Genomic DNA, 52,013 nt, shown 5'->3' on the forward strand with positions numbered 1-52,013 from the left:
AAGGGCCAAGTGCTTTTGGTCCATGAGAAGTACAAAAAGAACTGAGGGGCAGGTCTCCACTGCAGGTCACTGTACAGAGACACTACTTAGCTTTGTGGTCACTGGCTACCTCCAAAATAGATGTCTTCCTCCACACTGAGCACTGCAGTGCCAGGACTAACTCAACAGACAGTACCTGAATGAGGATGTTTAGCATTAGTTCCCATATCTCCCCAAATCAGCCTTGTGTTGTGTGTGTATGGCAAGACTCTCTTGCCCAAGAAAACTGAGCAATTCTGAGTCTCTCTGAGACTCTCCAAAAGAGCACTACAGCTGCAGCAAGGGAATGCAAAACGACCCTTTTCAGTTCTCTTCTGTGAGCCTAAAGACTCCGTGCTGACAACAAGGTCATCTATCTCAGATCAAGGTTTATTATTTTTGTGAAACTCAGATCACTCAACACCTGGAGGCAATTTCCTAAGCATCTGCACTTTTACAATGTGAAGCCAAGGTGGGATGAAAGGGCAAAACCCAGTCAGCTCTCAGAAAATCTGGTACTCTTGGGCTTTGCAAATTTGCCTTACCTGAGTAAAGTTGCCATTTGCAGGATACCCGTGAAAAGCTTCTGGATTCAGTGAAGTAACATTGTGGTTATGATTTTCACTTCATTATGCAGAACACACTTATTTTATAAAATTTCATTCACTTTTCATCCTGACCTTAAAACATTAGGTTGTCATAAAAAGTGGATATAACACTGACAAGCAGTACTCTGAAAAGATGATACAAATGCATGAGCAAGGTGTAGAGAGGCCCACAGCTTGGCCATCACTCATCCTCATCCCAGGACAGCTTTCACTCCTGCAGTCACAGCTTAGGCACGGCTCAGGAGCTGAACCACTGCCATCAGGCATGTACACTGTGGCTACTCAGTTTTTGGGAGAATGTTGCTTACCTGTATGACCATGAGGCACTCCACAACTTTAGACCATGGGGCAGAAAGCAGCCCTTGAACTATTTTTTTATTCAGAGTCATGTCATCTTAGGATTTATCTTGCCAGCATATGAGAGAAAAGGAGCAAATGAAGCTCTCAGAAGCAATTCAGACGTCAGGACTTAGAAGAAAACAGTGACTTACTGTAAAAAAGTCATTATTAAATTTATTACTAAATTGGGGTGTCTACACCTAGGTGTCAACACATGAGGCAAAGGAGAAGTCCAGTTTTTATCACCTGAGACTTTCTTGGTGCCCTCTCTGGCTTCTGGACAACAGTGCAAACGTCTTAGGGACTGTGCTGTGTTGTATCTCACAGCACCACATAAAAGTTTCGTGCACCCCAGGACATGTGTCTGGCCAGCTGAGCTGAGCCCCTGACCCTGGGGACTGGTGACCTGGACCGCTGGGCTTCCCTTGCTACACTGACAAGCTCTCCGCTGACCGTGATGGTTCCATACGTATGACGGGCGCTGGGTGTGGTTTGCATGGAGACACTGAAGTTCACAAGTCTTAATACAGAGTTAAAACCTACTGCAACTTTCTAAAGGATTAATTTTTTAAATTCATAATGCATTTCATTAGGTTAAAAAGACAGACAAATAAAATCATATACCTGTCTCTTTATTAAGATGATTATAAAGAAAAAAAATCAGAATACTACTCTTACTTGTTTTATTCAAAATATAGAGAGGTATCACAGATATAAAGAACTGCCAGCATGGATTTCCATACTTTATATTACTCTTCATCCTGCCATTCTAGATACTGAAATTTTGCCTGTGTGAGATGGAAATGCCTTTTTAGAGAAGGTCATGGATGGATCATGTCTGGGGATGCAGCACTGGTCTCTATTGCTTTTCAGTACTTTTACAGAGCATAGAAAGCAAAGCTGGTGATAAATTCCCAGGACACATCTACTCTGCTACTGTTCCCTCTATGACAGTGAAAATGAGTCTTCTCAGCTCTGCAGTGTGAGAACTTCCAACAGAAGAAACAAAGGGCCAGATGTAAGAAGGGAGAGGCCTGGCAAATAACTGAGTAAGGTACTTTACTGGGCACATCCAGGCTTGCCAAACTGGGCTGAAACACACGACCTGGCATCTGTCAGAATATGTCCATGTCCACTATATATACACTCAGTCTCATGATGAACACATCAGGCAGAAGAGCCTGACCCAGAGATCTCCACTTTGCTGTTGACAGTTTGCAATATCATAGTATCATAGAACATCTCAAGTTGGAAGAAATCTATATTTGGATCATAGAATATCTTGTTCTATATCATAGAACATCTATGAGAGATACTGGGAGCATCCCTCACCTCATTGTTTTCATCCCATTTTTTGTGTTTTGTCTCCTTACTTTTCTAACACTTTCAGCATGTGCTGCTAAGGTGGATCCAGTTTGGAACTACAATACCTTGAAAACTGGAGCAACCCTGGCTCAACCTCACAATCAGCATCTTGGGACATTAAATGACTCTAGGCACCTTGAATTAGGCAGTGTTTCACTAGTCACAGCAGCAAGCTTTAACAAAGTGTTTTAAATGAACAGAACTTTATTAGAGAGGAGGGACAGAAGGAAACAAAAGGAAGTATTAGACATGGAAATCTGAATTAAGACTGAGAGAGCCCCAGCCTTGCCCCTCAGCATAGTTATTAAGGAATTAGCCTGGACTCATCTTCCTGCTTGCAGCTGTGATGGTGCCAAAGGGACGGCTGCTGTCCTTCTCCCTGGTCCCATTCACCTTGAAGCATGCCTGTGATCGGGGTGTTTCAGTGGAGTGACTGGTCAGGCCATTTCCAGGGCTCATGGACAATGTCACCAGCCCTGCTGCTGGTGTCCCCATGGAGTCATCAGGCCGGGCAGATGCCCCCAGTTGCCACAGACGGGTGCCCAGGAGCCTCTAAGCCACGGGTTGTACCACAGGGTGCTGTGGCTCATGCAGTACCACCAGTTGCTTCCAGACAGGGTGCCTGCTCCCACCTGCAGTTGTCACTCTCTCAGGACACCTCTGGGCCACCCACCCAGAGCAACCTTGAGAAGCTGAGGGTGAGTTCTCTTCTCTAGGCTCGCCAATAGGACCAGTGATCTCCACATCTATTAAGATACAGATACATCATGTTTACAAGCCTTCTGGTGCAGCAGTTGTCTCCTACTATGGGCTTGCACTGTATCAAGGCCAAAAAACTGTGAAGTTTCTAGTTATGACTAATGCAAATGACAATGATGTTTTCAGTGATACAATACTGCACAGTCTGTGAGAGGATTATAACTCTACCTAATGGCCAGAGGTGATGGGAGTGCAGAGGGTGGGCTAAAGAAAGTCATGGGGGTAACACACCGGTGAACCACTGGCCTCTGCAATGGAGCATATGGATGGTACCCATCAGCCCTCTGATGCCCAAGAAGAAGGATGTCGGCTTAGACAAAGGGGGAAGCATGATGTAAAAGGAGGGTAAGAGAAGAAAACAGGGAACCAAAGGAAAAAGGGTGAGCAGAGCAAATGATGTGAGACAGGTCAAAAGAGCAGGATGAGGCAGAGAAACAGCCAATCTGAGATATGGTGCAGCTGTTTCCTACTCACAATGTTCCACCTTCCCTAAGGATACCCCAGCTCTCTCCCTTCTCCCTCCAAAAATCTTCAGAACTGGCACACTCTGTGTCCATGGGGCAGCAGACCAGGACATCTCCCTCGACAGCTACAATGGCAACAGTGATAGTGACATCCAAAAGAGCAAGGAGATCTTTATTTTCACCCTCACCATGCTTTAGCACTGATATTAGCCTTGAAGGTCCTTATATCATAAATGAATTGCATTCAGTTCAGGTTTGCCAAGTGCTCTTATAATCCATTTTTGTATTTCTGCAAAGCCCTGCTACCAGGTCCCAGCAGGTATTGTCCCTCTAACTGCGTGTTACAGAAACTCCCTTTGAGTCATCTCCCCTCCACCATCTATGCAGAGCAGTGTGTAGAGGGTTAAATCAGTTCTTCATAGAACTCAAATTTTTGAAAAATGGGCCACAGGCATTTATTTACCTGTTGGTGAAATGTGAAAGGAAAAGAAATCAGCCCACAAGTCCCCTGGCAACTAGAGTTTCCTAAAGAAACCTCTGTCTGAAAATTTCGATTAATATGAACCAAAATTATTTGCTAGATTATGTGTATCTGCTTTGGAAGGGGGGGGAGGGGAAAGGGGGTTATTTTGTGTTTAACCCAGGAGAAAATTATTGCACAAAGGTCAGGGACCTTTGCCTAGACCAGAGTTCAAAAGTCCTCTCTACAAATAGCTGGACATGAGAATAGGGACTCGACCTTTCCTCTACCATCTAGATCCGAGTATGAAAACAACATTTCCTGTTTAGGCAGAGATTGAACTAACAGCTAAAGGGGAAATTTTGCCTTGAGTTGAACAAAAAAACAGAAGTTTGGGGTTTTTGGAGTCGAGAAATACTTTTGTTACCATCTGAGATATTTTTGATCCAAACCAACATGTGTCTCGAGCGAGATAGAACTTAACCCTTCAAAGGCTTTGTTTTGTAAATATGGGACAATTTTAAAATTCAAGATATCTTTCTGCAGTGAAAAGTGAAAATTTTTGTTTGGTAAATGCCTGGAAAGAATACCAAGTAACATTTTGGGATTTTTTGGTTGGCTTTTTTTTTTTTCTCTGAAAAATGTACTGTTTGTAAAACTACATTTTAAAAGCTTCCACATTCTCTCAACACACCTGGAACAGGATTGTGACCGTTTGGCTATGCTGGAGTAGGTGAGGGGCTTCTCCCTCCCTCACATTATTTTTTCATCTCCAAAAACAGTGGTTTTCTCTGGTGGTGAAACAAGTAATCAATTTTCTAGTCAGATTTCTTGCTGGGCAGTGACCTGTCTCCCATGGGGGTGAACTCCACTGCAAAGCTGCTTTCCCATCTAATGCCTGGCCAAGGCACAGGAGCAGTTTATGAACAGGAACACTGTCAGCAAGCACACATGCACTTCCCAGTCCTCTGGCATCTACCAGACTCTGGCATATTCCTCAGGCTGCAGACAGAGAAAGAGGTGGCAGATGAATTATCTCATGCAGCAGTGCGGGCTCTTGGCAACTAATTCCTGAGAGAAGCAAGAAAAAAAATTGTCCTCCAGGTCTGAAGCTCTTACTGAGCTTCAGAAAAGCTCAGGGAAGAGAAAAAAAACACTAATGAACTATGTTTGGTGAGCTAACTGTAGGTAAATGCATGTTTAATTTCTTGAGCTGGATATCAGTTAAAGTATTGTGAGTAATATCAGCTGGATTACAGCGATTTTGCCACTCCTGCAGAGTCAGAGGATGGCAAGCTGAAATCGCTGCCCTTATCTGTGGTGTTTGCTCTTGTGAAAAGCTAGGGATGGGTTTTCGAGTGGGACAGGTTTTTGAGGGCTCATTGTCAACAGCTTTAAGTGCTTTCAGCACAGCTCACACCCAAAGGCAGGTCAGCGAGCATTACTTTTACTTCCCTTGGAAATGTACTGAGAGATGCCAGAGACAATTTTATGTAATGCAGGGATGTGGTACAGCACTCTGCAGGCAATTCACGAGGCCTTACGAGCTAGGCTAGCATGAAGAGGCAAGGTTAATTTATTAAAAGCTCACTCCTGCCTCTACAGTATCGTCAAGACAAAACGTTTCACACTCCCTCAGCAGCAGGCATGCTGGTTTTCAATGGCAGCGTGGTGCACTGATGCACATGGAAACTCCAGTTTCACAGCCAATGCAGATGCTATAAATTCACAACAAAAAAAAAATATGCTTCCCCTATATTTAAAGGGCCAAGATGCTGCCACGCATACGGTTGTATCTTTAGATTTTACAAATAAATATTACGAAACCAAAATAAATGCCAAGGGAATAAGGGCTGAAATATAAACTACCTAAAGTCTGACTCCTTAACTGGTGCCTTGCTTGTATAATAACCACTGAGTCAAAGTATGAACGCTCAGTTGTTCCTTCCATGGGTGTCGTGGGGAAAGCAGAGGCTCTTCTCCCCACCTGCTAATTCTCGAAAGTGCTTGGTGAAATACAACATCTGAAAGGGTAGGACTAAGCTTTACATCACTTTTTAATTCAACGGCTCATTCATTCAAATAAGATTTACAAAGACATTATGCAATTTTGGTGTACACAGTCAGCAGGGGTGTGTAATGAATATCTAACTCACAGCCTGCGAGATTTTAATTGGATGTAAATCATCTTATGACCATGGTTGGAAAGCAAACAGGGGCCATGCACCAAGTGAGCTCGTAACAAAATGTGTTGAAGTACCTGACTCAGTTGTTGTCTTATATAAAAGAGAAATGCTGGAGAATTGTGAAACCTTGTGTGTTATGAAAGAAAGGAGTTTAATTACTTTTATTGAATTTATGCATTTTTTTGCACAGCTAGTACCTTTTAATTATTTACTCATTATATTTTGAGCACCTGACAGTCAGAAGTAAGAACTTCAGGCAAATTTGTCCTTGATACTGCTTTTAGAGTAATGGAAAATTACATCTACCTGTACAGCTTATTTTACAGAGCTTTTTAATTCATACATGATATAATAAAAGAAAAAAGCTAACAAATATCTTATTCATTCATTTCTTCCTGACAGCTTGCCAAAGGGATTAAATAAACGTTTCTCAGCAATCGTGTAACAGCATTTTTACTTCCACTAGAAAGTTTCTCACACCTTGAAAAACTCCAGAAGTACTATTTATGTTTACCAAAAAGCATTTCAGGAAGTTATAACACACATGCATCTGTTTTCCAGCCTGCAGTTTATTGGGAATACTGACATTGTTTCTTGCAAATAAGAGGTGTAAAAAAGTAAAAATATAATATTTATTGTTAAACATATAAACATCTGATAATAAAAACTTGACACAATAATTAATTTGAAGAAATTCACATTTAAAAATTATAAATGTATCATCAAGAGGGAAAAACAGAAACTTAAGTATGCCTCATTGTCTTCCAAAGCTGTTCACTGCTAATGGGGTGAAAGACGCAATGATTTGATATTTTTTGCATGGACGTCTGCAACCATTCATTTTATAGGAAATACCAGAAGAAAAACAAGTGAAAATGCATCTGATAATGAGTCATACTTGCATTTGTAAACATGTCATAAGCACTCGACATGAGGAAATGGAATTCAGTTCTTGAGAGTTATGAAAAGAGACATAGTGTACTTTAGCCCATAAAAATTATGATTATTTCAAGTAATACTGACCCCAGTCTACCTTGCCCCTTTACATAGTCACTGTACCTTTGAAAGGGACAGTCACTGGACTTAACTGAATTCTCAGTTACATTTGTAATGCTACTGTTGGGTTTAATTTACTTATTTGGTTTATTAGGTAGTTAACTACTTGTTGTGAATTCAAGTGTCTGTGATTATCAATATCAGTGTTGCTCAATATTTGGGATTGTGCCTCTGTTAATTTTTTTAACCAGCAGGGAATACGGAGCCTAAATTGTGGGAACAGGGAAAAAAAAGTTTCACATTGGTGTCCCTGTATTTTTATAGTTATCAATTTCCACTTAGTCTGTGCTCTGCACATCCTCAGGGTTGCAGCAATTCATTCTGGTGGCTGATCTCAGTTTAGTAATTTAATTTTTATGTTTCTCATGTAGCAGAGCGATGGCACATATAAACAAAGCACGTCAATTCAATTTTGACACCTCCTCCAACATCTTCACAGCATGAACACAACAATAATAAATCACTACCATTATTTATTATTTGCACCCAAAAGCCTTGGTCAAGCTCAGGAAAAGACTGTAATAGCTTATTTCTGCATATAAGTGATGATTAGGTCTCTGTCTTAAAGGTGCAAGGTGGCTATAAAAATAAATGAGCCACCACTCATGGAGGCATTTAAAAGAAAGATATGTAGATGTGGTGCTCAGAGATACGGCTTAGTGGGAGACTTGGCAGTGCTGATTAATGGTTGGACTCGATGATCTTAGAGGTCTTTTCCACCCTAAGTGATTCTATGATTTGATAAATTAACATAACTTCAAGGTTTATTCCCATATCTAAGTTTTCCTGGTAGCCAGGAGGGGGTGACAGGATGTGGAGGGTGTTTTGGGGCTGGATGTGCCCAGGTGCCACTACGGATGGCACAGTGACCCAGGCTAACATCACAATGTGGGTACCAATACCTGTGCTCGGACCTGCGCCCTGCAAGAGTGGAGTTTTCTGATGCCAACACACCTGACAAGTGTGTTCCAACTTCAGCCACTTATACCTAGTGGTTACAAACCAAGCCCCAAATTACACGAAGCTCACTCATCCCACCACCAGATATTTATTTGGTCCTGCCACTCTTGAGCAAAGTTTTTGTCCGGATAATGAAGAACTTGGTGCTAAACACTGAAGCAAAAAAACCCAAAGGCTAAGAAGCAGTGAGAGGTAGTGGCACAGGGCTGTGGGTCCTGACAGTCTGCAGTGCCCCTGGCTCGCCTGCCCCTGGTTTAGGTTACACTGTGTGGGTGACTCAGCCAGGGAGAGGGAGTGCTGGGAGGGGTTGGAAATAAATGTGTTTGGAGGAGCAAACTGAAGGAAGAAAAGTGTTTTCTGTCAGAGAGCAGAGTGATATTTAGGGCTGCGTGCTGGAAATCCAACATAAGCCTTGTGCAAGCCTAACTGCTATGAACCCATGATTGTCTTCTCATTCACTAAGTAACTGAAACTTCAGCTCAGCAAAGATTAAAGCCCAGGCTTCATTTTGTGCTGTCAGTAAGTGCTTTGCTGAACAGGGCTTAAAGTACCAAGCTCATTGCATGAGATTTATCCCACCTAATTTTAGACATTTTCAGTGCAGATATCTACACCAGAGCTAGTGACTCCAGGCTCTTCCCATTATGAATAAGTATTTCTGGGGTGCTATTCATTAGGCCTACTCTACCTTAGAACGAGGAATACCTTTCAGTAGAAGCATTTGCAAGCATAGCTCAAAATAGGCAGATCAGGTGCAAACATCTATAATCCAGGTACCTACATTCATACACCAGAACACTCATCCACCAACAGCCTCTGATGATGGATGAGTAGAAAAAGCCATACGAATCTGAAGGTAACAGGAAAATGCAAACTGAATTTTAACAGAGAAAGGAAGCTGAAAATTATTTTCTCCCTGAGAGAGTTACAGTTATAATTGTTTTTAAGACAAACAGAGGAAGAGCAGAATAGGCCATTGTGTTTCCCTTGTTCAAGGCATTATTTCTTTTATGCTTTCATTTTCTGAGATTGCTCCCCTGCCTCCAACAGCTACTGAGGGTTCCTGCTCACCACCCTAACTTTTAGAAAGCTGCAGCTAGGTGAGGTTAATCTCCTCTTGTGCCAGACAGATATTTTTGAAGGAGGAATCTCAAACATTTGAGACATTTCTGCAGAGTTGTTTGACTCAAATCTTGTGTTTCTCTGAAGACCACTGCTCTCCCTGCATAGTCAGCTGGGATGTAAACTTCTGGGAATTACTGCAAATATGGGAATGCCTGGAATCCCTGTGGGAAACAACTGCAAAACCTTGTTATCTCTGAGAGCACATATTTTTGTTTGCTTGATTAGCAGTGAGAGAGGATGACTGATGGGCGTGTTGGGCAGAAAAGCATTGCGCTGTTTTTCTGCTGCTGCCTCAGGCTGCCTCTGGGAAGATGCTGGTTCGTGGGCAAGCAACACTGAACAGAAGAGCAGCAGCAGTGCTCTGTGTGCTGTGGTGGGAGGTAGGGAATGTGTGGCAACTGAGAAAACAGCAGCAGCAACTGTAGCTGTTGAAAGTACAACAGAGAGGCAAATACACTTCTGTAAAACTTAGTGAGCTGGTGCTTAATCATAGAATCACAGAATGGTTTGGGGTGGAAGGAACCCTAAAGACCATCTAATTCCAACCACCTGCCTTGGACGGGGACACCTTCCACTAGACCATATTGCTCAAGAGTCCCATCCAACCTGGCCTTCAACACTTCCAGGGATGGGACATTCGCAGCTTCTCTGGGCAACCTGTTCCAGGTTGTCACCACCCTCCTAGTGAAGAATTTCTTCCTAATATCTAATTAGGAAGAATACCTAATTAATGTGGTCTGTCACCCGCGGCAGGAGTCAAGGATGCCCATCTAAGCGTTGACTTGGGACAGTAAGTTAGGAGTAAAATTGCTTGACATTTCCTTCTATGAAGAGTAGAGACAGCTACAGAAAACAATTCATCCTATCCCAAGAAAAAATTTAAAATTTGTGCGTTGAGTCTATCTCTGAATACAGCAGGCTCTTTCTAACTGCAGGAAAGTCATTAGATCCTTAACAATGGTGGATAGTTCAGTCCTTAAATGTTATTAATAAAAACCATGTTCTTCTTAGCACTGGAAATTTCTTTTTCTCTGCATTTCGACATCTAGTGAGATGAGGACCATGCTGAGATTGCTGCTTCTATGTGCTCTCACAGGGCAGCTGATAACAGAGCTCTGAGCTCTGTGAAGCCTGATGAGGGAAAATTCATGTACAGGACCACAACTTGTCTATTTTTATATCTAGAACTTTCTGACTCTAACACAAGTGAGAGCTTCTACTGAAAGCAGCAGCCTGGGAACTACAAGGCGACCAAATCTGGTAAAGAGTTTACTTCACCTGGGGACAGATTCTGTCTGGGTGTTTTGTAGGACTCGAAGAAGAGGAAATGATTCACTGACAAAGGGGGGAACAGATGCCTTGACTCACAATTTCCTGCTCTAACCACTAGACAATTCCTATAGCAATTCCTTAGTGTACCAAAAGGATGGATTAGTTTCTTAATTCCTTAAACATCATGAAATGGTTTTCCTGAGTTATATATCCAGGCTTACCATACTGCCTACTGCAGGAAGATGTCTAGGTTTTATTCTGTAAGTTTGTAGAAAAAGCGCTAAACTAAGTGTATTTGCCCATCCAAATGCTAACTGGTAATAGAACCAAAGTGCCAGGTCTACAGTACTGCTTTTCTCATATGTGTAGGGTTGGGGCTTTTGGGGTTGATACACACAAATCTCATTTAGTTCATAAAATTCCAAACATAACAGAGCACATTTTTTGTGCCTAATTTGGTAAGATTCTGGACAATAGTTTAGGGACACAAAAGGATTATGACTACATAAAAGCAAATTTAAGACATTATTGTCCAATTAAATCATTCTGGGGTTTCACTTTCCTTCCAGTAAATAAAATTTCTTTGTACCTATGACCACTGTAAATGGTTTCTAGATCATACAAAGATGACTAAAAGAGTAATTTATGAGGCATGGATGCAAAAAAACCCTTATAATTACACTTGAACTTTCAGCTGTACTTAGGAATCTTCTACCACATTGTCTCATATATGCAGAAAAGAGAAAATACACTATATTCAAAACCAGTTTGCTTAGGCCAGCAAATCAATAGACTCACTCCATAGGATCCCCTTTCAGGAGCATTCAGATTCATGGCCCAGGCACTGTTTCCCCTTGCAGGCTGATTTTAGTTTTAGGACTGTGCCATCTGCTGTTGGAATTGCAGATTTCCCTGGGTCTGCACAGTCTGCAGTAGTCAGCTCTGACAGCCTGGCCACGCATGACTGTGATTTGTCCCGTGTGAGGGACACACACTGTAGAGCAACTGTTTGCCATCCCCATTGGAGGCTTCAACCTTCCCAGGATCATTTTATTTACTGTTTTGAAGGGCTCTGCTTTGGCATGGACGTGAAAGGGCTTTCCTTTTTCTCTCTTGCTCAGAAGTATCAAAGGTTATATGACACACATAGGATGCAGAGTCATATTCTGCAGTATTAAATTTTAACTGAAAATTGAACCTCCCTTCTGCTCTTCAGTTCCATGAGCAGAAAACATGCACAGATAACTGAGGAATGGGCAACTTCAGCTTCTCATCCTTATGTTATACTTTACTTCCCATTGTTTATATGCTTGTGGGATCACAGAGCTACTAAAAACTAGCCTGAACAATAGAGATATTATTTTGTTACTGAAACTGGATTACACTCTTAACCACAAGCCTCTCCTATCTGACAACATGAAAGTGGGAAAACTGAAAATCAGTGTGCACTGGGTAGTCAGACTCCTCAGAAGGGTAACCCACATCCTCTACAGGAGCATTTCTGAGCTCACAGGTCTACCAGGAAGGACTGTCCAGGGAAATATTCCCTGAGGTATTTTCAGTTTTCAAATTTCGACACAGGCATCTTCCTGGCAGTCACTGCAGAACAGGCACATTGTGCTCCATGCCTGTCTATGGCAGCTCAGGAAATCAGGTGGTGGTATATGGATGAGCTCTCCAATGGAACAATGTCATATTTTGAGAGATGCAACTGATTTGGAACTTCTTAATCCCACTGCTGATTCCTGTTACAATTACATCTGACTGCCTCACATCACTAACATGCTTATCTACTGACACTATGAGGAAAGGAAATGTCTTACATTTTAGGCAGAGAATTATGTGAGCAGTTAGTAAATAGGATTTTGTTACTGAGAGCTGTAGGACTTGGCATCTTTGGCATCTAGACTGCATAATGAGGGGGATGTATATGCCTAGGGATCAAATCCAGATCGGCCAGCACACCGTGCAAGATGCTGTTTAAACAAGCTGGTTGGAAATACCAAGAGACGTACACCACAAATCCTTTTCTGCTTCGGGACTTTGGCAGTTTTTAAGACTTGTTTTTCTCTCTACGAAATGAAGAACTCCCAGATCAATAAGCCTCATTAATACTCACTGTGGGTATGACACCAGTGCTCCTCCAAGAACCTGTCCCCAAGGCTTTAGGTGTCCAGTCTACCGTCAGCAGCTCCCGCACCAAAATGTGACCCTGCTGGCCATTCTAGCCCACTCCACTGGCCACACTAGCTGAATCTGCTGGCCACACCAGCCCACAGGTCATAGAATCTACTCTGATGCTACTCACAGGAACAGGACATCCAGAAATTAAAACTGAGGCTCACAGAGAGCGAAGCAAAGGGTGGTGCCGCCTTTTGCAGACCATGGGCTCGTGGAGTTTGAGGAATGCTGATCTGAGGAGACAAGCAGATGAAGGATATGAAAGGAAAGCCATTAGCTCCTGAGCTGAAATGGCTTGGCCAGTGTTACCCAGCAGAGCTGGGAAGTGAACACGGCCCCCGAGGGACATGTAAACCGAAGGTTATGTTTTCTAGTTGAGAAGTAAAATGGAAAATATCAAGAACGCAAATAAAAAATCCCTTTTTGCAGACAGAAAATGTGGCTAATATTGTTGTCTCTCCTCCACTTCATTTAATCATCCTAGAACTTGCTTGTAACAGCAAATAATTCATTTTCAGATAGAAATGTGATAAAGTGTCAGCAGACACCCTTGACATAATGATGGCCAACATTTCCTTGCAGAATTTGAGTTTTTCCCACAGGACATATGATCCACTCCAATCCTTTTTTTTGATGGGAGCTGCCTTCCCCCAGCGCTGCCTGTAGCCTGAGGCTAATTAGAGGAGAGCTGTTAAGAGATCAGGTGATGCTGAAGACCTTATCCAGTTTTCCCAGCTTCAGGAGGTTTCAGAGCAGGCCTTGAACCAGCAGCAGGACTACAAATGAAACAGGAGGGCTGAAAGCAGGAGGCAGAAGTAGCCATGACTTTTTGACCATGAGGGCTTTGGTAAGAGCTCCTTCTGGAGAAAGGCCTTGGGATTCAGCCAGTGCTGGGCAGACCTGGCAGGTGGACTCGGGCATGGACCCACCTGCCCCTGTCCTGCCTCTTCTGCCTGTGCTGAGGCCACACAGCTCTGCTCAGCAGCACGACTCAGACAAAAATCATCCTTGCCATGACTGCCTACCACTTCCAGCCTGGATTTCCTCCTGAGACACTTTGCTTCTCACATTCCTCAGTTAGACTTAAAAATAGGACTGCCTCTGATCCATGCCGGGTAAACAGATTTTATTTTCCTGGTTTGCATGTTTAAATAGCATGTTTTGCATGGTATCTAAAGACCAGAGTATGCTGCAGGCAGCACAGTTATTGAAGGCTGAGAAAAGAGACATCTCATCTCTGGAGATGCCTCTTACAGTGAATTGAAGCTCAATACACTAAATTTAGAAAAATATTACATGAAAGGAACATGGGGTGTAGGGAAAACAGGGAAAGGACTTGAACTTGGCTTAAACACACACTCCTGCAGACACTCAGAAAATTACAAGATAGTCCCTTCTAAAAAAGCCTACCAAATGCAGCCCTCCCTTCTGAAATGCTGCATTATCTGTGAAGAAATGTGGAGGAGCAAGTAAAAGTAGCCCTCTGCATGGGAGTCTGCAGTAGCATTGCTGCAACAATTTTTTGCTGTATTGTGTGGCTGGCAGGCTGGTGGGATGGCTCAGAGTGCTAAATTATGCCATGTTTTAAGATAGACAACTCCAGAAAAGAGATGTTATCAGTCGAAGTTACAATATAGTTGCCATGGCAATTATAAAATGGGAAACCATTGCTGTCATTTATTTAATTGTCACATGCCTTATGGTGAAATCATGGCTCCCTGTGTTGTGGAAGGAGACAATAATTGTTGGGTTTATCCCTAGTGCCTGTATTCTTTTGTGCAGGGTGAGCAGAGGAGCAACAATCCCAACAAATCCTGACTAGATGGATCCTTGGGGCACAACTCAGGGACACAAGCCTGGGATCTAGACAAAAGAGCAGTCAAAAAAACCTTAGGACTTTATTATTAATAGAGATTTCCTCTACAGAAACAGATCCAGAAGCTTCTTTGTGATTACTCCAGTCCTTCAGCCTGGCTGCTCACAGGACAGGGCTCTCAGCAGAGCAAACCTTTGTGCCAGCACTCATATCCCAGGTAACAGCCAGCCATGGAAGAGACTCAGCCTTTTGCTGTGTCACCTCCCTTGAAGGAACCAGGGTCACCTGTTTTGTTTTAGGCAAAGGTCAGCAAGCTCCCTGAGTATACAGGGTTTACTCTGAGGATCTGGACACTCATTTCTGTGGGTCCAGGAGACCACAGTGTTCTTCAATGCCTGAAATTTTGAGACTTTGTCTCAACAGCAATGCCCAGATTATCTGCTTCAGGAGACCTTAAGGAAGAGAAGACAAAGCAATGAATCATCTATGACCAGCAGCAACATGGTGGTCTGACCCCCCATGCTGAGATGATTTGCCCCAGCTCTCCTGGCCATCCCTCTGGAGCATGAGCCCCAGTGACAGGCCAGCTCTGGGTACTTTGCTGTGGTCTTTTACAATCAGACTCACAATTTCTCTGCCTCCAATGTGAAAACAGCTGAACACAAATCAGGTCTCAGCAACCATCTGCAGATATACAGATGTATATGCAGATACATGTTGTTGGGTGAGCAGAACAAACAGCCATGTACCTACATAAAATGTAAATACAGCCTCCATAAGCTACTATTACTCTCAGGAATTTGAAGAAAGTGATACTGAAAAGAGTGCAGAAGAAAATTTTAACCCACTGATCAAACCTGTTGCATAGATATGATGGGACAGACTGTCTGAAAGTAGCACTGACACATTAGGGTTTTGCCTGCTAATGTTGTCACACTGACCAAGGCCATTAGATTATGCAACAAGCACAAATCTCTTCAATATCTTCAAAAAATCTACCTGCAAGTGCTCCAGATTCCCTGTTGATCCCAAAAAGATTAAACTTCTTCCCAAAATTGTGATGAGATTAGTCTAAGCTGACAAGATAGACTAAGTGTTGTAGAAACATTATTTCTCCTTTGCAGAGGAAGGAACCAAGTACAGGGCAGTCAACTGTTGGCAAAAAGTCCTGCTGATTTGTACATGTAATTTCCTTTAGTAATCCAATATATATATATGTATATATATAAAAAATATTTTTAATTGAAATTAGTAAACTGGGTAGAAAGCAGGAAAAACAAACAACCAGATCCACTGGTTCCTCTGATGTGTTAGTGAGGAAAAGAGAGCTAACATGATCCTACACTGTGTGTCCAGGAACAAGTAAATAGGTTACAGAGGCTGAATATTACCCTTCTGTATGACAACACAGAAGGAGGATGTCAAGGGCATGTGAAAAATAAGAGTATGAGAAAAATAGCAAGAGACCTGGTAGAAATGCCTTTTGGTGAGAAATAGAGGTTTAATATCTTTTATTTATCAGAAGTGAGTTTAAGAGGTAATATACTTGTGACACGGAAGCTCTTTCTTAGGAGAAACACAGCAAGTCACAGAAATCAGTGGTGGGAAACCACTAGATAACATTAAGTTAGCAACAAGATGTAGTTTTTTTCCGTGGAGGATGACTAAACATGAGAAGTAACCATGGAGGATGTGGTGGATGTGGTATATTTTTCAAGCCTTCATGTTTCCAGATCAAAGTAGAAGATCCTCTTCAGATGCAGAGGTTATGTGAGCACATCTAAAGAAAAACTGAGGCCTTGGATACCCAGATTGCATGAGAATACGATACTGCCTGAACACTACAATGTAAGCCACACTTTTACCAGTGGATGCATATTCATACACTTTGACACTAAAATCTCCCTGAGGGTAGTGATCGCTTCCATCTCTCTGAGTGCTGTTCTTGATAGCAATAAATTGTGTGTCATCACTCGTTCACTCCATGTTCACTGTGTCGTGTGCCAGTCTGGAATAAAGCAAGGAGGGACACTTATCTTGATTTTAGGAGACTTCCTTGTAGACATCATGTTCCTGTAAAAATGCACACGTGCTGCTGATAGCTGATGAAGAGACCTAGGAAGATTTTAGCTTGAACTGCTTGTCAAAAGAGGCGACAAACTACCAGCTGGTTTTCCAGACAGCTGCATGCAAGACACAGGCAGAACAGCACTGAGAATAAATATGCATGTAAAGAACATAATAAAGCCCTGTCTTCTGCTGCTAAACAAATCCATTTTTAAAATGGTATAAAATATTTATGATAGTATGTTGTAGGTTGCACTCAGCTTTTTGTTGTTGTTGTTGTTGTGTTTTTTTTTTTTTTTTGTAGAGCGGAAGGGAATAAATTTTTCAGCCAGACTCCCAAATCACCCCTGCTGATGAGATGTGCAGAAAACCTAAAAATGCTGCTGTATATTCATGCAGCTCCACACAGGCTTCCATCCAGGGGAAGAGTGGGTGCTAAAGTGTGCAAGAGTCACCTGGGGTGCTTAACAGCTTCTTTCTAAATGGTTTGACAGGGATGCAAACCTCTTCCCCTTCAGGAAAGCCAACTATACATACTTTTATGTCTTCTGCTTTGCTCTCAAGTCCTTTGATTTTATCTTTAAGCCAGCAGTGTTTATGGTTCTCAAGATGATAGTGTTCTGCTAAACAAGTTCCTTTGTCCCATAGTGTTGCTGACAAATCTGCTAGTGAAACAATTTTACTATTCAGTAACTTCAATTTTGCCTCCAACTTTTTCTCTGTCCCCTTTGAACTGACAGTGCTGCATTAATGTCTGCTCTGGCTCTGCCTGCCATGCATGTCATAGCTATAGCCCATTAAAAGCAGTTGCAGCCGTGCTTACCACTGGCTTCCTCCTTCCTTTGAAGCAGTTTTCTTTGACTGGTCTTAATTAATGCATAAGCTGGGAAAGTGCCTCCTTTCCTCCTTTCAAGATGTTTTTGTTTCTTTGTTTTAATTTCATGTCTTTGCCTGAATAGATGTTTCCAGTATGTTCTTTATGAAAATGAAAGGGAAATTGAAGCTTACACAACTTTTTTTATTGGTGAAAGAAACCCAGGCCATGGTTTTTCTTTGACTGCGTTACCATTGCGTGCTTTTTTGACTCCATTTCTTCTCTCTATTCAGGAAAGCCAAGTAACATGATTAAAGTCCTCTTCCAGCTCAAAGACTTTGACAGCAAACAAAGATGGATCACTCACCAACCAAATGAATCATGTACAGGAAACCAAGGCAAGTGTTATACATATTTACTAGGGGAATCAGTTAAGAATGGTATGCCGAGGATCTGCAATTAATTAACAGCAGTTCCCTGTACTGAAACAAGAGATTGAAAAGCTATAAAATAATTAGTAAAATTCTAAAAAGCTGCATTCCTCAAGGCAGCCACAGATGCTGAAGGGAAATGCTGGACTGCTAGGCCAGATACCATCTTGTCAAGGAATTAATCATCTTATTTAATGGCAAATACCTGGCCACGTGGGCAGCCGTGCAAAAGAGCTGAATAGTCTGAACAGATGGAGCACTGCTCTTTCATTACTGGTTATTGTCACGCTGCTGCTAGGTATGCAGCAAGCACCTTCCTCAGTTTCCTCATCGACAGGCTAAGCAAGCTCAGTAGTTGATCAGCTTTGTGCACATCCATGGAAAGTCACTCGTGAATCAGGACTTCAGACAGGAGGAAAAACGGGAAGAGTTTGTGAAGTACACAAATTTGTGATGAATACACTCCCTGCACATCAGCAGATGATCCTCAGGATCCGGCGCAAATGTCCCTGCAAGACTGTAAAGGAGTGGGTTGTGAGGCCATCCCAGCCTGCAAACGAGCTTCCTTCCAGCAGAGCAGGAGGGTCGCAAGGGCCCCGCGGCAGGAGCCGGTTTGGCAACACGTCCTCGCTCAGCGTGTCATTGCCCAGGAATGCCTGAATCAGAGATCTGAGCTTTGATCTCGGCCACGTCCAAACGTCCTCCCGCCCGCGTCGGCACAGTGCTCACAGGGAGAGTCCCCATCTGCGGGCTAAGGAACTGGCTACCCAAAGGAGAGCTGCGCTGTGTCGCTTAAACCGGTGTGACCCCCACCCCTCTGTTTCGTATGCGGTTGCCCCAAAAGCCCCTAGTCTGAGAGAGAGTAAAGCAAGCCTTGCGACTTCATGAGAGGGGTCTGTTCTGAACAACCTGGTCAGCACCAATGCTCCCCGAAGGGAAGACACAGCTCGTTCTCTGCCCTTACTCGAGGCTTTCTGAACAGCTTTTAGGAATAAAACTCGCCTGCCTTCTTTTATATACATCTTTCTGAATTCCCGGTTAAAGGAGGCTGATTAAAGAGTATTAAATTCTGCCAAGTGGTCTCCTCACCACTCCTCAAAAGGTGTTTTTGCTGGGACAGTTTAAAAGCTTCTTCTCTCTATCTCTGACTTGTTTGAATCGCTAATTTTTCTATCACATCTATTGCTGTTGATTAAACTAGAGCAGTGTCATGGTAGGGCATTTCTCTTGGCTTCTGTGGCTGAATCCTTAAGTCTACTGCTAATGCATCAGGTCAGAACCTTATAATTTCTGTGAAATGTTAATAAAATAATAATTTAATTCCTTACCTTTTTAGAAAATTTCATTTTCTAACAGTTCAGTAGAAAATGAAAATAAAAACTATGCTTTAATTTCAGCTAGAAAACTGCCTAAACCAAGTTTTGCTGTGGGGTTTTTTTCCCCCATATGTTTTTGTCAAAATTAAACAGCTTTAATGAAACATTTAAACATTAATAACACTGAATTTTTCTCCAGAAAACTTCCCAAAGCCTACCTTCATCATTTCAGCACCTTGAATGACTAACTGCATGCAGAAGCAGACAGGTTTGAACAGGACCCATCAGACATTAGTAACTGCATTATTTTGTCAGTGAACATTCACCACATTTTGATCTACAACAAATATGTGATTCCAGCTCCTGAATATTGGATTTTGTGTTCAAGTCTGAATGGAGAACAACTTCCCATCTGACATTTACAATTAGTTTATGTCACATATAAATAGAAAAGTATTTTCTCAGGATTGCAATAAAATGTCAGGCTTTCCATATAACATGACATGACAATAATTTGTGTTATTTTCATAGAACAATAGTGTAAGTGATATGCTGCTAAATAAGACTGTAATAATACTAGCAAAAAGAAGTCTAATATGATGATGCTTATCTTTAAAAATAAATGTTATTAGAGGCCAACCACACTAATTGCCTTTATTGAAGAAAAAAAGAAAGGAATGTTGCAAAGCAGTAATCTCGTAGTCAATTAAGCAATGCTGACTCCTGAAATGTCTTTCAGCTTATGTTTCCCCAGGAAAAGAACAGCAACTTAATTTGGAAGAGCTGAAAGCATGAATTTATTTATGATCCAAGGTATAGATTGTACGTTTTTTAACTGCTTAGACCCAAAGATACATACCTTCATTTTATGAACAGAGAAATAAAGACAGGGGAAAAAATAAAAGACAAGTATCTAAACTAATCAGATAACTGCCACTTTTAACTTCAGGGGAAGTTCCCCTGTCTCTGATATTTGCATGTGACTGAGCTCAGTTACCAGCTCAGGGTTCCAGATGGGTACAAGATAAACATATTCTCAAAAGAAATCAGTATCAGGGCTAAGTACAAAACCACTCAAATTCCTGAGGTTTCAGTCCACAAGATTAGTCAGTGCTGAATTTTAGAAGATATGCAGTAGGAGACACAGAAAATGATAACTTGTGGGATCTGTGTTTAAATAGAAGCTTCACACTCCAGCAACAGTATTTGAAGTACCACCATATCCCCATGGATCTCTTCTGTGTATTAAGCATTTCTCCTTCCCCCCCAAACCTTCTTCTCCCCATAAAACCATTCAGCACATCATTGTATCAACAATTCTCCTGGGTTTTGGCTGGAAATTTCTATGGTGCGTTCAAGCCCAAGACTTGTTTAGGATGTATTGGTATTAGGCCCAGGACAAGGGAATAATAAATCTTTCATCCCTGAAGAGTTGGTAATCCAGTGGAAGGAGGATCGTGAGCCTTCCCCATTGCTATCTTTTCCATGGGCATGTGTTTGAGCTCCAGCACTTGGATCCATCCTCAGGAGAGAGCAGTCCCTACTGGGTGAAATAAAGCCATGACAGAGGAGAGCCATTCCTCTACCAGCCCCTTTTCTGTGCTGGGTTTACTACAAACATAACTTTTTACGCTGTTCTAGTTAAAGAAGCTTTATTTATCATCTTATTTTGTAGTAACGGCCCCCAGTGAATGCCACTGAGTTTGTGATAGGTGTGAGATACAAACGTACTGAGACACACTTTTGAATCAGGAGCTCACTCCTTCTGTTGACTGCTTATTTATTGCTCAGAGGTTGTTCCTCTAGAGTGGCCAAGATAAAACTAAGTTTGCCACTGAAGCTCAGTGACTTTAAAAAAAAGACTTTCTGAGAGCACCACCTGCACTGATTCATCAGGTGGGCGCAGAAATTTCTCACCCGGCACAGTAAAGATGTGGCTCCAGGCGCTCTGCTCGGCGCTCTGCTGGCGGCGGTAAACTGCTATTTCCCTGAGGATGAGACTGAGATGAGCGCGCATCACGCGCTGCGTTACACGGCAGTGCTTGTCATCATCACAGCGATGGTGCGCGGTAACGACTTGTTTGTCACGGTGCCTGACAACACAAGCACATCCCTAAAAACTCTTCTGTCTAGACTGGGGGAATTTTGCAGAAAAGCATCACTTGCGAGCATCCCCGCATACGCCGATCCTCGGCCAAACATCTGCTCTCAAACCAACGCCGATGCCCGCAGCTCTGCTGCTTCGAACTGCATCGCATTCTCCTTTCATCATGTACCACTTCCATAGGGAAGAGCCACTCGATGCATTAACCCCTTCCTGCCCCCGGACCAGCCCCACACGGACCCGGGGAGTCCCACTCCCACCCTCCCCGCACCGCGCACCCGCCCTCCCGGCCGAGCCCTTCGAGACGAGGCTTCCCGTAAGCACCGACGTGTCCGCGCCCCCCGGCTCCCCCCGCATCCCCCGCCCCGGCTGGCCGGTCCCCCCCGCCCGCGCGGCTCCGCAGCCGCACTGGTGCCGCTCCGGGCGGCGGCGAGCGCGGCTCCGGCACCAACTTTGGGAGCGGAGCGGAGCATCCCGGTGCGGGGAGCGGCGCGGCCATGCTGGGGCCGGCGGCGCGGCTGGCGCTGGGCGCGGGGGAGCTGCCGGGGCGGCTGCTGGCGCTGCTCTGGCCGGCGCTGGTCCTGGCGGCCGCCGCGGCCGTGCTGATGGTCCTGGTCCTGCGGGGGCTGCGCGGCCGCCGGGCCGCTCTGCCACCCCCCCGCCGCCGCACCGCCGGGGAGGCGCAGGAGCAAGAGGAGGAGGAAGAGGAGGAGGAGGATGAAGAAGAGGAGGATGCCCCCGCGGGGACCGGCGGCCGGGCGGCCGGGGCGCTGCCGGCGCGGCAGCCGGAGGAACAAAGGCGCACGGCGCAGGTAAGGTCAGTGGGGGGGTCGCGCCTGGCCCGCTCTCCCGGGACGGGACGAGCATCCTTCCCTCTTTACTCCCCGGCACCTTTTCACCGTGTAGAGAACAGCCCTGCGGACAGCCCGATCTGCACCCTCTACTCCCGGCCCCACCGGGCTGCAGCCATCCCATCTCATCCAGTCCCGCCTACAGAGGCACCGTCCCGAGCTCTCTGTGTGATACAGCGGTGAGGGGCTGAGCATTCCCCCTGAGCCCTGTGGTGTCATCGAGATAGTGCAAAGCAGCAGGTTGCTCGAGCACCTGGTTGGGGATTTCTGGCGCTGGCCTTTCATCTGCAGCTTTGTCTAAGAGCATAACAACACATGGGATTCATCCTTTTAGCAGGGAATTAAAAAATACTCCAGTTAATATCCATCATATAAAGAAGGAGTATGCAAGAACAGTATTGGCACTATGGTGTTAATACAATGGGCTAATAATGTATACTCCAAATGAAAGCCCTGTTGTTATTGCACTGATATGTGGTAGTGACTCTGAGCTGGTGACCACGCCACCCTGTTGAATACAGGCTGTGAGTTTGATTTCATGCACAGTGCTGAAGTTTCCATATGACACTGTCATGACTGTGTCACTCTGACATGCTGTAAGTTGTCTGCAGCAGAAAACCTCTGTAAATTACAGAAAACAATTTCACTGAGGCACTGCAGTACATGAAGTGCATCTCTCAGGGGAACACACCAAATATACATATGTATTTAAAAATAATATATCAAGCTTTTCTGAACATTTTAATCTGTTACTATGATCTCCTAGGTCTCATTTCTGATAAAAACAAACAAAACAGATTTGCAGGGATTTTTTTATAAGTGTGCTATAAAATAAGCGATTTTGTTCCTCATGAACAGGAATATGCCAGGCTTTCCATCATAATACTAGTTTTCAGGGTTTTATTATTTTATTCTGGGAGTTTTAACTTTTAGTTGTATTATAGTTATATTTTAATAGACTATTTCATTTTAGAGCATTTTTTTTCTTTCATCATTGAGGGCAGAATATTGGCCTGACAACACAGGTATCCATGAATTAGTAAAGAACAATTAAATCAAAAAGCAATCCAGACAGAGCTGCCCATGTCAAGGTGTGAAAAGGGATTTCAGTAACAATTTCATTAAAGCTTTGTAGTTATAAATAGTAGATAATTCGATTTGACTGCAGAACAAGTGAAAATTTTCCAGAGCCACCAATTATTGGAGGGAGTGCAGGATGGAAAGTGGGGATACCCACCTGGTCTCATTTCTGAGAAAGACAAACAAAATGAATTTTCAGGAATTTTTTAAAGTGTGCTATAAAATAAGTAGGTTTGTTTCTCATGAACAGAAATGTGTCAGAGACAGACCAGGTGCTGCGATGGTGACGGGGTTATTAGTTCAAGCCGAAGACATCGATTTAGATAGATATCTTCTAATCAGAGATGCTGCACCTCACAGGCCTGAGTAACAGAAACCAAAGAAGAGGAGGGATAAACTGAAGGGTTGAATTTGTTTATAGTCACCTGCAGTTTCTGTCATTAATCTCATCTTTTCCTGCACTGAGCAATTCTTACTCTTGAGGGGCTGGATTCTAACAGTTGCATTTGCACAGAGTAGCATCATCCTCTATATGAGACTCCCTGATTATTGTGCAGAGTATAGAAAACATGGTCCTGAGGAGGTGAAGGATGAGAAGAGGATGATCAAGAAAAATAACTTCAAAGATTCTAGAGAGAGATAACCGAGGGAAAACATCATACCTGCTGAAATGAAAAACAGAGGCTTCTCCTCCCACGACAGTACCCTGCCCTTTCTCTTCTCTATTTGTCTCTTTTGTTTTCTTTTCCCAACCTCCCCTTCTCCACTGCTTCTTGTCATTTCCCATCATGTTATCTCTGTCTTTGGAACATCATATCCTTGAGGCAAAAACTTTATCTCCTTACGTAAGTGTAAAACACTGCATGCTGCTCTGGCGCTTAGCTGATGCAAGGATGCCAGAACAGCAAAACACCTTTGATATGCTGAAATTTGCATATGAAAATCTCCACCAAGGCAGCATCAGAGGTATTATTAATAAGTAAGTCTCCCATCTATAGACATGGCAAATACCACAAGCTGGGATGTGCAGGTCTTACAGGATGGGAGCCCCTCTCTGCTGCATGCTGAGGTATGAAGCCAAGAGACAATTGCCTCCAGTGCTCAGGTGTGTTGATACATCCCAGCAGCCAAACATCTGCATATCCTGGAGTGGTGGATAAGTCAAGATCTTAATTAAAAGAAACTAGGTGGTTAATTATTTTTTCAATTTGGGAATGCATGTTTGCCAATGATTCCCAGTCACTGCCCCATGGGTGGGCTGTGAGACTGCTTTCCTGCAGAATCTGCTCTTACACAGCTGCAGTTGTCTGATGTAGGACTGATCTTTTCTCTGCTATGTGCCCCTATTCCCCATAGCAATAGGCAGCCAGCACCTGCCCAGGAGCTGAAGGTGCTCTCAGCTTTCTGCAGGGTTCCTTTTCCATACAGCTCTGAGTCACAGCCCAGCCTGCCTAGCCACCTCCATCTGAACCCCTCCCAGGTCCAAGTCACTAAAATACAACAGTGCATGACTGTACTGGTGTCTCCCAGTGCCAGTGCTGCTGGCAGGCAGCGTTCATGCCTTTCATCTCATTACCTGCTAACTTTAGGTATAGCAGAGTAAGAGGCTGGAGTGATGACTAGTCCCAGAGTAGGCTGTGCACTGTTAGACCCAGACTAAATGGCTTCCACAGCCCATGTGAGATGTCTATTGAACAAACTCTCACAGAATCATAAAATGGTCTGTTTTGGAAGGGGGCCTTGAAGATTATGTAGTTCCAAACCCCTGCCATTGGCAGGGATACCTTCCACTTGACAGGGTTGCTCAGAGCCCCATCCAATCTGGCCTTGAGCACTTCCAGTGATGGGGCATCCACAGCTTCTCTGGGCATCTTGTGCCAGTGCCTCACCACGCTCACAGTAAATAATTTTTTCCTAATATCTAATCTAAATTCTCCTTCAATTTGAATCTATTCCCACTTGTCCTTTCACTACATGCTCCTGCCCCATCTTTCCTGTAAGTTCCCTTCAGATACTGGAAGGCCTCAGTTAGGTCACTGTTGTGGTTTAAGAATGATACTCCCCAGTTCAGTGACCCCACCTAGACTAGCCAAACCACTTGTTGCTCTCTCTTTCTCCCCTACTTTCCCTCTCCCCCTCTCTCTCCCTGCGGTGGCAGGATGGAGAGCAGAACTGGAGATACAAAAGGCAAAGATCACAGCCTGAGACACAAATAATTTAACTGCAAACATCAATGAGATAAGAAAACTAATAGTAAGAGCAAGGATACTAATAACAGGGTAGAAGAAAAGACAGAAAAAACCCTGACAACAGACAATACTAGATGGCTTCCTCTGCCACCCTTTACCAGAAGGGACCCACCCTCCCTAGAAGACAATCCCTTTCCCTTGCCCTGGCAACGACTGTGAGGTGGTATAGAATAACCTTCTTGTCCTGGCTATGCCACCTCCTCATATTGCAAAAAATTAACCCTGTCCTGACTGGAAGCAGGAAAGTCACTCTGAAGCCTTCTCTTTTCCAGGCTGAACAACCCCAATTCCCTCAGCCTTTTGTCATAACAGAGGTGCTCCATTCCTCATCAACTTGGTGACCTCCTGTGGATTTGCTCCAACAGGTCAACGTCCTTCCTGTGCCGGTGACCCCAGGGCTGGATGCGGTACTTGAGGGGGGGTCTCACCAGAGCAGAGTAGAGGGGCAGAATCATGTCCCTTAACCTGCTGCCCACACTGCTTTGGATGCAGCCCAGGACACAGGTGGCTTTCTGGGCTGCTAAGCGCACGTTGCCAGCTCATGTCCAGTCTCTCATCCACCACTTTGCTCAAATGGATGCATGGTCTCCATACAATCAACTAAACACATTTTGAATGTGATCTCATTATGTATCACACATAGCAAGTTACATTCTGACTGTTGTCACACACACACACACACACACACACACACACACAACCTTCTAGAAATTATGCTGAGGGTGTCTAGTCTTTTTCAAGATAACCTTTTCCATAATTTCTTTTAGGAAATTTCTAGCAAGACTTGCTGGAAGCCAACTGATCTGGATGGGATTGCTGTTAAGTGTTGGGGTTTGTGTTTATTCAAAGTTTTTGGGTTGTTCTGCAAATTGGTCAGTTGTAAATAAGAGCTTTTTTTTACAAATGTAGTGACTTCTTAAAAATGTATGCAGCTTCTAAAAATATGTACTGCCTGATACATTAAAAATAAAAAGCTTTCTGTTTTTCAGAAGTGTCTTTATAAAGTAGAGATGCTTCTTGCTGGGATTGCTTTACAGTACCAGAACTAAAGACCAGCCCCTCAGCTCCAAAGGTTTTGCAGACAGACCTTTTCTTTTACCTTTTCAGGTTACACAGTATTCTTCATGTCAAAGCAACAGAGTTGCACAATTATTTTTACACAGCTGTCTTAGATGAGAATTAATTTTGAAAGTATCCTGGAAAGTGCTGGACTTTTGGTAATTGCCTTCTTAAAATGTAGCCTTTATCCCTTGTTGGGATGGTGCTTTAATTAATCAGAATAGCAGATCCCAAGAAATTAATTTCTTCATTCCTCTTCTCAACAGTGGTTTTATCCACTCATGCAGGTATCTTTCTTTCCCCAGATGATAAGAGCAGCTGAATGGAGGCAGGTACCTGTCGGCTCCATGTGTTTATGGCTGCTGTGTAAGGCTTCTCGTGTGTCCTGGGAAGGCTGGTCGGTAGGAGGATGTGTGATGTAGACAGTATCATCCTAGGGCTGCTTCCCTAATTTTTCTTTCTGGGGGGATTTTTGGCTTCCCAGAAATTGCCATTGTGTTACCCTTTCTCTAATTGTTAGGACTGAATGAATAATCTTCTTTGAAGCTGATACTTTCCTATTCTCTGGTGGCCGTTGCCTCCGCCTAAACCCCACCCTTTCTCCTCCTACAAATGCAAAGTCTTGTCCTTTCCCATTTACCTGGTTCCCACTGATATAGAGAATAAGTCTCCCACAGTGAAGTCCATCATCAGCACAAGACCATGTGGCAAAGCCAGACTGGCCAGGATGTCTGCTTCCATTTATGAAAATCTGGATCAGAATTAATGAGAGCCAGTGCTGCTTCATTTCCCAACACGTTTGTCATGCGGGTTGCTCATTTTCTGTGGATGGAGCAATATGAGCTGCTGTCTGGCCACAGCAGCACTTGGGTTTGCTCACCCTGTGGCTGAGTCCCCACTCTGTGCACAGGAGACAAGAACCCATCTGCAGAGAGCAAACGGTGGACTGCCAGTGGTGCTGTAAATATCCAACTCACAGCGTGGAGAGTAGGGACCAAAGACCAGATCTTCCAGAGAGTGCTGAGGCTGATGAAGATCTTGTTGAACATCTACTGAGAAATCTGGGAATGCAGTGATACCTTGTTCAGCATAACACAGCATGTTTAAGGGAGGCCATGTAGCACCCTGGTTAGAAATTCCTTTCCTTTTTGTTCTTTTCTCCTCTCCTCTCCCTTATTTTTTTAATTTGGTGCATTTTGGTGTTACTTTTGTCATACCACTATTGCCTTTTGGCCTAAATCCACTACACTTATTTTGTGTTGTAACATGAAGTGAAATGCAATAAAATAGTTTTTGCACTGGAAATGAACACTAAGAAACAATTTAATTGAAGTATTTCTTAAATCTGGAAATGGTTTTGTGTTCACAGACCCCCTGCCAGAATGGGGTAGTTTTGCTTCCTTTCATTTCCAGTGTCCAACCCACTTAATTTGAGTTTTCTGAAAGTGGTAGCTGAAAACAATTTTCTGAATCTTTATTCATGTTCTTAAAAGAATTCCCTGATTTCAAATGTGTGAAGCATATAATAGTTCCCCTTGGGTTTCAGTCTGAGTTTATTTTGTCCTAGTATCCCTCTACTGGGCAAATCTTTCCATGCCTTCCTAAGGAAAGCAATTTTAAGCACCTTCACCAAGAGGGACAAAGGGCAGTTAGTGAACCTGAAGCTGATATTCACAAAATTTTTAATTAATCCTGTAACCAGTTGGTGGCACTGAGATGTGAAAGCAGGCTGCCTGATCTGATAGATACTTACAAAGGTGTTGGGTTTTATAAAAATGACTAGTCTCACAAAACTATTGAAATGCATAAAGATAAGTCTCTAGGGGTACAGTTTTATGGCTTCAAATACACGGTTTATATACTAGTGATTAAACCTAGTATTTTGTAGCATTTGAAGAGCTGCCACTTTGCCTCCTTTCATTGAGGTTTCATGTAGAACTAAATTAACAGCATAAAATAAATTAAACACTAGCTCAAGAGAATCAATCAGAAATTGCTAGTTTCAGAGCAATCATCAGAAATATAAACTTAGGTTACTTTAAAAGGGAAAAAAGGCAGAGGGTGTGGGCGAAATCCTGTTCCACTGGGTCAAGAAGCAAATGGCCATGAACTAAAAATAATCTTTCTATTGTTCCACAGAATGTGAGTAGAAATTAATATGCTAAGTCCTATTCCACTAAAAGTCCCGATTCTGCTTCTCTGCATATATTTAATATATTTGGAATTGCACTGATGACTTTATGACGTTCCTTAATGTGGTGGATTTAGATGTGTTCTGCCTGTACAAAACTACATTTTTCATTGAGAAAAAAATTACCCCGACAATATTCATTTCTCTTTAATGGTTCCATTAGGTTAAATGCAATAAAATAATGAAAATTCCTTTTTCCTTTTCAGAATAGCCTAACGGCATGATAAAAAGGCATGACTAATCCCCTACCCTGAGGGCTTCGAAAGGGAAGAATAGGGTAGGGTGGGGTTCCTCAGCCACACAGCCAGCTTACTGCCTGAAAAGGGGTTGGATAAAGGCAGGATTTAATACAAAAGGTCAGGCTAACATAATACCTTTCCACTGAAAGGAAGTAGAACTCAGTAAAAATTCTTGGTGATGAAAGGGAGGGAAATACTGCTATTATATATATCATATATGCTGCTATACTGAAGGATGGTGAAGAAGCAACAAATATTTCAGATTTGAAAGAAGAGCATCACCACGGTGGTGGGCTGGTTAATGAGAACATCAGTCAGCGGTCAGGTTTGGTATTGTTTTGCACTAAGCAAAAGGAAGGATGCAACAAGATTCAGGAGTCCCAGGTGGGTATTTAGGGCTGAGTAGCCAGTCAGTCATCATGAAGACCCCTGGGATATAGTAAATGACTGTCAAAAACATATTTTTACCTCTTAGTCAGTAATGGAGAGAGAGGGGGATGTTTGTCTAGCAGATAAAATAACATTTAAGCAGCAAATGTGCTTGTTTGGTTAAAGCATACAGGAGTCAGGTTGGCAAAGAGCTAAAACAAAGTGCTGCACTTTTTCCATCTTCTTGCTTGCTGTCATTTATATGGAGAGAAGGTCTGGGAACGTGCTTCTGCCCCAGCTGAGACAAGTCTATCAGAGTCAATATGGTTTCCATCTTCCCTAATCCTCTGTTGCACTCAGCATTTTCCCCCTGGAGTTCTCCCTTCCTATGTCAGGGCTCTGTACAGCCTCTGGCTGTGCTCAGTTACGGCAGCCCGGGGGAGAAAGGCAGTCGTATGTCCTTAATTTTGACATCTCCTTGTCTCTGCCTGTAGTCCCTCATGCTTGCAGAAGCATCCTGATGTAAAGAGAGACTAACAGGAGGTGAGATGTCTCTTATCCTCAGTGTGTGTCTGAAAGAAGGCAAGAGAGTATTCTCCTTGCCTCGTAAGTTGCCACTGCTGTTTCTGTGCCCATGGTGGCAGTCTTGCTCAAAGTGCCTTTGTTTGGGAAGTGCACTTAAAAAGCCTTTAAAACACAGTGAAGATTTCATTATGAAAACTGGGAAATCACCAGGGTTTGATGAGACTGGGAAGGAATTTTGCACTTACATGCTTCCCCATTGCACTTACATGCTTCCCCATTGCACTTACATGCTTGTGTGGCTTTCCCCAGTCATCCTTTCTTGTACTTATCACAAAAAATTCAGTTTTCCTGAAGTCCTCTATCATATAGTGGAAAGTCACCTCCCCCTATATTACATTTTGCATAGGAATTGTTCTTTACTAAGACATGATCTTATCTGTATTTTCACACATTAAAGTGGACAGAAGCATATGCTGAGAAAGAAGGAATAGTGTAAGCTCAAGTTTTTCTATTTCTACATGGTTCAAATTTTCAGCAAAATGCCCCTGGTTTTGTATTTTATGTTCCATATCATATGCAATATGGCTACTTCCCTCCCTGCTGTACGTAGAGTGGGATTTTTTCCTTGAGCAGAGTAGGAGATGGAAAATGGTTTCTTTTGTGGTGGGATTTGTGGAGTGCCTCTAGTAAATAAACCTGAGAGTCTTAGAAGAGAGATGACTGCCCATGGGAAAACCCTTAATGACCTTGCTAACTATTACAAAATGTAATGGATTTTAACACAGAAGTAATTATTTTGCTAGTGAATGTTCAGAAGAATATAACTGTAACAATATTATTGTTTGCAATTGACAGCTAAGGGAGATGGAAGAGATGTGGACTACTTTGGCTTAAGCTTATAATGTGAAACTGGTGGAATTAATTACTGATATAACAGGCAGGGATTTTGTCTACTGTTACTGTGATATTTTACTGGAAGACCTAGAATCAGTATTGTCTGTGTACAAACTCCACTATTCTGAGGCTTCCCCTCCTAATAATTGCAGTACAGCAGATGAACACCAGCCTGTTGGTTCCATGTCCATCACGGGCTTGGAACTGGTCTGGGATCCCAAGCAAGCACCTCCAGGGACAAAGCACTTGCCAGCACACAGGTGCCTGTCATGCTGTCTTTACCTTGCACTTTAAGCTAGACCTTTCTGAGACTTGTGAAAAACAGCTCTGAAATCCCCAAAATACCAAAATACCAAAGAGATGAGCACTAACAGTCTGAAGGACTGCAGTCCCACTGGGCTTGCCAGGGACACAGGCATGGGCAGTCAGCCAGGGGATTTTTGGTAACTAATCACTGCCACAGTGTCTCATGGACAGAGATAACTTGTGAGAAGGGTGAGGACCCACCAGTAGAAGGAGGTTCTGCCCTGTCTTGGATGCTGCTGGCTCTGCATAGTGTGCCATGGCCCTTGTTGGCACAGGCCTTGCTGTGTCAGCTGCAGATTTACACCCTCCCACCCCTGTAGCTGGAGGCTGGCCATTACCAGGGAATTCTGAGACAGCTGAGACATTAATCAAACCATAATTTGAAAAGTCCCTAATCTTCCATTGTTTACTTTAAAGGATCTAGGTAAGATGAAAGCCATTCTTTTAGTTGGTCAGATAGACTTGATAAGGTCCACCCCAACCAGTAAATAAGAATTAAAATAAGCCTTCTCCTGTCTATGCTGTTGTTTTAAGACAGGCTTACCCTATTTGAAAAACAACTTTGATCCTAGACAAATCTTAGGATAAACCACAAATATGTCTGCTTTGGAATAAATCTATGTGGAGTTTCTGGATATACATTCATAAAGGCTTAGCTAACACTAATTAATTTGGAATAAATTACTCCAATTGAAACAAGGCCACAAATTCTAGCCCAGATTTGTACAGGAGGTTATTTAGCTGTGTCTTTCAGACTACTGTAAGTTTTATAGGAAGATTTTGAAGTAATTGTATTTACATGTATATTTACACATACAAACACATGCATGTATATATTCCATAACATATTTTTTTATTGTCTATCTTCTAGGCCCCAGTGAATGGCCAAGTTATCACATCAGTCAACATCAGAGAGAAAAAGCTCCTCAAGGTACCCGCAAGAGTTTTAGAGTTTATATGTTGTCTTTCAAGAGAAAGTTGTTATAAGAATGTTCCCTTTTTTAAGGTAATTTTTTCTTCCTGGTTTTCGTGCACTTAAGAGACGACTTAGGAATATAAGACCATGTAATTTTCTGGCACAGTCACACTGTAGGGATTGTCACTGTCACCATAAGTGAGATGGTCTCATCATCCAAGCCCAAGTGTGTGCTGGGATCTCTTGTATTCCATTTCCAGATCTTGACAGGGTGCATGCCCTTGTATCTGTTTAAGGGTTTTATCTTGGGCACTGAGCACTTGTACTGGTGTGGGGGAAAGGGTCAGTGCCAAGACATTTCCAAGGTGCCCAGAGAAGCTGTGGATGTCCCATTCCTGGAAGTGTTCAAGGTCAGGCTGGATGGGGCTTTGAGCACTCTCGTCTAGTGAAATGTTTTCCTGCCCATGGCAGGGAAGTGGGAACTGGATGATCCTTAAGGTCCCTTCCAAACTACTCAGTGATTCTATGACTCTAAATGAGGAGCAGCCCCTGAGCCTGGGCAGGGAACTGTGTTTCTGGCAGGGGTTTCCCACCCTGGAAAAGTCAAGAAGCACTGTGTTTAAACGATAACACTCAAAATTGAAGGCTTAAGGTTAGCTTTACTGTGTCATCTGAAAATGGCCTCAGCTATTCCCATGCCCTTTCAGATTAGTGTAAACTACAGATATCTTCATTAAAAAAAGGCTCCATTAAAAAAAAAAACCTTTCATGGTTTTGGTGTTCTTGGATTTTTTTTTTTTTTTTTTTGTTAAGTATTGGCAGGGTCCTAATTCTTGATTTCAGCATTCCTGATTTTAAAGGGAGTAAACACTTTTAAACTTTTGTCTGTCATGGAAGAAAATTAGGACTTAGGAATGATGAATGCAAATCTTACTACAGAGCAGGTATCTGAATTAAAATGTGAGCTTTCTAATCTAGCAGATAAATTAAGATTTGTAGGCCCAAAGCGATAGCATTTAGTGGTTTGGAGTTTGCAATAAAATCTTCTCAGGAAGACTTTTGCTCCTGCTTAAGGATTCCAGTAACCTCTTTTTCTCTCTGAGTGCATGGGTGGTCTCCCTTTCAAAACTACTGCCCTGACTCTCTTTTTCTTCATGATGAAATGTAACAAATACCTGTTTTATCTTTCTGCTGTCTCCTGTATACTGCAGCCCAAGAAGAAGAGGAAAACCCAGTGCTCAGACAAGGAGGTGCCAAAAGATCTTCTTTCTGTGGAAAAAGACAAACTGCAAGAAGAGGAAGGTAACAAAAGATTTTGTTCTTCTGTTATCTGATGCATATTACCAAATAGTAACACAGGATGAAATATGTCAACAGGGAGGTCTTCTCAATTGTTCCAGTGTTCTGCATTATTGGAGAAAGTTACCAGTTTCAGAGTTGTTTCTATCACCTGCTTCTTACTACATGGACAGGGGTCATGTGCTTTCCTGCCACACTCCTCAGATCCTGAGCACCTTCGCAAGGGTGGCAAATCTGTAGGGGAAGAAGCATCTCTGAAGTGATCAGAGGCCCACTGGGCAGCAGGGTCCTGTCTTCATGTTCTTCCTCTAATCCTGTGGCCCCTGCTATGCTGATCCACAGCTGGAGCTGTGGTCTCCCCAGGCAGTGTATTGTTGTGCCCATGACTGGGGCTGGTAAAGGCACTGGGGTAATATACAGCCAACTTCTAGCATGCCTGTGAGCAGAGCCAAGATCTTTGTTTGCAAGCAGATCTGCAGAGAAATCTGGCAGAGGCCAGCAAGGCTCAGACAGCTAGAATTTCACTGCAAAATACATTGCATCCCATGAGCCCCTCTCTGCCTCCCCCCACCAAGGGTCATATTGAAAACAACAAATTCTAAGCTTTTCTGGGCTTAAAAGATTATATAATGTGATTAGTGTGGTGGTGAGAGCAAAAGAAGCCCTTGCTTGCTGTTGGTTTGGAGTCCTTCCTGGGGCCCGGTGTCAGAGGGCCTGTGAGGCTGCTGGGGGAAAAGGGGACACAGTAGAGGCTTTCTTCAAATGGATCTGTAGTTTTTTTGAATGGATGAGCCAGCTGAACTGTTTCATGTGTTATTTGTGGATGCTTCAGAAAAAGAAAGTGTTCGTCTTGGTCAAATCCAGGGACTCTGTTTTTATTTTATTAACCATTTGTGCTGGTCCCTCCTCTGACTTCTTGGGTCATGGAGAGCATGGACAGAGGTAGAATGTGGCCCCACTGGTGTGAATGAACGTGTGTGAGAACCAGCTGAGTGGTAGAGGGTGTCCACACGGCAGAACAAGTTTTAAGAGAATGTTCAGGGCTAGAGGAACCCAGTAAATTTAAACCTTATTTAATGGTTGAGGTTTTCATTAACTTCTCCCTGCTGACAGATATACAAGGTGGTTGATGTTCTGCTGTGACATCTCCCCTGAGGGAAAGTGGTGTCACATCAGCCTGACACACGGGACAGGAGAACATGTGCAGTTATGCGGGTCAGGAGACATGACAGACAGGTTTGTGATGGGGATTTCTTATGTAACACGTTTCTGCAGAGGCAGCAAAGGCTGCACACAGGGGAGATGCTGCACGAGACCTGAAGCCACTTTTACAGCCAACATCAGAAACAACCAGGTAGCTATTTACCTTGGTGCTAAGCAGTAAAGCCAATAAAGAAAGTTCTTTGTTAGCTTGAAAATGAACTTTGCTTTGTGTTGTAGGAGTTTGGCAGACCAAGATCAGCAGCCGTGAAAAGAGACACTTAAGGAAGGAAAGGCTGAAACAAAAAGGTAAATGTACAGGCTCAGTTCACACACCTGATGTGACTGGGCTTGTCACCCCTCCTCATTTCCCAGTATCTTTCTGTTTGCTCTATTTGTCATTTGGCAAAGTCTTTGCACTTACTGAGGCTATTTACTTTAGAAAAGAGCCTTGGGAGTTCTTACTTAGGAGCTTGCCTTTTACTCCAGGCTCTCATTAAAACACATAGCATTACCCACAGGACTCTGAAAGCAGATGTCTGTAAGATCTGAGATCTGCTAAAGTCTTGGTGCTACGTGAGTTAGTTACTTTTGCCTGGCTTGCCAGAAGAAATTTTCTGCTAATGGGTGTATAAAAACCCGTGCAATTTGCTCAGTTCCAAACAGGTTCTTTAGTTCAAGCCTGTCCAGAGTAAAGAACTATAACAGGGGGATATACTCTTATCCTAATGAGGTAAAGTGAAACAACACTTTCTGCTCACTCCACATTTTTCCTCTGGGTATTTCAAGGTGTCTGCCATGCACTTATACTTACATACATTTCTACTAATCATGTTATATGTAATAACCACCATATGAAACGAGTCATGGAATTAAGGTATTTGGAAATGTTTTCATTGTCTATGATAAAATGATAAAAATAACCTGTAAATTTAATATATTACAGTAATATAGCTTATATAGCTAAGACAGGAATTTGGAATTGGGAGATGTAGCTGTATATATACGTGTGAGTTTGTGCGCTGTCTGCATTAAGACTGTCTTAAAGTGCTCTCAGATGCTCTACTAAAATTGCAGGGCAAAAGAACAGCAAATTTTAAGCTGAAAATATGCAGACATTTTGGGACTACTTTTTGTTTTTGATAATTAAATCAAGAGTTTGGATTTTTAACTCTTGGATTATCAGCAGTTAAATACCTGCATGAGTGTTTAAGGGCTTAAAGTGCTGAGGTCTCTCTTTCCAGCAAAGTAGATGGTTCCACGTTTCTTTCTTCATGTAAACTGACCTGTTGGCATGGATGGTACCAGTTGCACATGCAGAAGGTTAACCATGCATGGTTTAACCCTAAGGTCATGCAGGCATTAAGTACTTTGCTGACCCAGGAAAGGGAGCTCAGTAGATCAAGCTGTAGTTGAAGTACCAGACGCCCTTGGTGGTATCCTGGAGCTGGGGTTGTGCAGGATGCTGAACCAAGTGATCATGTTAGTGTGGGAATTTACAGAGCAGTGAGATGTGATCTAGGAAGAAGCCCTAACCCTGTTAAGTGCGGGTTGCTGTTCTCTATCAGAGGAGAAGCAGGAGTAGCAGCATTAAGATGAGTGGAGTTGTTGCCAGCAGTGGTCCCCTCTCCACCAGAGCCCCAGGCAAATGCTTTGCTGTTATGAAGCCTGGAGTCATAAAGTGCTTTAGAAGTCTTTTGAATCAAAATATGTTGGAGATCACTGTCATTATTTAAAATATCCATATGCCTGGCGCTGATTTCTCTAGAAGCCTTGAACTAGTAACATCCAAGATGTTTGCTTTCTTTTTCCTTGGAGGTCCAGCTGTTCTCTTTCTCTCCCTTCACTGCTCTGGATCTCCAGCTGGACTCTAGAGGCCTTGAACCACCCTTGCACTCAGGAAGGGACACCAAGGCCTCTGTGGGGCTTTTTTTGTCACATGACCTTCATATTTGCTGCCTCAGCGTCCCATCCTGGGCACTCTGCTTCACTGTAATCGTATCTGTAAACACTTTCAGTTGGAAATAGCCATTACATCTGATGGGTTTAGAACAGGCTTTGTTCTATTGTTTCTTCTGTACAAACTCTTCCTTGTAATTAAAAATAATTATGTGATGTTTACTCCTGAGAAGACCCCAGCAGAGCATCCCTGGGTAGCTTGGCAGTTGAGCCAGCCTTTGACTGGAATGAGAAGGGAGCAGTGTGGCCACTCACAGGGGACACCAGTGGTGGTGGAAAAGGTGCTCTCTTTGCCAAGGCAGAGTGTGGGTCCACGCTGAAGGCCTCAGGAGCCACACGGGAAGAATCAGTGCCCTCCCAGTCAGAAGAGGATGTTTTCTCCAATGTAGGTGAGTGTGGACATTCAAGCATTGCTGAGGGAAATCTTCACAATTTACTGTGCCCTTCAGACATTCATCCTGCACATACAGTGTTGTCTACCCACCTTGAACCCTGCTAGCTGTCATTTGTTTCCCAGCAATGTGGAAAGAGGGGTCTTTATGGTAGGAATTTCTTGTGTTATAGACTACCTACTGGGTGCAAGTTGCTTTCTACCCACAGGTATTTTGTGTTTGGCCCCTTGCAACCAAGGCTTTTCCCTCCAAGGTTGTTCATACATGGTTAGAGTTAGACTGCATGTGTTTCAATATATCCATGTGTTTCAAAGTAATATGGGGCAGGGTATTCCTAAATAAAAAGCACTTGATTTTGACTACATTCTCTGATTAATCAAGCGTGATGGCTGGTCTGATTGGTATATAACGCCATATGATGACTCATCTTCAGTAGCAGTAATCCAGTCCTCTGGTGATTCAGCAAATGCTCTTAGGTCGCCCTCGCATGAGTTGCCTTCTCTGCTAGAGTCCTTTTCTTACAAAGTATAGGGTTGATGGGGGCAGGATGTTAGTACTATTTTTACTCTAATGCTTTGAGAAGGCCAAATTCCAAGCTGATAGTTGATGACAACTTCTGCCAGTAGTGCATAAAGGGGACATCAGTTCAGATGAGTGAGCAATTTAAGTCCAGAGAAGTGCCATGCTGGTGTGACATGTCTGTTGAAGGGTTGAGAAGGTGTGCGTGGTGATGGGGCTGGACACCATAAAGGTGATTTCTCCTTGCTTGATTCTTGTTCAGCAACAGCAGTGGATGCGGGCTTGGGATGGAGATAACACAGAAGGCCTGTAATGAGACTGGGAGTGTGAGGTAGAAACTGCTGCCACTAGCTGTGAACATGACATCAGATTTAGGGTTACTGTTTGTTTGCATTTTAAATGCAGGAACATGGGATATTGCAGATGTAAAATCCTGTCCTGTGACCTTTGGGACGTTATCAGATCTGTCGAGGGATTTAGGTGAGTTGTCTCTTTTTGGACCTTTATCTGAATTCTTCTTTCACTTTCTTAGAAGCTTGGCTTAAAAGAGCTCTCACTGATCACATATGGGCCTTCTACCCTGGAGTCACATTTCATGAGTCACTCTCCCTTGCAGAGCTTGCTTGCATCTGCAATCCAGCACACCAGCGTTTTAGGGATTGACATCACAACCTTCTATTGAGTGCTTTCCAAACTCGTATCTCATCTTGGAATAAATAAAAAAAAATATTGCCTCCCCAGCAAATTCTTTCTGTTGGGTTTACTGGCACAGAAGGTTTCTGTTGTGGTGTGATGACCAACAAATTCAGAGAATTTCAGATTGAGGGAGGGTGTGAACGCCCAGGTTGGAAAAGCTCTGTCAGAGGCTGCCTAGCCAGCACCTTCCCATCCGGCACAGTGAGAGATTTTCAGCTTGACCCTCTCTGTGAGTGGCTTTGAGAAGGATGGAACATCTACTGGTTCTGCATTAAGTTGATCCTCATTTCTGGCTTTCACTTTGCATCCCTGCAACTGTCAGTCCTTCTCACTGACTGACTTTGAGCGCTTCTGGTTCACACGTTCACTGAAACTCACATTTGTCTGAAAGGTCATCTGGATCATGAATACAAAGTCTGGTCCTGAATCTTTGCTAAAGGCAAGCATAGATACATATAGATAGACATCTGTGCACAAAACAGCATGTATGGTGCTAGCCTGAATGCTGAAATTAGCTTCTAAAGCCAGACATGGCAATCAATATAATACATACTGTATTTAATTATCTGTTTTCCAACACTGCATCAATGGATTGAAGCAGTTTTTAATGTCCAAGTAATCAACAGGGAGAAATATTTATTAACATCTGCATTTATACAGCAAAAAATCAAGCAGATACAGAACAAAAACAGAGAGTTCTTTAGCTGAAAGAAAGAAAGAAAGAAAAGATCAGAGATGTGAAAAAAACTCCCTGATTTATGAAAGATGTGAAGAAAACACTTGTCTGTTATGTACAGGCCTTAGAAAGGGGCTAAGGGGAGTCGTTCTGGGAGGCACATGAATCCTACTGGTTACTTTAGTTGCTGAAAGTAACCATCAGAAAAACTTCTTATTTTTCCCTGAGCAGCTCTCTCTCATCTTTCTGTTTCATGAAGCAATTACTTTAGTAATTACGGATTTCTATTAGCTTTAGTAGAAACCTTCTCACTGAAGGAAGTGGGAGCTGGAGCTGGATACACTGGATGCAGCTTTTGTTCTGCAGGAACTGTAGCTCCCTTCTTAGGTCCCCAACATTTTCTGGATATTGTTAGTGTAGCCACTCCTGAGTGAGTTGTTTTTAATAACTTATGCATGTAGTGTCCTCGTCCAGCCTTTGTTAATAAATCCACTGCGATGAGCAGCAAAGATTAATGTGTGGCTTAAATTACATAACGTCCAGGCATTGTGACATAGCGAGCAGATAGAGGCATGATTAATTGGTTTTAATAATGTGAATATACCTATGTGATTATCTTTTAGGTTTGGGGGGGTTTTTTTGTTGTTGTTTTTGTTTTAATTTTTAAAAAGGACGCTTTGCTGTATGCAGATAACGTGAAGAGTAAATCATCTGAGGACAGTCCTTCCAGATGCTGTTGGCACAGCAGCTCGAATTTCCTCCCCACAGACGATGCGTGGCAGGGGCAGGGTATGTCTCTTTGCTCTTTTTCTGTTCAAAGGCAAGTGTACTAATGCTGATACTCTTTTTAGTCTGTTTCCCAAGCCTCAGAAATCAAGATCCACTTCCCATGTGGCTCATTCACTGGTAGAGGTAAGGGAGAAATCCAGTGTGGGTCTAGTTTTTGGCAGGTGCCCATAGTTGCTGTGAGCTCAGTCAGGGCAGCAGGAGCCCACGTGGGAGAAGAGCCCTCGAGAAGAGCAAGAACATGCATTTTATTTATGTTTTTCCCCAGAAGATGACAAAAAAGGGACACAGAAAGTACAATCATTTTCAGTGCACACATACTGCTGTGCGAAGTGTAATTAGAGCTCCTGGGCAGCAGGAGCAGCTGTAGGGAGGCTGTTTGCAGGCTCCTGTGGCCGGTGCCCTCTCTCTGGCAGTTGCACTGCTATCAGCTGCGGGCAGATAAGCACAGGAACAGGGGCAAGCATGGGGCGATCCCTCCCCACACCCTGAAGAGAGCAGGTCAGGGACTTCCTGAACCAAACGCATCAGGATGGGCTCTGCATTTCAAAAAAACCCCATGTTTAGCAGTCTACTCAGATTACTAAATCTGTGAAATGAGTTCAAAGTTTTGTTTGGTTTTCGTAACTGAAGCATTGCGACTCCCTCCCTCCCATCGGTGTGTGGGAAGGTGGAGCTGAGTGGCCCTTTTCCAGACAACTATAGTCTGGGCTAGGGGAGAGCCATGGGAGGACAGGGTGCTTCCAGAGCTCAGAGTGCCTTTGGCTAAACTTTAAATTTCTTCAGCAGTACCCTGAACACAGACACAGAATCCACTTCCAGTGCACTGTGGCAATCAGAATTTCAGTCTTTTTATGACTAGTAATGAGGATTTTTTTTACTTTCAAAGTCTGCTTGAAAGATCAGCGTGGGTCCTGAGTAGCTGGAATAATTTGGCATGAGCAGTGTGGGTATTGGATGACCTTTTTCTCTTGACCTTTTGGCCAGGATTGAGGGAAGTATCTATATATACCCCTGTTCTTGGGAGGCCTTTCCCTGCTCTTGGAGGAATGATGGCTGACGAGCGAGCAAACCCCTTCATGCTCTAGCTGCTCTGATTGTTCAACTGCAGGAGAAGCCAGAGTGGTGGAGTGCACTAAGGAGAAAAGACTGTGGTTGTCTTGCTTCTCTGCCCAGCAGTAACTGAGGCTCTGCAGCAGATGCATCATTTGGGCCGTGATTTTATAAATAGCACAGTTTGCTTTAAAAAGAATAAAAACAAAAAAACAACCTCAAGCATTCCCTTGCCTTAGTGCTGTGTTTCTTTACCCCTGCGTTGCTCCAAAGGGTGCCTGGCCCTTTCCAACTTTGGAGCCTGGCTCGCCTGCGTGGGATGGAGGGAGGCAGTGTGGGCAGCTCATCATCAGCGTTCCCTTGCACTGCATTTAGCACATGTCAGACTTGGCACACTCTGGGCTTGATCTGCAGTTGCAAAGCCAGGCAGAGCTCTGCTTTTTGAGTGCCATATCTGTCTGAGAGCAGAACAGATAGGAGCGAATTCAGCAGGTTGCTCCTGCAAACATCTGAACAGAAGCGTTTGGAAGGATTATTCTGCCCGCCTTACAGCTTGCTTCTTCGTCCTGGTATTTTTTCTTTCCTTTGAATCATCAGCCTTGATATTGATGCAGGGGAGGGGAGTGTCACGAACATGTATTCCCTGAATTTAGATGAGGTAATGGTTGGCATTAAGGTCGGCGCTGCAGGCAAAATGAGCTCTTTGACAGTTAAACACGGCCTGTTAGCTCTTGCAGGCCTGAAAACTGGAAAAAAAAAAGCCATTTATAACCTGAATATGAGCTGGGGTCATTTTATCAAATGCAGAGCAGTACATGTATTGAATCTCTTTGTTCTGTGCTGGTGCAGCCAAAGGAACTGGATGCTGGACTCCTGCTTCTGCCCCAGCCGGCAGAGCTGCCTTGGCTGGCTCCCCGCTCCACATCACGTTATCTTTTTGTAAAGTACCAGCAATAAAAACACTGTCACTCACAAAAGGCTTGAGTGTTGTCAAAAGGCTAAAGTGTTGTCACAGCTGAAAGCGTATATCCATGGAGGGAGAGAGGGAGGTAGTGGTTAAAACACAGAATGGTCACTGTGACACAGGAATGAAAAAAGACTATTGATCAGGCTGGTTTCCAAACAACACACTGCTGTGCTGACATTCATTAATGACACACGTTGCTGGTGGCTAATTCTTAATTATTGTCATATCTGGAGTGTTGTGCCCATTGCTGGGCTCCCAAGTATAAGACAATCATGGACATACTGGAGTGGGTACAGCAGAGGCCATCCATGTATATGAAAACCTCACGGGGTGGTTGCCTGTGGTCTGCCCAGAGCGTGGGGAAGAAGCAATGGGTATGAAATGAACTTCCACTTACATATAAGGGGAAGCTTTGGTTTTATGGTGAGGGTGGTCAGTCAACAGAACAGTTTGCCCAGAAAGCTTACGGAGTCTCCACTCTTGAAAATACTCAAAACTCTGATGGCTGCATTCCTGAACAACCTGCTACAGCTGAGCTCTCTGTGAGCCATGGGGTGGGACTAGACAATCTCCAGAGGCCCCTTCCAACCTCATCAATTCTGAAATCCTCATTCTGTCATCAGTCATTGTCTCTGTGTGTTCAAACAATCAGTCCTTAGCAATTTAAGCCTTCGTTGTCTGGGGGCATTCAGTATCTTGGAGCTGAAGCCATACGGTCAACACTGATGGCTGCAGTCCCAGCAGTCCCAACGGCAGGTTGAGGTGGCCAGAACTCTTCCACAAGGGAAGGGGGCCCCAAAGTGGGAAGCTTTTTAATCATCATTTTCCCCTACTCGTCATTAATGTTTGCATACTTTTCATTCCTGCCACAAACAGAAAAGAAAGAGGGCTGAACCTCTTCTGGTCCTGGCATAATTCGCTTTATTTTTGAGTCCAGAAAGTGCTCTGCTTTTGCCAGGCATCTTTCTTGCCTCTTCTGCAGCATTGTTCTGGATCCTTCTGCCTCTGCCTTGGAAGCTTTGCTTGCATGTGTTTCCCAATACCACCTTTGTGCACTTACACCACACATCTGTCACTGCCCCTTTGGTGACATTTATGTACTTATGTTTTGCTGTCTCACAGAATGCATCATAGCCTTTGGCTGGTTTTGCTGTTACAAAACATGTAACCCACACAGTGTAGTTGGCTGGGCTGTTTTGGAGCGCTTGTGTCTAGTTCCAAGGCAAACGAACACTAATTTTATCCCATGCATCTGCTTCCAAGTGAAGTGGACCTGGGCTTTGGCAACAGCACAGGGCAGTCTCAGAAAACCCACATTCTGCTTTGCAAATGCAACATGTCTCATGATCATGAGAGTTGCTTTTTACCTGTATCTTGGTGTCTTCCCAATGAATCCTTCTTGATTGCCAACACAAATTTTCTCTGGAACCTTAAGAAAGCTCCCATGCCTCTTGACCCTGTTTCCTGACTCCCATCCTTCCTTCTGTTCTGGGGTTAAAATAAATTTTTTTTTTTGTTGTTTCATGAGAATCAGTAACTTCTTTCCATTAAAAGAAGTCTTCAGTCTGGGATTTATTTGATACTTTGCCTCCACTGAGTTATGAAAGGTGCCAAATGAGGGACTCCTACACCCAGCTATTGGTAGCAATAGTTTTGACCTGTAACACAGAAACACAACCTTTAGACTGGAAATTATCTATCCATATGAACTGAATGGATTACACTTGGCCTACAAGTGTAAGGATTTGGATTAGAACTGTGCTCATTACACAGTCAACTGCCCTTTGCAAAGGGCTGTGTTTTCTACAGCAGCCACAGAAAGACTCAGTGCCATGGACAATATGCAGCCTACTGAGGGGTTGCCCTGCCAGATGAACCTCTCTTAGGTTTCTGCTGCCCATATTTAGGGAGTGCATGCCAAGAGGGATGGTGGTAGATCAGAATCCAAATGTACAACTCTGGATTAGAAAATTTTGAGTCCCTATCTTGATGACATAGAGTAAGTTTTGCTGCAGTACTTTCCAGTGTCATTTTCCAAGCCAGATAACTAGGGTCAGCCTGTAGAGTACTGTACTCCACCCTATCTATCAGCAGGCACAGAGAACTTGCTGACTGTTCCTTTTGACCAGACCTTGATACTGTGGGGCCCTGTTTGCCTCCCAGAATGCAGCCAGCTGCTCCCCAGCATTACACAGAGGAGAGACTGGAGATCAAGAGCATTCAAGTGGTTGGTGCTGAGATGGACTTTTTGTCTGCAGAGGTGCTGGCAGCCTCTGTGATTTCTGAAGAAACCTTCAACACAGTTCCTTTCAGGATCTAAAAGTGTCTTCATTGCATGGGGTATATGGAAACCACCTTGGCCCTGAAACGCATGCTGTAAAGGTTTGCTGCCAGCAGAAAAGTACAGCTTTGTCTGGGTGGAGTTGCTGGGGGACTGAGGTGGGTTGCAAGCAAGAACCTAGTTGGAAAATGGCATTTAACAGCTTTGCTATTGTAAAAATGTACATCAGAAATTATCAAGATGTTGATCTATATTTGCACTGGGAGAGATATGACCCCCATCAGTGCTAAACACATATGAGGAGCAGGGAGACTTGCTGCTGCGTGGCACTTTCCTTTTAGTGTTCCTGTTCACAGTAATTACTGATCAGTTTTAGATTGTGAGAGAATTTTTGACCCAAGGAAAATAAGCTGCTGATTTAAAAATACTAGAGGGTATTCAAATTTTAAAGACATTGTGAGAGATGTCACTGTAGAAAGGAAATATGCTACACAAGAGGAGAGGGTTTATGTTTTGAGATAAGTACATTTAATCCGATTTCCCCATCAAATCCAGCAAATTTTAAAGAATCTTATATTTTCCTTAATCTTACTCTGAGTTGATTTTAAACACCCTGGGACACAAAGTTTTGGGAAGTCACCACTGTCTTGCCAAGTTTCATTCCAACACATGACAAGGGTGAAGCATGAATGTAAGCCCATTGCAGGCAGATTGCCATTAAAACTATTTTCTTGCTTAAAAGTATGTACATTAATGCAATTTTTGAGAGATCAGAAGTTAAATATGTGAAAACAACAGTTGTGGCTGTTTTGTTTGCACACTCGCAAGAGCATCCACCAGCAGACCTGGTGCCTTGCAGCTCAGGAGACTGAATTCTATTTTGGACTGGAATTTTATTGGGGAATGTGTTCAAAATTACTTGTTCATTCCCTTTTGAAGAAGGAAAGACATACTCTCTCTGTAGACGGCATGGATTTTAAACTGAGAAACTTGAGCAATGTTTATAATCATATTTATAACATTTGGCAGCAAACTGGTCAGAGCAACTTTTTGGAAACAGTTTTCTTTTATCATCCCCAGCATGCTTTTGGTTTTGGCCCTGCTTCAACTAGAAGTTTTTCCATCCGGTTTGGGATTTTTAAAAATTTATTTATTTTTATTTTAAGAGACATAACCAGCTAAGAGTTATTATTATACACTGTGTTTTTGAAGTCTTTCTCCCTTTTAGGATAAGACTTAAGATTGTTGCATTCAAATCATTAAAAAATAGTCAAGTAACCCTTTCAACATCTTATGCTGATCTATCTGCTTTTTTGCACCTCATTCAGTTTGGTTAAAGGAATTAAACTGGTCTGTTTTGCCTTCTTGCCTAAGGATCACTTGCCAATGCTTTGTGGAGAGGCAGCTGGGGGTTTGCAGCCAGATTTTCAAAGGTACCAGATGCTGAAAGATACAGTAATCTAAAACATTTTGATAAGATGTTTGCCTAGCCCCCTTGAGACGGTCAGAGTTGATGCAGGGTAGGTGTTACTTGCTTGTTACCTACCTGTTTAAAGTTGCTTATTAGGGAGGTTTGGAAAACAATGCTTAATGGTGCTTTTCTGGTTTACAATCAGAAAAAGAAAATGGAAAAGGAAGATGAAGTCAAGAATGTACTTGGTTCTATTTTTTATAGAAAAGAAAACACCAGTGAGAACATTAAAGAATGCACAAATCCTTTGCTAATATTCCCCTTCCATGCAAATAACTGCCCAGAGGATGGTATGTTGCAGTGAGTGGAAGAGCCTGCTGTGTCTGCCAGTGTTTCTGGATATGCTTGAGTCCTTCTCCATGAAATCAAAAGAAAATATTTGACAAGCCATGCTATTAGTTTTGTAAAGCTTGTTTTCTTGAAGTGCAGGCTGGCAGGACTTTTGTTCTTGTGTGTATTTTTCTGCCCTTCTTTAATTCTTTACCTATCATGAAGAGTGCAGTCACTAATTGTGAATTAGTAGTCAATGTGTATGTTTTAATAATTTTTTAAAATACATTTGTAAATGTCTTGGTACATTTAGGACACATGCATACATGCACACCCAGGGGCAAGCAGAACAGTGACAGGTATTCTTTGCAGCATTTGTGCTACCCATGTGAGGCTGGAGGTAGTGTGGATTTGAACATAACTTGTTTGTACACTTCCTTTAATAGATGACCCTTCAACAATTGACCTGGACTCTGACTGGAAGGCTCCCACAGAAGAGTGGGGGAACTGGACTGGAGATGAGGAGCATCAGACAGGGGAGGAGAAGGAGAAGGTGAGGCAGTGATGTCGATGGCCAAGGGAGACCTGCTCCACTGGGGTCTCCACTCCAGCCCTGGAGCCGGGCTCCTCTGGTTGCAGGGGCTTTCTCACACTGGGAGGAGGTGCCTGGTGTGGTCACTCCTCTGACCTGTCTGAGATAGCTGGAGCTGGGGGACACTCTTGCAGGATGGGCTGGGGGGAGTTGGCTGGTCACCCTGCATGAATGAACTCTTTCTACTGCTGCTGACCTTCCCAAATACCTGGGCCTGAAAAGAGGTGTGGAGTCCACAGCTGACACAAGCCTTCTCAACATCCCAGGCGGCTGGTACATATTTATTTAAGTTTGCTGATAAGAGGGTTTGCTGACAGCGATACAGTGGTAGAGGTAGAAGCAGAAGGCTTGCTGTTTAAATGCTTTCTAGAAGCCCAGGGAAATATTTCCCTTGGGTAGCAGTGGGAAGAGTGTGCTGAGCTTTTTGCAAGGAGCTGTGATAATCTGAGGTGTGCACCTTATCCAGAGAGATGCCCTGCTTGTGCACTGTCAGCACACACTCCTGGAGGTAATTGGTTTTCCTGAAAAAAACACAAGAATTATCTGTCCCAGGACTCCTCTTACAGAATCTCTGATGCTTTCAGGATTTGCCAAAAGGCAAAGCAGGCATTCCTTTCTGCCCTTCTGGACTTGAAAGCAAAACACAGCGGAAAAAGAAGAAAATGGAAGTGAAGGAAGCAAGGAGTGGATCTGGGCTGAAGCATGTGAGTGTTTTGTATTCCAAGAGTAGTGTCTGGTTTTCTAAGAACAGAGGGGGATGTCTTCTCTGTTAAAATGTTGTGACCTAAGGGAGACTTTTCTTCCTCTCTATCTTCTGGCTTCCTCTTTTCTTTTCTCCCTGTCTTCCCATAAAATAAGTGTAAGCACAGTGAACCCTGGGGCTTTGCAACATGGTATTCCCTAACAGATTTGCAAAACAGTTTGATTTTACAGAACAGAGAGTTGTGCACTAAACTTGGAATGCATCTGCCTAAGCATTTTTTTTTCCATGATTAAAGCCAGATGCACTCCAAGTTTAGTGTACAATTGAGCTGTGTTTTATCTGTAGCTGAAGGTCACCCAGAGATATAAACAGTAATGCAAAGGTGGTTCCCAAAAGGCAGTGAAGATAAAGTGAGGCCAGTGTTGTACCAGTGAAACACTTACTGAGAGAAAAATGTCTCAGAGTGCAACAGAGAAAGGCTGTGGAGGGTGTCAGTTCACTGGGGATGGGAAGTGCAAAGGAACAGAGTGTTGACTGGATTTTGGACCAGCTCTTGGCTGTAACGTCCTTGCTGTCCTGTGAAATGAGAAATGCGGGGGTGAATCCCACAATATGTCCTAGTTCTATTTCATTCACTTGTCACAGAATATGTTTTTCTGGACTCATACAGCTTTTTGTTTTGTTTTTATCACTGCTCTTACTGTCACACCCACTGTGGTCTCTCATAATCCTCAGGACAATTTTACTCCCTGAACTCCAGATGCTCACATTTTAAGCAAAAAGGTTTTAACTGACCACAATCCACATAGTCATTAGACCAGTCCACCAGTTCCCAGAGTGCTGCCAGGCTACTTGCTCTCTTGCACATCCAATTAGTTGGTTTAGCTTTGTATGTACCTTAATGAATAATCTTAACAGTGCTGTTCAGACTCCTCAGGACAGCATTGCTCTTCTGGTATGTTTATGGTGGGCCAAAGAAGAAGCTCATGTTGCATGCCAGCCCCAAATGCTGGTGTCTGCTGCTGTGAAAGCTCATCCTTCAGAGATGGACATAAAAAAATGAAATTACTTTTGAAGCCAGATACACAAAGTTGCTCATCACACGCCTTGTGCTACATTCAGTGTTTCTGTGGACTGTAGACATTTAGCAGACACTGGGCACACCTTGCACTTCAGTGTCACTACACAGCAACAGTACTTTCACCTCAATATTTCTTGCTGTTCTTCCATTCACTGGGGGAAGCAAGGGGAAAACGGTAATTAAAGACAATTTCAACACTACAATCCCCTCTAAAATAAATAGGAGGTAGGTTGATGACATATTCTAACATGTAAATGAATATTCTAACATGTAAAAATTAATTTGCCCTACAGTTCCTTTAAATGCCCCCAATAATGACATTTTCTCTCATATTTTGTACTTGCATATGCTTCGGTTAACTCGTATGCTTAGTGAAGCATATTGTTTCATTTAAACCCCAGCAAGGTTTGCAAACAAGAATGGAAGAAGGCCCGAGGGACTTGATATCTACAAACCATAGCAGTGATGCAGCCTCTGTTTCCTTCAAAAAATCCTTGGATGTTGCTAATAATTCACCCAATAATGGTAAGTGATTGTTTTTGCACATCTGATGAATTTACAGAATAATTTGTAATCTGAGAAGTGTTCACAAATGCATTTTAAAGTAAATATGCAAAATGCTTCTTCTTTAGCTGTATATGTTAATTCTTTGAGAGCCTTTGCATTACTCGGTATTACAGAGGCTTTTCTGTGACAAATACTGTTCCTGCTCCTCTCAGCTGCTGAGCAAAGCTACTATTGCATTTAGTGACAGGAATTTTTGCACAGTACTTTTCAACACAAAACAGAGGGAAATGTATGTATGAGTAAGTCAGAGCCCACTAAAAACATCCAGAGCCCTCCCCATGACTTTGGATTACCCTTGAAAGCAGGTGACCCTTGCAAAACTCATCTAAGAACCCTTAAATCCTCTTCATCAGGCAAAAAGCCAACAGTTCTCAGGGATGTGACTGCACACGGAATGTTTGTGCACTGGCCCCTGTTGTTTGTGTTGCAGGTGTATCTGGAAAAAAGGAGAGGAGGAAGAGAAAGAAAATGAAGAAAGAGACTTGAGGGGGTTGTGCAGCTGACACAGTGACAACCCGATGGGGCAGGCATACTGATGAGCTGCAAGGATTCTGCTTTCTGCGATGCCACGCTGAGCCCAAAGCAAAGGGAGACTTCAGGAGACTCCCAGTGAGAGGAAGAGAAGAAGAGGAACAGTGAGCCAGAGAGCATGAGTGTGTGAGAGAGCGGAGAGAGTGAGCAGGCTGTGCACAGGAGGTGGTTTTGAAACAGAGTGGCTGTTCATTGCTAACTGCTGCCCTTGGTCAAAAGGTGTTGAATGGGGTTTGACTGGTTGCATTAAGTCCTTTCAGTTTTTCATTGTCATGTTATTTGTCAACTTGTAATAATATTACTTGTAGTAATAGTTGGGCTGTACCTGACTGTGATTGTACTTTGGTCCCATGGAGGATCCACCAGCTAGTCTGGTCTCCTCTTGCATTCTGGCAGAGGCACTCATCGACAGGCTAGTAATGTACAGAAGGAAGCACTGTTCAGAGACAAGGGGAGAATAACAGAGACATGGATCATTCTCAAATCTCCTACATATTTTTAACTCCTTGTTGGCTGCTATAGTCAGAGTTTGCCTCATACCTTGCCATATACTTTTTACCCCACATAAGACTAGCTTGCTCCACAAGGGAACATTTCTAAAGGAGGTTTTAAACTTCCTTGGAAAGCTGGTCTAAACCCTTTCTTCTCCTTGGATTTCATGGTGGAATAAATTTTAAAGTCTGTATGTCCAAAGCATGTTGCATTTGTACTTATAGTAGACTGAGGTAACTTTTTAAAACACTTTTCTTTATCTGTTATTTGGAAGGTTTTATCATTTTGTTACTTCAGAATATTACTGAATATTCTAATATAAACTAAAGTTGTGAATGATATTTTTTAAAATGTCAGTTTAGTATTTATTGATGAGTGTGTATTTCTTCTTGTCAGAGGGCTCACAGTACGGAGGAGAGAATGTGTTACAGTTGAATACAGTGGTTTATAAACAATGCTGAGCTGATACCACTAAAAGCAGAAGCCCTTTATCCCCTAGAGGAGCTGCAGCTTTGGTGGTAGCTGAGAGGATTTCTTCAGACTTGACCCATCCCAGAAGTGCTGCCTCGAAGGATAAGAGAGTGTTTGTCAAATCTCCATCTGCATTTGACTCTGTGCCTTTGGAGATGGTGTGGGAAGGTTACGTTATTAATGCATGTTAATGTGTGCACATTTGTAGGCTTTGGGCTGATGCTGTGAAATCCATTTCACTGGGACACTGAGTAACCAGGGATGGGGGCTTTACATTGCCACGGCTGCACTCCTGTTTGCATCATGGAACCACAGGAGACCTCTGTGCTTCTGCCGTGGCAGCCACCCTGTCCCTGATCCTGGCTTGTCTGAGCTTTACCTGCAGCTCAACACTTTTACCTGATGGGCTTCATCTGTTACATAGCTGTCAAAGCAGCCATAGCCTCCAGAGAAGCAATTAACTGCAACAGTGTATTTGTGGTTAGAGTTTAGCTACTATATGGTAAAGGGCAGATCTCTTGTGCTGTGATTTTTGGGGTAGCAAGCTGTACAGTGTGCCCTGAAATTTAGCACAGCAGGACTGTTTCAGAAAGGTGAAGGAGAGGTAATCTTAACTGATGCCATTAGCAGCACGCTGTCTAGAATCTGCACATCTTGGTGTTTGTCTCAGTGTAGGCAAAATATTGGCAGTGTATGAATGGACTGACTAGACCAAAGGGCTTTTATCTGGAAAGTAAATGGTTTGGAGCAGATGCATAACAAGAAAATACATGGCCTCACTGGAGGAACAGGTACAGCAAGTTCAAGGATTTAGAAGATGTGCTAATGAGTATGTGGATAATAAGCAAAGTTCTGCTATCTCTGCAGCCAACGGAAAACATTCATTGACCTCATTGGGGCCAGGATGTTGCCCATGGTCTCTGCTTAGCACTGAAGATAACCTCTATCATCCAAAAAAAAAAAAACACCAAAAAACCCCAAAACAAAACAAAAAAAAACCAAACACCAAACCAGAAAAAAAAAACAAACCAGAAAAAAACTTCTGCTTTTTTCTCTATATCTGCTTGCAAACTTTTTGATGTCTTTGTAACTATGTTTTATTTCAATGTTTCAGTATTTCAAATGTCACTGTTTTTATAATAAAAAATGAAAAATTTTACTCAAAGCCCAGCACTCTTGAGTAGTTTTATTTAATTTGTATGTGTGTGAGTGAGAGCATGCGTTTTTGGCTAAAACCATTTCATTTTCAAGCTTTTTCGAGGTACTATAAATGTTTTTAAGATATGCGCTTCATCTGAACCCTTTCATGTTTAGGAAATCCTCATGACATTCTTCTGTTGTTAGGATGAAAAAAGAATGAAGACCCGTAACACTGCCAAGTTGACTATGGTGCTGATAACAAGCAGCATCAGATTATATTACCCAGCTTTTCTGTCAAATTCATCAGTGCCTCTTTTACTGATATCAGTGCTATCTGAAGAGCTGCATTTTTCTTCTGGCTCTACAGTTTCACAGATGGGAAGCCGTCACAGTAATACAGATGGGTTCAATGGTGCTGTTAGAGAAGCACATTATTTAACACTCCAATCTAACGTAGGCAAAGAAAATACACTCCTACAACTAAATACTCTTGATTGGAGGCTTTCCTAAATAATTGAAAAGAACTCTTCAGGGCAAATTGGGTGGCAATGTACAGCCTGCTTGTGTGATTCACCTGCTTTGTCAGCACTTAGGAAGGGTATTTTGAGTTCTGCTTGGTTAATACGGCCGTGGTCTGTGGTAATGTAATGGCCAGTCACTTCGCGAACGAAGAACCGGGGAAGGTCTTTCCACCTTCCAGCCTGCGCATTGGATTTTTTAGGTGAGACACAGTGTGCGCGGAACTGAGCCCACCCTTTAATCCTGAGGTTCATCTGCCGGGGCCAAGCACGCTTGGACGGTGGCAGCGAGGTCCTCAGGACGTAGATGGATTGCCTTACAGGGCTAA

General features: G+C 43.1%; 1 protein-coding gene across 1 annotated transcript; it reads left to right on the top strand.

Moving 5' to 3' along the window:
• The first annotated feature begins 21,838 nt into the window (after window positions 1-21,838).
• LOC114065062 (protein LYRIC-like) lies at window positions 21,839-50,953 on the top strand. The gene is made up of 11 exons (XM_027898653.1): window positions 21,839-22,153; window positions 31,976-32,035; window positions 33,232-33,322; window positions 34,760-34,828; window positions 36,652-36,867; window positions 37,795-37,869; window positions 39,452-39,550; window positions 46,036-46,142; window positions 46,766-46,885; window positions 48,367-48,490; window positions 48,963-50,953. Exons 1-11 carry the CDS (start codon window positions 21,839-21,841, stop codon window positions 49,016-49,018), a joined length of 1,332 nt encoding a protein of 443 aa, XP_027754454.1. The 3' UTR covers window positions 49,019-50,953.
• Window positions 50,954-52,013: the final 1,060 nt, after the last annotated feature.

Source organism: Empidonax traillii, unplaced genomic scaffold (assembly GCF_003031625.1).
Source record: "Empidonax traillii isolate 1590-97213 ecotype Southwest subspecies unplaced genomic scaffold, ASM303162v1 scaffold612:size571257, whole genome shotgun sequence".
In the NCBI taxonomy this organism is placed as follows: domain Eukaryota; kingdom Metazoa; phylum Chordata; class Aves; order Passeriformes; family Tyrannidae; genus Empidonax; species Empidonax traillii.

Bases quoted from the DNA above. Each gene is read 5' to 3' on its own strand.
- LOC114065062 (XM_027898653.1), top strand. From the start codon at position 21,839: ATGCTGGGGCCGGCGGCGCGGCTGGCGCTGGGCGCGGGGGAGCTGCCG. The intron at 34,829-36,651 runs GTAAATGTACAG...ACTCCTGAGAAG, and splicing joins GGAAAGGCTGAAACAAAAAG to ACCCCAGCAGAGCATCCCTG. The intron at 48,491-48,962 runs GTAAGTGATTGT...TTTGTGTTGCAG, and splicing joins TAATAATTCACCCAATAATG to GTGTATCTGGAAAAAAGGAG.